Source organism: Physcomitrium patens, chromosome 8 (assembly GCF_059467195.1).
Source record: "Physcomitrium patens ecotype Gransden chromosome 8, ASM5946719v1, whole genome shotgun sequence".
NCBI lineage: Eukaryota > Viridiplantae > Streptophyta > Bryopsida > Funariales > Funariaceae > Physcomitrium > Physcomitrium patens.
This window is the reverse complement of record NC_143417.1, coordinates 11097243-11158190: the sequence shown is the minus strand read 5'-3', so window position 1 is coordinate 11158190 and position 60948 is coordinate 11097243. Positions and strand designations below refer to the sequence as shown.

Here is a 60948-nt window from a genome sequence, read left to right as displayed (position 1 = left end):
CTGCTATAAAGAATTACTTCAAAGTTATATGTTTTTTTTTTTTTTTTTTTTTTTTTTTTATTGAAGCCAATTTATTAGCCATTTTTTACACATAAAATCAACAAAGAGATGCAGAAATAATATAAGATGATAAGAATATACTACTAAAAGTTGCTACCAAAGACTACTGCTTTGCCACCAAAAGTAGTATTTGGGATCTCAATTAAATCATACAAAGAAAAATCCTCAACTTTTAGTATATGGCAATATTGAGTTGGAACTTTATACCAAAAAAAAAGTTTTTTTCAAAAAAATAATCTTAGTAGCATCACTGTAGAATGTAATGTTGCAAAAAAAGTTATAAAGAATATTAAAAAAAATCTTAAAAGTGGAATAAAATATATGCCTTTTTGAAAGCAAAAGAACAATAATATCCAATGAAACCACAATAAATGAAATATCATACTATGTATCTATATTAATGCTAAGAGTATAATATATACAAGCATTTTATTTAAGTTCTTCGGGCGATTAAAAAAAATTGATTTTTTCTTTGATTGCATAACATTAAAAATTCTAACAATTGTATGAACTTATTCCAAGTTCAATCATTAGAAGTTGCGATCCACTTATACTTGCAATACTATGCAATTATACTAAAAATTTTCTTGAAGCTATGGATTTATTCTTTTTGTTGCCTTTGGTGAGATTATCAATGATATTACCAAAAAGTCACTCAAGCTATTTTTTGAATAGACTAACTTTTCTTCCAATATTAGTAATGTGAATTTTCTTGCATCTTCAACACTATGCACGTCTCTTTGCTAAAATTTTGGAAATTCATTAAGGTAATTTTTCACAATTTCATTGATTCAAGGGAAGAACAATACAATAAGATAGTGGCAAATAAATTACAAAGTTATATGGAATTTTAATCCACATAGGCTTTTTTAAATATGCATCCTATTTTATATTATCTTAAAGGAAATTCAATGCATTTCAAGTACTTTAGAAAGAAGGATGAATATTGTTGTTAATAGTTTGTAATCTTAAAATAAATATAATTTAATAATAATAATCAAAAGTAATTGCAAAAAATATTTCTTGTCTATAAGAGGCACAATATACATTCTTTCTAGTATAGCTTATCTAATATTTATTCTTTAAATCCTTGAAGACATGCTTATATGAAAAAATCAATGTAAAGAATATTGCACAAAGCCTCATATACTAACCATGCACTAAAGGTTGTCCCTTCTTTTGTTGTATTATTTGCTATTTACAACAGATTCTCTTTCATATTAAATATCATATTGTATTTTCTTGATAGGTATATCATTAGATACTTCACATGTGACTTTTCACAATGTGTATAGAATAACAACAAAAAATCAATTACTTAAACTCAACTCAAATACTTGGCATTCAAATACTACTTTATTTCATTGATTGGCCTTGTCATCTCAATAATAGCTTAGTCATTACCATCAAACTAAAAACAAATACAAAGTTGTAGAAACAAAATTTCTTCCTAAACTTGATGTTTTTTGGTGCATATACAAAAGCAAGTAAATTTGGAGGTATAATGAGTGAAAGAAGAGAAACTTTTCTCCTTCTATAGTATTTGCTCCACATGTACTTGATCCATAACTTAGTAGATTTCATTGCCAACTAAAAAAATGCCCTATAGTACTTACATGTCTAATTTATTCTTTCCACATTCTAATAATTGATTTGGAGATCCTCTAAAAGATACTTAATATCACATAATAATTTTGGTAATAAAGTATTAATATAGTTCTTTACATCAGCCTCTAAATACATTGAACACCTCTTTTTTGTTATTCCTTCCATCATTGATAGTATTTCTTCTTGCTTTAGTTTTTCTGCTTGTTCATATGTCTGATCTATGCTTTTGATATTCGAACTTGCTATTGCTGCCATCATTGCCATCTTTTCTTCTTACTCTAATTCCTCTTCTTGTTCACATGTTTAATCCATATTTTAGATATTTTAATAATTAACTTAGAAATCCTATGGATCAACCTTTCAATATATTATAGGCCTTCTTGTTGTTTTTATTGCCATCATTGTGAGCCTCTCTTCTTGTTGTGGCTCTTTCTTCTTTGCATGGCTTGCTCTACCAAGTTCTACTAACTCTTCATGTTTACACATTTATCTCTCTCTATTGTATTTGGCTTTTGTAGCACTTCTATTCATATCAATTTCATATTTTAGTAGCCTCCCGTATCTTTATCATGCCATACTTCCATTTGCAATACTACATTTTCTTTCTTCCTCTTACTATTGCTAATGCTTTATTTTATTGCTCTTATTTTTGTTATTATTTAATAAAATTTTGTATAAGGCTCTTCATTGCAATTCGATTTTTTTATTTTATTGATTAGATTCTTTCTTCTTTCATAATTTAATACTAGATGCTATGAATCTTGGCATAAAGTCTTTTTTTTTTTTTTTTTTTAATACAAATATAAAATCATTTAATGAAATTTATAGTCTAAATTCACAAAAACTTCATTGAATTTTAAATTCACAAAATTCTAAACTTCCAAAATTCTTAATTTATAAAAGCTTTATAGACTTCTTAGAAAATTTAGAAAATTTTAAATTCATAGTCTAAATTTACAAAACCATATTTATGTCACACCTTGTTTATATATGTTTAGTAAATTTGAAGTCGGCTTTTGCAACCGTTCTTCCTACATCAATTGCATATTTTTGTAGCCTCCTATATATCTATTATGTTGCACTTTTATTTGCACCTTTGCCTTTTTTTTCTCCTCATTGTTTTTATTATTGTTCTGCTTTATTGCTCTTGTTATTTTTCTTTAAAAAACTTTTGCTAAGGACTCTTTATTGTAACTTGATTTATCTTCATTACAATTGTTATTTTGATAAAAGATTCTTTATTGTAATTTGATTCACCTTCATTGCAATTGTCACTATTACATAGAGTTCTTTATTACAATTTGATTTGTCTTTATTGTAATGAATGCAAACATCAAAGTGAATGCAAACATCTACAATACATGATTTGGAATACAAAAACAAATCCAAATCCAAATTCAAATCCATACTCAAAAATTTGTTTTTTTATACATGATGTAGATACTTCATTAAATATTGTTGTTCTATTGCTTTCAAGAGGAAGCAAAGTGCATTTAACTTGCCAAATTGGTAGAAAAATAGAGCCAATTCTTACACCCAATCAATAGCATATTGCAAATTATGTACAACACATAATATACATCAACAACCATATTATATAAGAACCTCATTGTAACTACATACAAAACAATTATTTTTATGTAACTACACACAACCATAACTTCATACACAGTTTCAATGTCCCTTATTACTCCAACCAATGAAATTTTTTGATGCTACATACAAATGCTTAAAGTCAATCTTTTTATATAGGTGGTATTCATTATCACTTTTGTAGAAGACTCTTCATTGAAACTAAATTTTTCTTTATTATAATTATCATATAGGCAACTAATCAAAAAAAAAAAAAAAAAAAAAAAACACACACAATATATCTTGCTAGCCAATCAATGTCTTTATTGCAATTTAAAAAATAAAAAAAATAAATACACACTCACACAATAAACTTTGGCAGCCAATCAATGCCTCTTATTGTGATTATTTTTAAAAATAAAAAATAAACAATGAACAATACACACACACATACATTCATATAATATACCTTGGCATCCAATCAGTGATCCTTATTGTGATTATTAAATTATGCAATTGATAGCATAATTTAATAATTGATTTCTTCTTATTGCAATTAAAAAAAATAAAAAAATACACAATATACTTTGGTAATCAATCAATGCCTCTTATTGCAGTTATTAAAAAAACAAAACAAAACAAAAACACACACAATATACGTCAACAACTAGTGAGTGCCCACTACTGCTCTAGCCAATGGGAGTTTTTGACGCTACATACACATGTAGATGCTCGATTTTTTTTTATATAAGTAGATACATATTTTTATTGATTATTTTAAATTTAGAAATTATGAATTTTTTATTTAAAAAATATTGAATTAGTTTGGTATTGAAGAGGATCTTCTATCTAAATAGGACTGTAAATTATTTGTAAAAAATGTAGATGAATCAACTTGAAATTGGAGGGGCTATTCTGTCTAATCAAAATTAAAAATCTTTTGCAAAGAGAGATGATGATACAAATTGATATTGGTAGGCATGAATTTTCAAAGCCGGGTGCAATTCTGTGGTGATTGTTCATTGCCAGCGTTTGGACTGCGGCTGTGGACTCAAGGTGAGTGGAAAACCCAAAACCAATAATTTACTCTTTACGAGCTGGTTCTTAGCCTTACACAAGTATGTAGCGCGATGTATTCGGAGTTGTGGATCAAAAGATATGAATTTACTAAGTAGACGTAGTATTGTTGAGGCTAAAACTGCTGGAGCCTTGTTATCGGAACGAGGTAATGCTGGAACTTTGGTTTGATATTTTATTATGATACATCTGGTTCTTACCTTTACATTGGTATGTAGCACACAACGTATTTGGAGTTGTAGATCAGAAGTTATGATTGTTCAAAGAGAGCATGCAATTATTTATGTTTGGAGGTAGACATTAGAGTTACTAATCCATCATTTGTCAACTTGTAGTTTGCTTTTTTGGAGAGGGGTAACAAATATTGCCACAAAGATTATTTGGTGGCTTGCAATTTTCTCAAATTGCATAGACATGTTTTTGCGACATTTTTTCCCCTCCTCTTTGTTACTTTGGAGGCTATGCAATTGTTCCACCACCTTACTACTACATAAATAAAATTATTTAGAATACCATCATATTTATTAGATATAAAAAAAGTATGTCAAATGAACAAGAAGCTCTTTCTGGGTACATGTATTGAGATGCATTTTTTTGATATTCTTAATATATTTTATCAATATTTCTGATCAAATCAAACAAATAAATCTGTTTTAGGAGGATAATAAATTTTCTGTATGTATATGGTCCTTCCATTTGTTTTGTTGCTAAAACATTTATACTATTTTACAAATTAATATACTTTATACAAATTTCTCATGAAAAAGAACACAATTCAAAGAAGTTTTCAAAAAGACAAGCCAAAGAAAACAAACTAAGCACTAAAAAAAAAAAAAAAAAAAAAAAAAACTATAAAGTGTAACAACATCCCACTTCCTAAAACTTGTCTTACTTACCCCTCTAAAACCTTAAACTAGGCTCCTTGGACATATATAAATATCTACAATCAACAGCGAGATAAACCCTCTTCTGTTTATACATGAAAGATATTTTTTGATTGTGTATAGAACTGTTCGAGATAGACAGATATGTATACATATATATATATATATATATATATTGACTGAGTGGGGAGCTGGTGAAGCTGAGAAGCGACACACACACACACATTCACACAAACACAGAGATGTGTCACAGCAAGAGTCTAACTTTGGAGAGTGAGCAAGTGTGGTGGACTACATGCGGCGGAGACAAGCACCGACTATTCTGGTGCGCCTCCTTCCTTCCTTCAATGAATGAATGGAGCTGGATGCGCATCCCAATGTGCAAGCGAGAGAGAGAGAGAGAGAGAGAGCTCCAAGTGTGAGGCTCAGCATGCGAATCTGTGCAGCCCGACAGCTTTCGAAGCCTGGTCTTCGGTGGTCCATGTTGTGTCCAACTCGCCCTTTTATTAGAGTGAAAGGCTCTTGCTGAGGAGCACTGTCAGGTGGGTATTGAAAGAGAGGGACCCATGTGTCATTGCCTGCACGCCCTTAACGTTGCCTCGCGCCTCATTAACCTCTTGTCGCCTTGCACACTTTCGTTACGAAGTCCGGATCGGAAATCCCACTTTTTTCGCCTAACACATTCATGCCTTGTATTGCTGGCTGTTTGTCTACTCCCATGGAACTCCCTTTTAGTGATAGGCTGCTTTTGCTCTGTGGATAGTTCGTATTCACCGAGGAACATAGTTGTGGCAGTGTGCAGCTTTTGTCCCGGAGCCTTACTGGAATTCATTGCAAGGTACTACGTTCTTCAATAGCTCGACGGAAAAGGATGTGTCTGCCTGAGGTGTATTGGACACTAAGTTTGTAGATCCCAGGCTGATGATACGTGTCGAGTGGGTGTTGCAGTGGAAGTGGAGACCTCATCGTTGATATTTGAGCATTTTTTCACAGGCTTTTTTGTCGCATGGTTTTATTATGCGAGTCTGCGTGTGAGATGCATGTGGAAGAGGAAGGGGCCTGCACATTCATTCATTCAACCATGAATGTTGTCGTGAATGTCATGTGCAAACGAAAACTGCATCGCAACATTTTAAGGACTGGGAATATCACCCATTGAGTGTGGTTGGGTAACTATATGACGTTAACGTGAAAAAATCTGCAGAAGTAGTAGAATTCTGTGTTCATCCAAGGATGTTGTAATTTAACAAAGGTATTTCACAAAGTTTCATCACTCGGCACGAACGAAAAGCTGCAGGTACGAGTTCAGTTGCATGTTTTAGACGCATGGTGCAGTTTATTGAGTCCTGTGCAGTGAAAATGACAAACCCAGTCATCGAGAAGTGGGGAAGTTGGAGCATAGAAGTCTGTGATCATGTGGTGGCCCAACAGCGAGGAGCCTAGTGCTACGCCGCTTTACAGGGGATTGTCCACCGAGGAGCCCAGGTTCAAACAAATAAAAGCCTGGAACTGAAGCCCTGGAAGATATGTCATTCGAGGAATCAAGGAGCCCAACTGGCCTAACCACCCACACCTCCATGTTCGCAATATACGAGATCCCCTCTAACACCCCTATTATTAGCATTTCAAATCGTGTCCCTTTGGTAGACAGTTCCGTGGGTTTATCACCCCTCTCGACCTTGTAGGCTTTTATTGCTTCACCCAATCTTTCGGTGACCGCCCCAACGAAGAATGCGGTTTCGGCCGTTGGCTCCTCTTGTTCGTTCGACGTGACATGTCCCAATTACCCAGCTTGGTGTTGTTTCAAGTAGTCTGGCAGGATTTTTCGCATCGATTGACGTTCTTGTTCAGACTGCCGCAGCGAAGATCAAGTAAGTAGCGGGGTTGTTGGGGTAGGAAAGTCTCTACTGTGTGTACTGTTATGGGACTCTGGCAGTGGTTTGGATTTTTCTCGCACTTGGAAAGACTAGGTTGCGTGGTGTTAGTGAAGCAACACGACCACTAGCTCACCGCGACCACGGTTGTGTCTCTTCGTTTCTGAACTCTTTTTTTTTCTTTCCTCCCAGTAATCTGCGGGGTCCGACCTTTCTATTTGCTGCTGGAGTGAGGTCGTAGAAAATGGGCGTACGTAGTTGAGAAAGCTTTTAGTTGTCTTGTGCTTGAGTATTCATAGCTAGCCTTTGGCAGCTCCTGGTGTAGCTGTTGAGTGATGAAGTTGGTTAGCTTCTGAACCCAGATTGCATACAAGCCTGAAAAGAGAAAGCTCTGTTGAATTCTGATCCAGAGAATTGAGCTCTGCACGTAGAGGTTGCAATGCTTCACAGTTGTCACGACATTGCATAACTTCAGTCAGGATCGCGACATTCTCGGATTACCTTAATTTTCTCAAGAGGGGTGGCGGATTTCCATGAGGGTGTAAGGAAATCCACTATTACGAACGTGTTGTCCACTTTTGCTCGAATTTCTGACAGGCCCATCAATTCATGGTTCTGGCGTGGCGCAGTTGAGAATTCAGCAATTTGGTCTGAGCGTTAGTTCCTTGGCCGTTGCGGGTAGCGTCACCATTCTGTGCAGCGTTCTCGACTCTGAATTCCATTCCAGCTGGTCTCGCAATCCAGCAAGAGACCTTAGTGACATGAATACTGGCCGCCTAATCCAAGTTCCATTCAGCACGGCACTGTTGAGCTGCTTTGAACTGGCTCATCAACGGTTGGTCCCCTGTATTCGTTGTATATTCCAGTCTGGAACAATGCACGTTGTGCTTTTTACTCGAGCTGGGTAGTGTTGGTGATTAGGTTTAAGCATGAAACAGGAATTAGTACAGGAGGAAGAATTTTCGCTGAACCTGGCGGAGGGTGCTATGTTTAGCTCCTTGAGCACTTGATTAGGTTTCCTAGATCATGTTCCCGCAGGAGAACAGAATATTCAACTCCTATATGCTGGTTATGAACCCGCTAGAACAACTTGTGGCAGATTTGGAGCAAGATAGATCAGCGCGCGGTTTAGATCATCTGATTCTGTCTATTATCCTAGTGGTGCTATCACACTGAGGGTTAGAGAGAGAATCAGAGGAGAAGCGATTCCTGAACTTAATGTCCTTGTTGCAAAGGAAATCTACATGCGTCACTCTGTTTAATAGTGCAGTGAGCTTGCCTGGTACTGCTCAAAGGTACTGAGACTTGGCTGTGAATGGTCAGCATTACTCATGTAGTCACATCTACGAATTGGTATTTCGTGTTTTTCTTTGTTTCTTTCTCTGATTTTTTAATTTTTTAATTTTTAAAATGTGGACCGTCGCAGGGTACTAGTTATGAGTTTAAGCTGCATGTGGTACGAAGTTTAAACAGCGTCATGAAGTGTCAATGCTTTTTAGAAGCTTGCAACTATTTGAAGTCCAAATTAGTGCTCCCCGTGTCTAGTGTCTTTCTGTATAATTCGGAGGTTTCCATTGCAATTGACTAGGTTGTTTGTATCACCTCCTCATTTTTTTTTTTTTAATTTTTTTTTTAATTTTTTTTTTTGACAAGGATTTTTTTTTTTTTTTTTTTTTTTCTGCAGAAGAGCACATTTCGTATTAAACGCATCCAGGATTGACTGTGAAAAATGATGCTTGGTTATGCAGATAGGCCACCTTGCGCAGAAACACTTGAACAACGAACATCTGATCCAATATACCAAAACATTAGCCCTTGCAGCGGATAGGTCTCAACGGTTATGAATGACGAAAATTTTGCTCTTGAAAATAGACTTTCGAATGCGGGGGAATATGACACCGCCATAGCGGTGAAGCTACTAGCGGGTTGGGTTCAGACGGGAGAGGACTGCGAGACATGTATGACGCAGCTCATCTGCAACCGGTAAATTCACCAGCGAACACTCACTCTTCAATTTCATTCCAACTTACAGTTCTGCGCAGGATATGGAATCTAAATGTACCATATTGCGATTCCGAAGTTTCAGGTAATCGTATCGCCATTTATGACTCATCTGACCCCAGTTTATGGTATTGGTTCTGTCCCTGTCGACAGGATGAATCAGGCCTATTGTGTAGCTTGTTCCGAATGGAGGAAAACTCCGTCTAATTCCATAGACAAGAAAGTAAAAATTCCAAAAACGAAGCCAGAAACTACTACATTGCTTTTAGGAGACGATGACACGCCGTCGTTTATTAGAGTCATCAAGGCCTCACCAGGTCAGAAGGCAAATATCGGAAAGAAACTGAAGGATATCCATATGGAAAAGTCTAACCTGGAAGTTAATGTGAGGAGCCCTAAAGAGTCGGCAAGACAGAGAAGCACGCTGCAGCAAAATCTATTTTGCTCGGTTCCTCCTATTGTAGATGACGATTCTGGCCCCATAAATGCTGCACTCTGGGAAGAGTGTTCGAGATACGAGAGGAACTTTCGAAGGAATGATATGAAATGCGAGGCTGCAAGGGGCTCCCCACGAGCAGTTCTCGAGGGCCCAGAATCAAGTGGGTGGTCAGAGTCTACTTCAAGGAAAAGTCTCTTGAGCCTGTCTTTTACCGATGAGGTTGAGGACGATCACACTGGACTGGCACAATCAAGTCAGAACCATTGCATGCAAAGTCTCTGGAGATTGTTCGCAATTCAAAAATGGCAGGCTTTTCCCTCATCTTCCAAGAAAAAAGAGCTACGCATCTCGGATCCCGTGTTGATAACTTCATCTGGCAGAAGCGATGAAGAGGAACCTCACCTAGGACCCTCTGATCACGAGTCTGTGCACGACTTGCTCGGCGTATCCTGTAACGCAAAACGATCCTGGCAGACATTCTCGTACGAGGACATTTCTCTTGCGACTAACAATTTCGACTCAGGTGAGAATTCAATTTTCTTTCTCTACTTATTTTGTCAGGAGCTAATACAGTGACCATGATCCATTGTTTCTAGTATAAGTAGAATACTCATGTCGCAACCCAGGTTGATGTAGCGAAGATCTGAGTTCCTTATGATGTCGAATCGTTTCTTGTGTCGGAACAGAGCACCTTGTCGGCAAAGGTGGATACGCGAAGGTGTTCAAAGGAGTTCTGAAAAACGGTCAGTTGATTGCAGTGAAGAAACACAACCGGGGTGTCACAGCTGCAGAAAAGGAAAGGGATTTCCTGACGGAGTTGGGCATCGTAAGCCACGTCGCCCATACCAATGTAGCGAAACTTTTGGGCATCTGCATTGAAAACGGTCTTCATCTTGTGTTCCAGTTTTGTACTCTCGGCAGTCTCCAATCACTTCTCCAATGTAAGTCCGCCCCGTTCTCTGTTTCTATGCAAATCCAGACAGTATCCTCCTACTCGACCCTTGATCAGCCATATTTTGTAGTAGATGGTGTGTGAGATAATCAATCTAGAGTTCTTGACAGACTTTGTAGTCATGACCCCCTGCTTCCAATGGCTTGGTCACTCGTGTATAATTAGTTCAGATGGATGTGGTGGCTTTACAGCACCAAATAACCCACCATTTTCTTGGGAGGCGAGGATGAAAGTCGCCGTAGGAGTAGCCAAAGGTTTGCACTATCTGCATGAACAGTGTCAAAGGCGGATCATACACCGTGATATCAAAGCTTCCAATATACTATTAGACACTGATTTTAATCCGCAGGTCGGTGCCGACAACTCACGTTTGCTGAATACAGTTTGGAAGGCTTCTGCTTTACATGCCAGCGTTCTTCGATTTTATGTTAGTAACATGGTACATTACTCTTGCGGCATACAGATTTCGGATTTCGGCTTGTCAAAATGGCTTCCAGAAAGATGGATGCATCATACTGTTGCACCTATAGAAGGAACTTTTGGGTACGCTAATATCCTTCTCAACTTGATTGTTAACAGCGTGTCGGAGGAGAGAAATGCCTGTGGATGGTATCCCTCTGCATTCATTTGAAATTGCAAGTCGCTAATATCTTCCTTGCAATTAGTTTGGGCAAGTACTCTCTAAAAAGAACTGACGCCAGGAAGCATGACTTTTAGGTATTTGGCACCCGAATACTTCATGTATGGAATAGTGGATGAGAAGACGGACGTTTTCGCTTACGGGGTATTGCTGTTGGAGCTTATTACAGGTCGTCGACCTGTAGATTCTAAGAAGCAGAACCTTGTTGCATGGGTGAGTGAAGGACCAGTGAGGCTATCCACATTGTGCTTAACTTAGTTCTTGATTATTTATGTCTGCCTTCTATTATGCAAACATTGAAATGATACACGCTTAAGTTGGTTAATCTTCTCCTGTTAACTACTGGCCCGTGTTAAAACAAAGTTTCCTGTTGGTGATAACAGGCAAAGCCTCACCTAAACAAATGCAACATGAAGGAGCTCGCAGACCTTCGTCTTGATAGTGCCTTCGATGCTGGCCAAATGCAGCGTGTAGTGTTAACAGCAGGCCTGTGTGTCCGATCGTCAGCTCATTGGCGTCCTTCAATGAGTCAGGTTGGTATCCCACACGTTCCTCAACTCCTGCAACTCTGAAGAGAACCACAACTTTTGATGCGTATTCGATAATGTTTTTGTTATTTTAACGAAAACCCTAAGAAAATGGGTGTGATGTATGGGATGGCAGGTACTGCAACTATTGACAGAGGAAGGAGCTGAAAATGAATCCGAGGACCTGTCCAGACTAGTATCAAGACCCCATGATTTCATACCTTCTGACACCGAATCTCAGGACTATGGCTACTCAGATAGTTACGAGAGTGACATGCAACGGCATAGAGCTCTCGCGTTAAATTCCGAGTGAGAAATGGAAGTGTACCAGTATGAGCTTCTATCCATTCAATTCAGCAACCATGGAGAAAGGTGTCAGTACTTGGACGATCCGTCTCTGAGGTGATCCTCGGAGCAGTGCGTCAATTTCAGTGTGCGAGGTGGACACCTTATTCTCGTCCCTGCCTCTTGATGGGCTAATGGAGTTGCACTTAATTTCTGTGCATCCTGTACAATACGTCAGTAGTAGACAAGCAGGACGCTAAGTGCAACAAGGCGTTTTCCTGCGTCACGGAAGAGAAGCTGGTTTCTCTTTGTGGGCTCAATCACATGTTGAACTGATGACGATGTAGTTGAACGTCGAGTGACAGTAAATACTCGTTCTAGTGTAGGACAGTGGACTTGAAGTCACGATGTGTAGAATAACTCGATGATATTTATGCAAGTAAACAAGAAAATGAGAGATTTTCATTTCACAGCATCAATGCGAATCTTTTTGTAATCTCTGATGATTATGGTTATGTACAATTGAGTTGGACCACTGTACAGTAATTTGGTTATCTCCAGACTGTGACATTTATAGCAAGCAGAGAGTCCGCATAACTCTGATGTGTAAATCTCTCGGATTGCTCTACAATTTCTTTAATAGGTGTCAATAACTATGTAGCATGAACGCCTTCTTTCATCGGCTCTGCTTTGTTGTTTATGTGCTGCACTCGGAAAATTTGCTGCAATCTTATGTTACAGACTGACAACCACGTACCACGGACGATCAGCACATCGTTAATGTTACTTTCTGCGGAACATGAAGAACATCAGGAAAGGTAAAATAATTATAGGCATACAAGTCAACCAGGTGGGCCTGCACGTACACATCACTAGTGGTCACATCAAAGTCACCTCGATATGTAATTATAAAAGCCAGTAAATAAGCTAACATCTCATTTCAGATGAGAACTAAACACCTCTTCCAATTAAAAACTAAATAGGCGCATTCGTTCATAAATTGCGCATCACAATTTCCTTCCACGATAAATATGAGATTGTACATAAGTGCAGATGAAGAACCTTAATTTCAGGTTCGACAGTATGGAGGTAATCCAAAAAATAAATACCTAGCCAACCACAGAATGTATTCTACAACTTTAAATGTAAATACCTGACCTCCGCTTAAGATAGTGAATACAACAAAGTCTGCACCAATACATCGCAAACCCCCCGTGCTTGCAACCAGAAATTAATACCCTATTTTCGAATGTTGTATCTGGGTTGATTAAACTGCTGGCTGGAGAATTGGAGGTGGAAATCGTCATTTCCCGGTCTATATGAATTACATTCAATGCTGGAGTTGAAGGAATATCACACCAACTATGAATACTAAAAAAGGTGGCTGCTGTACAATGTTGCTTTACGAAAGAGAATATTAAAGTTTCTCTGGAGATTTGTTGCGTAAGCGATGGCGAGAAACTTGAAATTGCCGCACCTATGCACTAAATCCAGAAGTGACAGGGCTCCAGATCCCAAGATCGACACTGGTGCTGATTTTGCAGACCTCTAACGATGCCAGTGACATTCTTGAAGAATTGATTCCAGCGTTGCAAATATTAGCAAACGCACGCATGTGTTTCATGCCATACTGAGTCAGTGGACCACAGCTTGCTTCAAAAATGCGCACCTGCAAAATATGTTATTCGCGTGTTAGTACATGCATCATCTGAAAATTAAGAAAACTGGTGAACAAATAGTTGGTTGCTTTTCTCTGCATCAATAGTAGAAAATGATAGGATCAAACTAACCATGTTCTTGAGGCAAGCCCAGTCGTCCACAACTACAGACCCAGCTGGGCGAACTGCACCGAGCTTCTGAAGTGCGTCCTCTCCCGCAAACAAAAGCTCACCAATCAACCTCACGCTGTCATCCAAGTGCCTTCGATGTAAGATTGTTTTTGCAAGTTCTGATGCAGCGTTTGCTTCCCTCAATGATCCCTTCTTAGCATTATAGAACTGCATCAAACGTACCAAAGTAATGAAACCTTCTTCCCCTAACTTTCAATAAAAAAAACATAGGACCTTCCAATTCGCTCAGAGAATCGACCCAAATTGAAAGAAAATAACACAAACATCTGAAACAGATGTACGCCCCTTAGATTTAGACAGAAACCAGGAGCAAGATAACCTTTCTTTCCTAGTACTACAATCCACGGCCTTACTGGATAACCGTTCAAAGCAATTGTTGAGTCCCATGACTAACAACGACATTAGAGAGCTAGGACCCATCGTGATTATGGAGGTCACATGGCAATACCTTGTGTTTAAGATGGACAAGGTCGGCTTCTCTCTGAGGAACATGCGTGACGATGTCAGAGTTGACCGGGGATAACTCCGAAAGCCCAGGCTTTGTAACATTTTCATTCGCTGGGTCGAAACCAAGGTAGCGCTCCAATTCTTCCACATCAATTTTAAGATCACCATACTGCATCACGTGGGAGCCAGACCTGTATGTATTGTGGTTTGAGGTTCTAGACTTGACCTGGATGCACATTAAAAAGAAACCTTGGGTTATTACCAAAACCATTTTCTTTAAAAGGAAACCACCACTTCTTTTTTATCCTGATTTATGGCATCACATACAATTTTAAGGTGATTCACATTTCACAACAAGGAGCTTGCAAGGAGAAATGAACTTACAATAAGATACTGGTCCTCAAGTGTTTCCTTCTTCAAGTTTTCCTTCTCACTACAATCCGACAAGGTGCAAAAGGATTAGTTTCGTATAGTCTTATTGTGGTTTCAGAAACTTCTCACATGTTATTGACTCAATGAACGGAACACATAATTTCAAACACGTTTTCTAGTGATCAATAACTCAGCAAAACTAACAAAAAGACACAAAAGAGAATTGCGCGGCATTGAGTTAGCTTACGTGTCTTCCATCCATGCGACACTGTAGAGATCACCCAAGCAAGTTCCGTATTCAGAAGGTGGTGATGGATACATGCCAGGGCAATAAGTGCCCCAGCTGCTTTCCACTGCATTAGAGGCAGTAGTGACATAGATGTTTAAGCCCTCTGGTAAAAGCCCCTCAAAAATACTGCCACTCTCACAAGCCTCGAGGTATATCACCTGCAGAACAATCAAATATCGACTATTGTAGTTAAAGATCAAGTCAAGATGCTAAAGTATGAAGATGAAAATAAAATTTGTACAAATTGCAATGATGGAATGAAGTGAGATTATTACAAGCTCTTTAAAAGTTCCGGCTGCAGCCTTCTTCTTAAGAATGCCCACAAAGTCATCTGCATAAAGGTTCGGCGGGTTGGGCATACCTGTTGGCAAAAATAGCCAAAGTCACTTGTTAAAATTGTAAACGATTTTTCAGCTATTTGAGGATAAAACGAAAGCGGATGTCCTAGAAATAAATGAATTATAACACCTCCATGAACGCTTGTGAAAGACTCCAGCGTAAGCAAAATTGCACTGCAAGAAAATCGATACCAAAAGACAACTTTTAACAAATAAAAATAAAAAAGAATATAGAACAGTACTAACCAAGCACACCAGGGCCACCGTGGTCCGAGTAATAGATGAAGATGTGATCATTAGGACCACTGTCAACCACCTTTCCAGTGCCTCCTTCGATGGCACTCTTATCACCTAGGATAGCGGCATACAAATTGCTCACAGTCACGTCGGAACCTGTATAATCCTGAAAGTCCAACGCCAGATTATAACAATCAATCATCATGGCATTTCAGGTATCAGCTAATCAAGTGATCCAGCTCTTCAAGAGTGATTGGAAGTGAACATTGCTAACCTTGGGGACGCCTTGGTAAACATCGGGTCCATCAGGTTTGTTGATAATTGTTCCTGGATATGGGTTCTCGGGGTGGTATGCGATGTCATCGTGCATAAATACGATAATGTTCTCATCCTTCAAGCCTCCACGTTTCAGGATTTGGTATGCATGGCATACATCAGCCTTTCACAAACACAAGAAACCATAATAAAGTTCAGCACGCGATCCACAAGGAAATACCAATCAAATTCGGAAGTACACTACAGCAAAACGATGGAGCTTAGATTAATGAAGATAAAACACAAAATATTTAAGACAGGGTAATCACGCAGACAATGATCGATTCCGCTTGCACCTGATGTCGATAATTCCAGTATCCAGCTGAACCAGCAATAAGGATAGCCCAGCGAGTCCCCTCCTCACCCTTGTGCCCCTCTCCAGTCGGCATCATAATATTACCGTCCCATAAGGGCGTCCGACCCAGCGCACTTACTTCACAAAGAGCAACCACAAGGACCAGCAGGAGTCCGCGTCTAGTCGCCATGCTAGCCAAAGGTTGCATTTAGTCAATCCTTTCCTGATCACCACAAATGTATGTATATATATATATATATATATATATATATGTATGAGTGTGTGTGTGTTAAATCATTATTTTTACCCGTGTAAACAGTAGAGAAAGGGGAATTTTGTATTTACATGATACACGAGTGGGTGCACGTAGCGATTATACAACAATAGAAGTGCACAATTATTATCCTGTACACTGGTGCCTCTCAGATGCGACGTAAAAGGTAATATGAAAAATCGCTGCAGGTTTTACAACGTGATATAATTCAAGACCATCACATGCGGCTTACAAATATCAGCAAAGAAATTAAGCGGAATTGTTAAGAGAAGCTTGTCAGGCAGCTGCTTTTGTACAATCGCGGCAGGTTTTACAACGTGATATAATTCAAGCCCATCACATGAGGCTTACAAATATCAGCAAAGAAATTAAGCGGAATTGTTAAGAGAAGCTTGTCAGGCAGCTGCTTTTGTACAATGTCTCTGTCTTCGACAAGCATGCTCATTCTGTCCGGGAAAGAATTCAGAAAAAAAAACGACAAAAGTGTCTCTAAAAGGTGAGAACAGCTTCACAAGAGGAGGCTCCTTAGCAGTGGACAGAGGATAAGGTAGGGGGGGTTCTGTCTACTACAGCTCTGAAACATATGGATCAACTCTTCATGCACGTAAAGAAGGGGGAAAAAAAAATAATAATAATAATATTAATAATAAAATAAAATAAAATAAACGACAATGATCTCCCGAAAAAGCATACTATAACCATTGAAGAGTCCCGAAAAGTCTGCAAACAAATTCAAACGTTGAACCACACAGGAAACCTCCACCAAAACGACGGATCCACCATTCGCACATGGAATCGCACTCTCACTCTCTCCGACTTTCCAAACCCTCACGATAATCACGAGGAATATCACCAGCGAAACCAACTACATATCCCGCTGCGAAACACAATGACACAATGGGCTGATCTCTCGCCAGGGGAAGACTAATATCCACAGCGAAAAGCGCAACTCTCCACGAAAAAAGTCGCTAGAAAAAACTCGACCGTGGGGAACGAAGGCTGAATTTTAGATATTCGGAGAGCGGAGAGGAAGCGTACCTGTAGAGGCGGAAGACTCTGCAAAATCCGGCGAGACGAGGGCCACAGCGACGAGCGAGACGAGGGCCCTTTGTAAAGAAGAAGCGATCCTTCTGCTCCACCGCAGATGAAGACTCCTTTATGGATGAATGATTCAGTTCATTCGTCCTTCTGCAAGAACGTGGATGAATGCATGGTGATGGATGACGATTCGTGGACTTGTCTTAGCTCTTTGAGAGGTCGGCAACGGAGCCAGGTACAACCGCGCGTTTTTATTAAAAATGAATGGGAACTAAAAATATTAAACGAAACTTTTATTTGTTTTTTAAAAAGAGAAAGCAAGAAAGATAGTGTTTTAGGGTGTGTCTTGAAAATGATGAAGTCCTCCCAATTAGGACTGATTTGCACCAATGCTTGTAGAATGTTCTCACCTTGTGCAACAAATAGAAGGATTTGAAAGTAGCTCTCCATGAACTTCAACTTTCTAGAAGTTATGGTTTTTTTTCTTTTATTGTTATTTTTTTTAATCATCAAATTATTTCAATGTATGTACATATGTCAAAACACACAAAAATATTTTTTTATTGATTTTTAATCAATACAAATTTAATAATAGATTTTTTTTGATGATGGCTATGATAGATGGATTGATTTAGTAAAATTTTAGGTAAATTTTAAAATTATATATATACATTAGCAAAAAACCATGCTATTGGATGCCATGTTTATTTATGTTCAATCAGTGAGAAATCTTTTTTATGTCTTTATTTTATACCTAAATTATATTATATAATAGATATATAGATACATGTATATGCTTATATAACACATCCATAACTCGACAACTTTAAATGGTCAAGAGAAATATGTCAAAATATGATTTTAATACATGTAGGAAATGTGCTACTTATTTTCATATTTTCATAAAAATAAAAGAATAAAGATGTATATGTTTGGTAAAATAATTTAAATAAAAAAATGTGAAATTAATTAATATAAATGCATAAGTTGTTATAGATCCCAGATATACATAGATACACTTGTAAATATCTATATGATTAGGTAGCAATAAGTAAAAGTAGATAAAAGTATTTTAAATTCATAATACCTTTTAGAAAAGCTTCTTAGAAGCTTCATAGATGTTGCTTTGACTTTATATGTATTTGTAGTTAATTAATAGTTTAGAAACTTGATGAAAAAGTTAATCACGTCTTGATAACTTACAAAACAAGCTAACTATGTGGCGCACATATAAAAAACTTGCCTTATAAGTTAAGATAAGTGTCTTGCAAAGTCAACACATTTTGGAGGTACTATAAGATATCTCCACATAGCTCCTAGTTAAGATGATATATATAGGCAAGATTGAAGCTTTCTTCATTCTTGTCAATGCCTTTTTGGTCCTTAGTCTTATCTCAAGACTTTTTAGTCTTCTTATTTTTTGGCAATAGAAATTCTAGTTCAATATTATATCATCTTTGAATGACTTTTTTAGTTCTATTCAATGATACAAGAGTATATTGAGGATTTTCTTTCTTTGAGATTTATGTCTTGGATAGTTTGATAAAAGTGCTAACTTACTATTTCTATCTTATTTTAGAAGTGAGTAGATTATCTCACTTTTATTATTGTACTTTGAAGGTTGCAAACTACCTACCTTTAAACAAAAAATCCTACTTTCTAGCATTGTTCTTTTCATTAAAAAGAGTGGATTATCCTTCTTTGTAGAAATTTTTATTTAGTATTAGAGGTTAAAGATTATCTTCCTCTAATTTAACTTTTTGAATTTGTTTAAATTGTCTATAGAAGTAAAGTTTATAGATGCTACTCTCAATGAAACAGAGAATAGATTAGCAGTTATTTCAGATCTTCATGAACTTGTCAACACTCTAAGAATAGAAATATCATGTATTTCTAATGTGAATCATAGATGTACTATGCCTACATCTATAGAAAAAGTTTAGAGTCTACGACAAGAAGTTGTGCAGTTGAAAGAAGCAAGTACATCAACCTTACAACTAAATCCAAGGAGTTTTGCTTGTACAAGTATGACAGGGACAAGAATAAGTATGCTTGAGAAGTTTAATGGAATAAGATTAAAAATTTGAAAATTTCTACAATAAATCAAGCTCTATCTAAGGTTGCATTCCTTTCAATACTTTGATGGATTTACTTAAGTCAGATTCATAAGCACACTTTTATTAGGAAGTACTCTCTATTGATTTACATCTTTAATGTAAAAAAATGAGCGACTCTTTTATGATTTGAATTCATTCCTAGAAGTATTTTTACGGTCACATTTGGAGAAAATAATTAAAAAAGAGTAGCAGAGATGAAGCTCTTATCTTCATGGCAAGGATCATGGTCACCCATCATATATGATGTTGAATTCCAAAACCTCACTTGTAACATGGACTAGAATAATAAAGCCATTATCAATAAATTTTGATATTAATTGAAAGATAATAGCAAAGTTTTATTATTGATAATGCCAAAGGTAAAATCTTTGAAATAATTTATTACTCAAGTCATTGCATGCGACAATCAATTATTTGTAAGATATTAAGAATAAAGATTTGGTTGGGGAGGACCAAATCAAATAATGATGGTAGCTTCCAAGTTTTTAAAAACTTATTCATCAAGGCTAAAATCAATACAAATTGATACAATATGTTTTAAACCCCTCACAGAGTAAAAATATACTCGACGATGTCAAGACAACTTATGCTTATATTATGAAGAAGCTAAATACACTACTCAATATTTTCCAAAGAAACAATGCAATTAAAAAATGAGAAGCATGGTTGCCAAAGAAGATAAGGTATCAAAAAATGAATTTTTTTAGCTATAATAGGAATCGTGCACCTTGAAACTTGCATAACTCCTAATAAAGGTCATATTCTCTTTTTAGATCCCTCACCTTGTTTTACAATAGAAGTTTATTTAGGATAGAAAAATCACAAAGTCTTAGCTTTGTTAGATTCAAGAGTCTTAATATTTTTTATAAACAAAGATTTTATCAAAAAACAAGAAATATTGTTAATCAAAAAAACTAAACTTATACATGTAGAAGTCATAAATGGTCGTTTTTTTATCTTCTAGAGATAATATGCATGAGATTATTTTTTTAGATGTAAAAAATAAAGATCTTAATAGTATAGTAATATTTAATATAATAAGATCTTTATCCAATCTAATTATTTTAGAAATATCTTGATTAAAAAGGTATAATCCTCAAATAGATTGGATTTCTTGTAACCTTAATTTTTTTGATAGTTTAATCCAAAATTTCATTAGTCAAGTAGAAGTATATAAGTCTACTACATCCAAACTCTTATTGGTAGGTGTAAGAGCTTTTATGCATGCTACAAAAGAAGGGATATCTTTTGCTTTATATGCCATGCCCATTTTTGATGGTTGTGAGTGGTTTATTTCTTCCATCACTTAAGTCCAATTTAATTAAATCATAATCTAAATTAGAGTCCAATATTAAGTAATGTAAAGTAAAAATCATAAATAAGATAAATAAATAAATAAATAAAATGATATGATAATCACAATTGGTCCAAAAAAACATGATTAAGTAAATTACATATTTTTTTGATTTATTTTTTAGCAATTGCAGTTTATTTAGGTAAACATCTTTCAAGACTTATCTGATTACGCTTAAACTTTGAAACTTATGAATTAATAAAAAATAAATAAATAAGAATTAATACCACATTAGAGTACCAGTCTAGGGCTTTCTAAAATAGAAATGAAGTTCTCTATGGATAAAATTTTGATGGCAAAGTTATGATACCATTTTAGAAAGCCTTAAAAAAAAAAAAAAAATCTAGGGCTTTTTGAAATGGTACCATAAAAAGTAAAGTCAAAGTTAAAATTTAAATAAAAATGGAACAACATAAAGGTCAAAAGTTGAAGATAAAAAAGTGAATTTAAAGTCAAAAGTTAAATAAAGATTGAAATAACATAAGGTTAAAAATTGAATGTCAAAAGGTAATTGGAAGTTAAGATTAATAAATAATTACAAAGATAGGGTAAAAGGTTTAATTAAGTAGTATTAATTAGAGGTGATAAGATGAGTGAAGATTGAGTCTAGCAATTCATGCACTAAAAAGTGTGATTAGGAGGTGACTAGGGCAGAAAAAACTTACCTTGAGTATGTTGAGGATAGCAAACCCTTGTTGTTCAAAAATATGCCAAAAATTCTCTACAACTCTTATGGGTTTGAATTTTTTTGTAGTTGAATTTGACTTAAATTTTCTCTTATCTTCCAAATCTCGTGGTGATCCAAGATTTGACGTTCACAAAAATTTTTAAAGTAAGGTGACTTGAACTACCTATGCAGCAAACACCCATCTACTTAAAGATCCACAAAAAAATTGCTAATGATTCAAAGTTAAGAAATCTAGTTTTTTTAAAAAATAAACTTAGCAAAACTTCTTCTCCAGAAAATTCCAATAGAAAAAAATAAGTAAACACTAAGATATGTTTTTCCAAGTTAGTTGTTCTAAATTGCCAAGGCAGTAGACCCCTTCTCACCTAGAAATTCATCAAAAACACTTTATCACTTGAAAGTTGGTGAATTGATTTTTCTAGAATACCAGACTTTATAATATATTCATTCCAATAAATTACATTGAAGTTGGGTTAGAGGTCACCGAGTTATGGATTTATGAAGTCAGCACTCTAATGCTGCTAAGGGTAGTGGACCTCCTTTACTTGGAAATTCGCCAAAAATCCGTCCAAGCTTCAAATTACTCATGGCTTGTGTCATTGGAAAGCTGGTGACTAGAAGAAGATGATTACAAAAGTATTGCAAGGAAGAAATACAACCAAAGAAACTGAAAGGTAGAAACCTAAGCAGTTACAAAATGGAGGGAGTTTTTATTAAAAAAAAGAAGAAAATTTGGCATAGCTTTGCCATAAAAAAGGAGAGAGAGAGAAGGAGCTTGGCCACCTAAGCCATCTTATCTAGGTAGGAGGAGGCCCAAAAGTGGTGGACACATCTCCACCATCTAGATCAAAAATTCCTAATCAAGATCAACGATCCACAATGATCTTAAGTCTAAATCCGATTTCAAGTCTAGAAATCCCTATATCTCAAAAACTATTGTCTTTTTGGCAAAACTAACACCATCAATGTATCCTAAACACATTTTTATCTTGAGATCAACTATTCATAAGCCCAAATCTAAGTTTTAATTCATTAAAATTAATTAATTTGCTGATCTAGTTGTAAATTTCAGCTAGAATTCTAATTCTAAGTATGGTAATTAGGAGATTAGGAAGGATTCTTGCCATCAAAGCCTTCATGATCACTATTCTTAAATTTAAACTCCCTTAAGTACAAACTCTTGGCAAATCACAACCTTTAATTTTAATTTGGCCTTAAGTTAATATACTTTTGATTTTTTATTTATTTATTTATTTTTCCATTCTTCAATTCCAAATAGTGACAAAAATTATTATGAAAGGAAAATCCACCATAAAAAATAGCTTGTCTCCATCTTCTAGAAATCATCATTATTTTAACAATTAGACTTTATATTTTTAATCCATTTAAATTGTAGCATGAAATTTAACCTTAAAAAATCTTAAAAGTTAAATAGGAAGATAGAGCAATTAGACTTAAGGGATTTTTTTATCCATAGTCAAATTAAGAATTAGCCTTGGAATTGAAAACTAAGATTGTAGATTAATTCAAAATATAATTTCTAGGACTTAAAAGATTTTTTTTTAATTTAAATCCTAATTTTATTACCAAAAGAGGATTTAAATCAAATTAAGAAAAAAAAATCATAGACCTTTTAAATTTATTATTTTAGAGTTTTCAACAATCACTCAGACTAATAATTAAAAGTAACTACCTAACTAATAATTTAAAACTATAATTTAAATTATAATTAACTAAAGACTAATTTAAATCCATAAATTAATTAGAGTTATTAATTGTGCTTACAATGGTGAGAAGATATCAAGTGGTATTTTTAGCTAGTATCAAGATTTTTAGAATTTTTTTGAAAAGAAGAACACAAATATTCTTCTATAGCATCCTCCTTATAATTGTTCTATTGATCTTCATGAAAGAGCTCAATCACCATTTGGACCAATCTATAGCCTATCAAAAAATAAGTTGGTTGCACTCAAGGAGTATATTAATAAAAAGTTGGTTAGAAATTTCATATGCCATTCTAAATCTTAAGCCACGGCTCTTATCTTATTTGTAAAGAATACACCAGCTATTTTTCAACATCTAATGAATGATATCTTTTGTAAATTTCTTGATGATTTTATCATCAACTATTTGGACGACATCTTAATCTACTCTAAAAACACAAAAGACCATGATGTTTATGTTCATTATAAGTTACAAAAACTTAGAGATGTAGGATTATATGCCAAGTTAGAAAAGTGTGTATTCTATACTATTCAAGTTAACTTCCTAGGATACATCACTTCCAATGAAGGGCTAATGATGGATCTAAAGAAGATCTAGACTATTATGGATTTGAAGATTTCAAAAATAATAAAGAACATATAATACTTTTTGAGCTTTGCCAATTACTTTCAAATCTTCATCAAGAATGTTTTTCAAGTTGCAGATCTACTTATACATTTAACTTGTAAAAAAAAAAATAAGTGGAGTAAAGAAGTTGAAGTATTGTTTGATGCTTTAAAAAATTAATTTACTTTTGTACCAATCTTATATCAAATGGAAACTTTTTTAAGACATTTTTTATAGAAATAAATATATCAGATTTTGCCTTGGGTGTAGTGTTATATCAAATAGGAGTAAATGAAAAACTCCATCTAATAGCTTTCTATTCCAAAGAAATTTCAATAATCGAGATTAATTATGAAATCTATGACAAAAGGCTCCTTGCAATCATGGATTTATTTTAAGAATGGCATCATTATTTAGAAGGTGCCTCAAGACTAATTACCATTTATATAAATCACAAGAATCTCAAGTATTTTCATGTCAATACATGTTTTAAATTGTCATCAAGCTTGTTGGACCATGTCTTTATAAAGATTTGATTTCAAGATGAGTAATCAACTTGAAAAACAACAAGGTTTGTTAGACATCCTTTCTAGATATTCTTATCTTATACCAAAAGAAAGAAATACATCTTTTGATCAACAAAGAACGATTTTCTTGAAGCCAAAATATTTTCACCTTCGAGCATCTAAATCAACATTGATTGTTGATTCAACCTTTGTTAAGTAAATTCAATCAAGTATGTGCTCTAATCCTCTTATCCATGATATCAAAAATAATTCTTTTAAGTCTTATGATACTTCCAAATTCAAATTCAAGAATAATCTACTCTATTTCAAGAGACAATTATACATTTTAGAAGATAAGACATGATTATGTGTTCTTCAAATATGTCATGACTTCCAGCTATTAGATATTTTAGATACAAAAAGACTTTGGAGCTAATATCAAAATTTTTTTGGTGGTCTGAAATATAAAAATTAATAAAGAACTTTGTACAATCATATGATATTTGTTCAAGATCCAAAACCTTATGGATTTCTTCAACCATTACATATTTGAGAATAATCATGGTCTTTTGTTTCTATGAATTTTATTACAAATCTTTTAGTCTTAGGTTCGTATGATTCTATATTATGATAATAGATTGTTTTAAAAAGATAGAATATTTTATACCATGTACAAAATCTATCACAATTGAAGAAATAGCTAAGCTTTTTCTTAACAATATGTATTTCTATAAAAGATTATTTAAAGATATTATATTAGATAGAAGGATTCAATTTATATTAAGATTTTAGAGAGCACTTTTCATGATTTTAAAAATGGATATAAAGCTTTCTTCGGCTTTTCATCCTCAAATTGATGGGCAGACAAAATAGGTGAATTAAGTTTTTGAGTAATACTAGAGGTGTACTATTAACTATCATCAAGATGATTGAACAACTCTTTTATCATTGGCAAAGTTTGCATACAATAATTTGGTACATTCTTCCATTCAATAAACAATTTTTTTTTGCTAATTATGGTTATCATCTATGATTTAATACTTTTAACTTTTGAAAAGTTGATAATCATGTGGCAAAAAATTTAGCAAATTATTTGCCAAAGCTACATGCAATAATAAAGGCATAGTTAAAAGAAGCTTAAAAATGACAAAAGATTAATCTAGATGCCTATTTCAAGTAATAACTATAATTCAATGTAGGTTACAAGGTATGATTACTTAATCATGATATTAAGACTACTTTTCTTTGTGGCAAGTTCAACTATTGTACGCTTTAGCCTTTTTCTATTAATGAACAAGTTAATTCTATTGCTTATTGATTATATCTATAAAAGTTTATGAAGATCCATCTTATATTTCACATATCCCTTCTTGAGCCATATAAGACATTGAATATCTCGAGAAGAAGATAGATGCCACCTCTTCCTATAGAAGTATATAATTATCAAGAGTTCAAGGTAGAAGAAGTCTTAGATTCAAGGAGGCACCAAAATAAGTTAAAATATCTTCTTTATTGATGTCGATATGATATTAATGAATGCACATGGAAGATAGCAAAGAATCTTACAAATGCAACAAAGAGAATTGAAGCTTTTCATCGACGACATCCATCAAAATCAAGATGAAGAATAACAAATCTTTGCTATGAAAGAAATAAGATTAAAAGAAAATAACACAATACCTTCTATTATTCTTTATAGCTTTTGTATATTTGTGATGCTAAAGAGATAGAGAACTAACAACTAGCACATTCAAATTAAGAGCTTTCATTTGTGGACTTATATGATAAAATATTACAGTTATCACAACCTTCAAGACGACAAAATCAAGATAAAGATCTTCAAGAATGACATGTCTTTCTTTGAATAGATGCCAAGATTCAACATGTTTGGTATCACAACCTTGGAAGAGACTCCTTATGTTTGGTGAATTATTAAAAGTAAGAACAACTTCTTACGGTATTCAAAAAAAATTATTTGAATGAAGTTACAAAGATCTCAACAATGACCAAATAATAGGATGGTCTTTTTGCTATGGTATAAGACACAATTGATGGTTGAGAAGACCTATCAACCATCTTCGAAGAAAACAAAAATCAAAGTATGTAGCAAATATAATTTGCCACATCTTGGATTTTCTCAACATATAAAGTCCGCTCCCTGTGGAACTCATTCCTAGAAGGGAGGATAATATCATTGATATATACAGATACACTTGTGAATACCTATATGATTAAATAGAAGTAAGTAAAAATAGATAAAAATTGGTTAATTTTATAGTACCTTTTAGAAAAGCTTCATATACATTGATTTGATTTTATATGTATTTATAGTTGATTAGTAAGTTAGAAACTTGGTCAATAAGTTAATCATGTGTTGGTAGCTTGCAGAATAAGCTAATTATGTGGTGCACATATAAAAAACTTGCCTTGCAAGTTAAGATAAGTGTCTTGCAAAGTCAACATGTTTTGGAGGCCTATGGAACATTGCCACATAGCTCCTAGTTAATAGTATATATGGAGGCAAAAGTAAAGCATTCTTCACTCTTGTCAATACCTTTCTATTCCTTAATGTTGTTTCAAGACTTTCTCGTCTTTTTATTTTTTGATAATAGCTAGTCTAGTTTAATATTATATCATCTTTGAATGACTTTTTAGTTCCTTTCAATAATACAAGAGTGTATTGAGGATTTTCTTTTTTTGAGATTTAAGTCCTTGATATTATATTATTTTTAAAATTATTGATTAAAATATTTTATTTATATATTTAAATTCTTATTAAATTTTGATTTTAAATATTTTATTTTTTATTTTATAAATTTAATATAAAATAATTCTATTGAATTATATAACATAGCTTAGATAAATAATCCATGACTTATTTGATAATCAACAACCATTATTATTTAATGTGATTTTTAATCATATTAAAAGATAAGATATATGAGTAATATTGTAACCATTTATCTAATAACTTTTTGAGTTGAGATATATTACAATGGGCATCCTTAGAGTACTTTTTTTTTGAAGTAGGGCAAAGTACAGCCTTAACCATTTTTTTTTTTCAAGGATTTGTTACAAAAGAAACTATTAAAAAAATCTTCTACACATGTCATTAAAATTTAATAGCAGCTAAGAAAATAACAAAAAAATTAGAGCAAATTAATTAAGAGCATGAAAGGTTGTTACATAAAGATCACAATATTCCTGATTTTATATCCATATATGCTAAAAATCCATATGCATCAAGCTACCATGTATATGAACAATCTCTATTAGTTCTTTAAATCTTAGGATTCTATCATTTATTTTTAAATAGTATGCTTCCACCTATTTCATTGGCTTTGATATATTCTATTGAGGGTAATAGGTAGAAAGAAGATTTATAAAAATAGATGAAAATATCTCAGTTAAAATTTTAAAATCAAATTTATTATTAAATAAAATTAATGATAAAATAATTAGCTAGATTAGTTAGAAATTCCAACCTCAAACTTCTTATACATCCTGTCAAGTTTGGAAGACATATCATGGGTCTCTAGTGCATTCATTGTAAACAACCAAGGCACTTTATTCAATTTTGTAATCCTATGCCTTTATAAATCCAACATCTTCAAACTTATGTGCCTTCACATAAAAAAAAATCTTTTTAATAGTACAATTTAAAACAACAAGGATATAATTCTTATAACCAAGGTCCTAAAGATCAATCAAGACAATAAGTAGATTTCTATGTATTTTGTGAAAAAAGATACCCGTCTGGTCAATGTTGGATTGAAAATTAAGTCAAAAATAGAAATTATGGTAGTAACCATCCTACAAAATACTGTGAAAAACTAAATAGAGTAATTTCTTTACAACCTCTATCTAGTAATTACATTCAATAATTATTTGATAATTATAATTGAGCAAGATAATCTCTATTGGATAACAATATAAAGTCTCAAAATTTATATTATGATTAAAAAAATAATAGACAAAATTAGAATATACTTCATGAACTCAAAATTAATTTTTAATATATCTTAATTAATCCTAATCATGATCAAAATCAAGGTCAAGTTCTTTAAAATCAACCTTGACATAGCCAAAGGTCTCAAGATGTGAGATTTATGTCTCAACTTATAAAAAGGTTGAGAGAGATTCAAAACCTCTAACAAATCATAGTTAATCAAGTCTTTTCTTCAAAATTAAATTTAATAGTCTTTGAAAAAATCAATCAAAAATAAAATAAAATAAAACTTATTATAATACCAGCTCTTATAATAATGATTAGATTTAGAACTATAACCTTATTCACTTATCAAGAAGAAGAGATTAATATCTCAAATAGTCTATGTTACTTCCTAGATTTAGAAAAAATCATTTGAAATACAAATAAAGTAACTTGCAATAACATTGTTAAATCTATAAGATTTGATCCTTTGCTAGAAGAATTATTCTTTCAAAACCGTAAGGTTCAACATAAGACAAGTGTCAACTTAGATAACAATTATTAGAAAGGTCCTAAAATCCCTATATTTGAATTTCTTCAACAATATAAGAATATAGATGAATCAAACCTACAAGAGTATGATTTATGGTCTAACCTTAATAAATTGAAGGCTAATATAAACTTTCCTCAACTATTACATATTTTTCTAGAAATAGAGAAGTCACTTAATACTTGGATTTTAATGCAAAATCAAAAGAGGTCCAAGTTTAAGATGGCAAAAAAAATAGATACATATACTAAATAAGGTGAGATAAAAGTAAAAGAAATTGAAGTCTCTATTGTAGAAAAATTATCCCTTATACCATTGTAGATGGTGGAAGTGATTTGAACATTATGTCTTTCTAAACTATAGAAAAAACTTAGATTGAATATCACCAGTCCTTCATATTTTGTTATTAAGATGATAAATCAAAGTCCATCTATACCAATTGGACAAATAAAAAATTATAAAATCTAGATTGATAAAAAAAAATATATAATTTGATGTATCATATCATTTAAATATATATGTCAAAGGATTATTTTTATTTATTATTAAATTAACTATAATTGAAGGATTCAAAAGCCTTAATTAATTAGAGAGGAAAAAAACTCCACTTCACTTTTGGTCCTTGAAAAAATAGAACCAAAATTGCTATACAACCTATCTTTGATAATAAAAAAATTAATTCCATTAATTCTTCAAAAGATAAGAAATATTTTAAGAAATAAGACAAATTAAGAATTATAATCAATTTAATTGATTAAGAATCAAAGAAAATAAAAAAATTTAGATTCCAAACTTTATCATTGGAAGATTGATAAAGAATTCAAACAATGATTAGGTAATAATTCAAATTTCAATTCTTATCATTATAAATCAATTAATATTTTAGAAGTAATACTAGAGATTATAGATGTTGAGGAAATCCAAGTCTTTGGTATTAATGTACATAAAACCTTAAAAGAAGAAATTAAAGTCCATATAAAGGATGATGACTTAGTTCCACGTCTTTGATTTTAAAATATCTCATCAAGAATTACGGTTGGTAATGAAATTGCTAATTATTTACTTATATCCAATGATTGGCATAGAAATTCTTCGTGACAATTTCCAATACAAAAATTCAAATAGAAGCTTATAGATGTATCATATGAAGAAAAAGAATCCAAAAATATTAAAATTGTGACTCATTTAAATCAAGATGAAGTTTCTAAATATTGAAATTTATCATGAAATATAAAGATATTTTAGCCTAATCATAGAAACAATTAAAGAATATATAGTAATTCAAAAAACTATTTCAATGTTGACATATTTTGAAAAGAATGGTGTATTATAAATGAATTGTAGTAAATAATGACATATGGTTTATATAGCAAATAAAATACTCTTTTACGACTACCAAATGAGCTTAGGTTGAAAAGAATTCATCACATAATTGTGGAACTATGATCAATCTAATTTGAAATAGTATTAAAATATTTTTTTTAGTGTAGTATCCTATTATATATTAATACTTTGTAGGACCTCTTTTGGCCTTGATAATTGCTTCTAACCTCCTAGGCATACTTTCTATCAACTTTTGGCACAAATTGCTTTAATATTATTCTATTTTGCAACTATTCTTTTTCATAATTTTTAAACTCCCTTTAGTTTTATTTTTTAGGTAGTGAACTGGCATTTGAAGTGCTTCCAAAGATGTTCAATGGAATTAAGATAAGAAGACTAAGTAGGCCAATCCATTACTATAATCCCATGATAATTAAATCACTTTCATGCTAGTTTTGAGTTATGCTTGGGATCATTATCTTGCTAAAAAATCACTTCTTCTTCAGAAATGTCAAATTCTTCAATGTTAGGGAATATATTTTTTTCAAGAATTTTCATGAATTCCTTAGCATCCATCCTTCCCTCAACTTGTACCATCCTTCCAACTCCATTCTATTCTATACAATTCCATACCATTATATTTCTATTCCTATCCTTAACTATTTCTTAGATCTTCTTATCAAGCAAAGATTGATCCTTTCGTTTCTACACCTACTTTCTGCCTTCTTATCTAAATCTATTGATTTTTATTTTATCTGCTTAAATAACCTTCTTTCCATCTTCTACAGCTCTTTCTTTGTATTTTAGAATAAAATCAAAACATTGTTTCTAATGGCGAGTAGATAGTAGTAGCTTTTTCTTCTTCACCATGGCTTTCATATTCCATTTCTTGACAACACTTCAAATGGTTTGGATTGACATAAGATTACTCATAATATTGGTTACTCAATCTGTACGGAGAATGGATTTCATAGTTGTTACATTAACTATGAGATCCATTCATAATATGTTAAGATTTTTATCAATCTCAATAATATTTTCAATCTTTTTAGTGTTGATTTGGTAAATAATTGTCCTTTCATCTACTACACTGAGCTCCTTTGGTTTGCCTAATTTATGATTCTTCCTATTAAAAGTAATCTTTATTGCTAGCTTAAAAATAGTAACTTTACTACAGCCAAGTTCATAAGTAATTTAGACATAAGATTTTTTAAAATGAAGAATAATAAAGGTAATATTATCTTGGAGAGAGCAGAGAATGGATTTCATAGTTGGTTAAGGAATTGTCAAGGATACAAGAATCTGACCAAGAAATATATAAAGATTAAAGACAAAGAATGAGAATGATAGCAAAAGTACTTCCAAAGATTCCTATTTATATTGTAATGAAGGTTACAAAAGTCTATAGTACTTTTTATGGAAATTTCTAAAAGTCTAAAGAAGCTTCTAGATGTCTAAAGATGCTTCTAAAAGCCTATGAAACTTTCTAAAAGATTATAGAAGATTCTATAAGTATCTAAAAGATTCTAGAAATTTACAAAAGATTCTAAAAGATCCTAAAATATGGTAATTTGGAATATGTCAATGCCAAAAATTGTAATTAAGAATAGTGCTTTTATAGCTGCTAGTAACCATTAATGATATCATGAGATTGGTAATAATATTTTCATAGTAAATATGATGATGATAGAATGTTGTAATATTGAGTAATTGATAGAATTCAAAAATTAGATACTACACTCAAAAAATTATTTCAATACTACTCCAAATTACATTGGTCATAGCTCCACAATTATCTTTAGGATTCTTTTCAACCTAGGCTCATTGGGTAGTTGTAAAAGAGTAGTTTATTTGCTATATAAACCAAATATCATTATTCACTACAATTCATATATAATACACTATTCTTTTCAAAATATGTCAACATTAGAATAGTTTTTTGAGTCACTATATCATAAAAGAGGCAAGAATAATTTTATGAATGGTTCTTGGTTCTATTACAATATTACTTCTTTTACTTAATAAGAAATAAATTAAATCCTATGTAAAAAAAGAAGATATAAAAAATGAAAATAAATTATAAAATTTAGAAATAACTTGAAAAAGTTTAACATCTTTGGATTGTTAAGTAGTTGGTTACAAAAAATGATTATATATGAGATGATTTGGATTCAAATCTAGTTCACATAATAAGCTATTTCTATAAGCTAGTCTTAGAGCAAAAAAGTAGCCAACTTGTATATTGTAGAAGATATATAGATTTCTAAGGCTTCTAATCTAATTCCTTTTCCTTGGAGGAGAATTTCATAATACTAATTTTTAGATTTTTTACTTTCTAATATTTCATTTTTCTTCCATCTTCTATTTTTTTACCATTTTTTTTTTCCTTCTTATAGAACTATCTCACCTTATTTTAATAAATAGACCATTTTCTTCAATAGTTCTTCTATCTCAAGAAAATTAAAATTAGCAAGATAGAAGTGCAATTAATATTAACTATGATCTTTTAAATGAGTATTATTTTGGTTTTTTAGCATTACTCCTTCTAGTCTTGATAAAATATCAAAATCAATAGTAACTAACTTTAGATAAGGATTTGCTAAGTAGCAAGAACTTTTGGATTCTTTGCCTCTTTGAATTGTCGGAGATGGTCGCCATATGTGAATCATAGAATTGTATCTCTTCTATATTTAGTACAAAAAAATACAATTAATGTACTTAAAATCACAATGTATGATGAATAGTATAAAAATTCTTAAATAAATAGACATGAGAACAATAGTTGTAGAATTATTTTTTTTGTTGTCTTTGATTTTAGTGATTAGGATAAAAAAATTAAAGTAGAATTATGATTCAAAAAAGTTCTAAAGAAAAAAAAAAAAAAAAAAAAAAAAAAAAAAACTTTACTGGTCTGAAGGAATGCCAGCCAAAAATTGCAGAGAAGCCGCTGGGGTTCAAGGTAGTTATCGGCCCAGGCTACATTCTTCCTCCTTTTTTGTATTTCATTTATGTGAGCTGGTAGAAGGGCTTCGAAGTTTTTGGTGTGGGCTCCAAAGCTTATGTGTGTGGATGCGAGGTGTTTGTTTTTCGTCCCCTTGAGATGCTGTGGTGCAGCATCTTCTTCTTTTGTTCTGTGATCAGCATGGAGCCCGGAAATCAATGAGTGCGAAGTGGTAATTTTTTTTTGTTTTTTTATCTGGGTGTTTTCTTCTGGAGCTCCGACTGCAGGAAGTTGCGGCAACTCGATTTGGAGCAATTCAGCAGAAACAGACCAAGAAGTTCGTTGTCGAGTTGTTTTCTGCTGGTTTTTATGTGTGTTCTTAATCCGTTGCAGTTGCATTGCCGGTGGAAGCGACTACAACACTGTCGTAGCTGGTTCATCTCCAATTGACTGCATTGAGCTACGTGAGATTTGGGAGCTGCTGTGTCAACGCCCATGGTTGTTGATGAGGATTTAAACAACCCACCACCATTGCGACTTGATTTCGAGAATGGACAGATTTGCTTGCTCATTCAAAATATTTTTTTATCTTACCTTAGCGCTGTTCTGAATTCACCTCAAAGATTAATTGTGGGTTCTGAGATGAAAAAATGAAAGAAAAATCGTGGCTTGAGCTAATGATCTGGTGCAAGTGAAGTCAATCACTGTTGGTCTGCTCAAATAAAGAATTGCAGAAGATCTCAACAATCCTAAATTTTCCGCTCAATTGTGTTCTTTGGCCTGCTGTGACATCAAGCTACGACCAAAGAGGCTCTCCCCTCTTCTAAATACTTTTACAACACGGAGGTACGGCGCAGCTTCACAATGGTTGGGGTTATGAAGGATAACGACGTTTTTTTTTTCATTATGGGGTTGATCAGTGTGTTGAGGATTTGGGATTCAATTCACAATAAAGCAACCCCTACATCCAAATCTTTCGACTTGATGAGAACATCTCCACTGAAGATAAAGTCGCACCATGACGACTAGAGTAGACAGAGATGAATTAGGTTAGGGTGGAATTAGGTTAAATCGGATGAGATGTGTATCGGATGAAAATTAATGTTGGATAAAGATTTAAATCAAAGATGAAGTTTTTATGCATGGATGCAAAGATACTTTTGAATGAAAAGTTATTTGTAGATAATAACTTATATTGAAATGATTTTTTGTTAACCAATGAATTTTAATTAAATAAAAATAAGTAAATAAATAAACAAATAATTAATTAATAAATCTCAATGCATGAATTTTGTGAGTGATTTATTATTATAAGTGTAGATTAGTAGTAGAAGATTGCTTGATTACTTATGTGATTTATAAAGAATAAGGAGTGATTTAATTAAGATTTGAATAATAGTTATAATTTCTAAAAAATTACTTAATAATTTGCTTATTGTAAACTAGAATAAATTTCTAAATACTTGAGGTTTATTTTAGCTCATTCATTTCTTCAACATGTGATTATTATTTCTTATAGAACTTGTCTTTAGAAGGTTGAATAATGTCACAAACATATACATTTACTCCTGTAATTAACTAGATAATATGAATAGGTAGAAGTAGATAAAAATAAATTCATTTGATAATATCTTGTAGATAAGTTTTTTAGAAGCTTCATAGATGCAATTTCATCTTTAAGTGTATCTATAGGTGATTAATAGGTTGAATACTTGGCCAATAAGTTAGCCATGCGTTACACATATTGGTAGCTTGTGATATAAGTTAATTATGTGGTGTACATATAGAAGACTTATTTTATAAGTCAAGACATGTATGTCATAAATTGGACATGTGTTGGAGGTCTCATAGAATGTTGTCACATAGCTCTTAGTTAAATAGTATATATAGAGGCAACAATGAAGCCTTCTTCACTTTTGTTAATTTCTTTCTTGCTTCTAATCTAATTTCAAAAGTCTCTAAATTTTTAGTCTTTGGCAATAGCCATTCTAATTTCTTCTTGAATATATATACTTTCTTCTTCTTCTTCTTATTATTATTATTATTATTATTATTATTTAAATCTTTTTTTGATACTTATTTCATTTATTTAAGTATCTTCTTTAAGTTCTTATCTTTTACACTTATCAATCAATTACAAACACATGTAAAATCAAAGCCACATCTGTAAAGCTTCTGAAAAGCTTCTCTATAAGATATTGTTAAATTTATCTATTTTAATCTATTTCTATCTATTCATATTATTTCAATAACTATTGGACTAAATATATATGCTTGTAACACCTTTCAGATTGAATTTTTGCCAAGCTACTTATAATAATTGCAACCTTCTAAGGCCTAGATACATTTGTCATCTAAGCAACCATATCAATAATATCATGCTAATAAAGGGCCCTATCACATTTTTCAACTTCAGTAAATACTTGTGCCAATGTTGACTTGCTGTCAAAGTTGAAATAATTCTTAATATACCTAAATCAAAGAATCTCTTATTAATCTTATATAAAAAAAATCTTAACAAGTTGACTCTCAACAAATATACTTCTTAATTGTACAACAAACAAGCTAAATAAGTATACATAATATATAAGGTGTCTTCTTTTTCATGTCAAATTTTTTTAATGCATTGCATTTGATCATGCCTAAAAATTCCATATTTATGCTTCAAGCATTTAATAAATATTTAGAGTGGCTCAAATGATGATGGTTCTTCTATTACAGATAAAATTACCTTTATTGCTTGAGACATTTGTGATAAAGTGGGTGGAGTGAAGTCTAAGAAAGTAACTACTCTTTTTCTTTTTGTTTCTTCCAAAGATATACTAACTTCTCTTTAGAGTGGAACTTCTTTCTTCACTGTAGGCATTGACTTGAGATAGCACTTTCCATATGAACTGAAATAAGTTCTATTCTTACCTCTCAATAATATTCAACTTCTTGCAACTTAAGTAAATGTTTCTCACTCCATCTTCTCTAGGTTTGGAGCACCTAATGCACCAAATATTGTAGCAATAGCTCAAAAGCATACTACTCATTAAAAGTGTGAGATCTTTGATGTTTTTTTTTTTATTTACATTTAAAACTTAAGCTTCCAATCTAGTAAAGAAATGCCTCTAATTCATCTTAGGAATCAATATCTCACCATACTACAAGTATCATCTTCCATCTCATGAAATATATCTACTGATGAGATTCAAAGCCTCTTTGAGGTAGCCAATGTTGAAATAGGCTGAAAAATCTCATTAGTACCTACTATTGGGACAAAATCTTAGATGTGGTTACTATCCAAGTAATTTGGTGAATAAGATCAATAGTATTGACTTCTAATATACACTATAAAAGGAACTATATAAATACATGCAACTATCTAAAGGCTAAAAATGCAACATATACCTACAATCACTAATTAACACGAATATACATAGGTACTCTAGAAAATACCTATATGATTCGACAGAAATAGATAAAAGTAGATAAAAATATGTTAATTTCATAAGACCTTTTAGAAAAACTTTCTAAAAGCTGTAAAGACGTTGCTTTGACTTTACATGTATTTGCAGTTGATTAATCTATTAATCAACTTAGTCAATAAATTAACCATATATTGATAGCTTGTAAAAGAAGCTAATTATATGGCACACATATAGAAAACTTGCATTACAAGTTATGATACGTGTCTTGCAAAATCAACACGTTTTAAAAGTCCTATAAGACATTGCCATGTAGCTTCTAGTTAAAAGTATATATGGAGACAAGAGTGTAGTCTTTTTCATTCTTGTCAATGTCTTTCTAATCCTTAGTCTTATTTCAAGACTTTCTAGTTTTCTTGTTTTTGGCAATAGCCATTCTAGTTCAATATTATATCATCTTTAAGCGACTTTCTAGTTCCTTTCATTGATACAAGAGTGTATTGAGGATTTTCTTTGTTCAAGATTTATATCTTAGATAGTTTATAAGAATACTAATTTACTATTTTTATCTTAATTTAGAAGTTAGTAGATTATTCTACTTCTATTGTTATATTTTAAAGATTGCGGACTATCTATCTTTTAACAAAAAATCTTATTTTGAAGCAATTATCTTTTTCTTAAAGAGAGGAGATTATCTCTCTTTGTAGAAATTTTTATTTGATATTAGAAGTTATAGATTATCTTCCTCTAATTTAACTTTTTGAATTTGTTTGAATTGTTTATGGAAAGAAAGATTATGGATGCTACTTTCAATATAAGTGACAATAGATTTACAACTATTACAAATCTTTATGAGCTTGTCAATACTCTAAGAGTAGAAATCTCACATATTTTCAACATAAATCATAGAAGTACTATGCCTATGCCTATAGAAGAAGTTTAGAGTTTGTGGCAAGAAATTGTGCAATTGAAGGAAGCAAATAAATCAACCTTGCAATTAAATCTAGGGAGTTTTGCTTCAACAAATGTGATGGGGACAAGGGTTAGTATGCCTAAGAAGTTTGATGGAATAAGATCAAAATTTTGAAGATTTTTATAACAAATCAAGATTTATCTAAGATTGTATTTCTTCCAATATTCTGATGGATTTACTCAAGTTAGATTCATAGACATACTTTTATCACGAAGTGCTCTCTTTTAGTTTGTACTTATAATAGAAAAAATTTGTGAATCTTTTATGATTTGAATTCATTCCTAGAAGTGTTTACGGCCACATTTGGAGAAAGTAATTGAAAAAGAGTAGCAGAGATGAAGATCTTATCTTCACAACAAGGATCATGGTTAGCCACCATATATACTACTGAATTCCAAAATCTTGCTTACAATGTGGATTGGAATAACAAAGCCCTTTTCAGTTAATTTTGATATGGATTGAAGGATAATGTCAAAGATTTAATACTAACAATATCAAAGAGAAAATCTTTGAAATAATTTATTGCTTAAGCCATTGCATATTACAATCAAATATTTAAAAGACATCAAGAAAAAAGATTTTGTTACAGAAGAACAAACCAAATAATGATGGCAACTTCCAAGTTTTTAAAAACATATTCATCAAGGCCAAAACCAATGCAAATTGATATGATACATTTTAAATCCTTCATAGAGCAGGAAAAGACTTGATAATGTCAAGAGGGTTTTAGCTTATATTGTGAAGAAACTAAACATATTACTCAACATTATCCAAAGAAATAATACAATCACAAAATAAGAAGCATGGTTGCCAAATAAAGATAAGATGCCAAAAAAAAGTTTTTCTAACTATAATAGGAACCATATAAATAGATTCTTGTATAATTTTGAGTAAAGCTTCTATTATTTCCTCACTTCCCTCACCTTGTTTTATTATAGAAGTTTATTTAAGATCAAAAAATCATAAAGTCTTAGCTTTGTTAGATTTAGAAGCCTTAGCCTGTTTTATAGACAAATATTTTTTCAAAAAACAAAAGATATTGTTAATCAAAAAAACTAAACTTATACATGAAAAAGTTATAGATGATAGTTTGCTATCTTTTAGATATATTAAACATGAGACTATTTATTTAGATATAGCAATTAAAGATCATAATAGCATAGTGATATTTAATGTAATAAGATCTCCATTCAATTTGATTATTTTAAAAATAACTTGATTAAAAAAGTATAATCTTTAGATAGATTGGATTTTTTGTAATTTTAATTTTTTTGATAGTTTAACCTAAAATCTTGTTAGTCAAGTAGAAATATATAAGTCTAATATATCCAAATCCTTATTAGTAGATACAAAAGATTTTATACATGCTGCAAAATAAGGATTATCTTTTGCTTTATATGCCAAGGCCATTTCTGAAAGTCAAAAGATGTTAAGTAGTATTCTTAGTCAATATCAAGTTTTCTAGGATATTTTTAAAAAGAAGAATGCAGATATTCTTTTAGAGCATTGTCCTTATGATTGTTTCATTGATTTGCATGAAGGAACTCAACCACCATTTGGATCAATTTATAGCCTATCACAAAATGAATTGGTTGCACTCAATGAGTACATTGATAAAAACTTAGCTAAAAATTTTAGATGACATTCTAAATCTTTAGTCTTGGCTCCTATCTTATTTGTGAAGAAAAAAGACAGATCTCTGTCAATATGTGTGGACTATTGAAGATTCAACAAGATCACCATCAAGAATAGATATCCTCTAACTTTGATTTTAGAACTTTTTGATCAACTGAATCAAGCAAAGAACTATATAATAATAGATCCATAAAAAACATATAATCTAATATGCATTAAAAAGGGAGATGAATGAGAAACTAAGTTTAGAACCAGATATGGACATTTTGAATATAATGTCATGCCTTTTGGACTCACAAAAGTACCAACTATTTTTCAACATCTAATAAATGATGTCTTTTGTGAATCTCTTAATGATTTTATTATCAATTATTTAGACAATATCTTAATCTACTCTTAAAATACAAAAGTTCATGATGTTCATATTTGTTGTGTACTACAAAAACTTAGAGATATACAATTATATGCCAAGTTAGAAAAGTATGTATTCCATACTGCTCAAGTTGACTTCCTAAAATACATCATTTCTAATAAAGGACTAATGATGAATCCGAAGAAGGTCCAGACTATCATGGATTGGAAGATTTTAAGAATAATATGAGATGTCCAATGCTTTTTAGACTTTGTCAATTATTCTCCAATCTTCATCAAGAATATTTTTCAAGTTATAGCTCTACTTATACATTTAATTTGTAAAGACAAACTTGAGTAGAGTAAAGAAGCTAAAGCATCATTTGATGCTTTCAAAAAAGAATTTATTTCTGCCCTAATCTTATATCATATTGACTCTCCAAGGCATTTTTCATGGAAATAGATACAATAAATTTTGCCTTTGATGAAATATTATCATAAATGGGAGCAAATAACAAACTCCATTTAGTAGCTTTTTATTCCAAAAAAATTTCAGCAACCAAGATTAATTATGAAATCCACAACAATGAACTCCTTGTAATTTTGGATTCATTTCAAGAATGGCATCATTATTTAGAAGGCACCTTGAGTCTAGTCATCATGTATATAGATCACAAGAACCTTAAGTATTTCATGTCAATATATATATTTTAAATTATCACCAAGTTCATTGGTACATATTTTTATCAAGATTTGATTTAAAGATCATGTATTGTCCTGAAAAACAACAAGGTTTGTCAAATGCCATTTCTAAATGTTTTTATCTTGTACCAATAGAAGGAGATGCATCTTTTGATCAACAAAGAATGATTTTCTTGAAGCTAAAATATTCTCACCTTCAAGCATCTAAATTAACATTGACTATTCATTCAACCTTTATCAAGCAAATTCAATCAAGTATGTCTTCAAATCCTCTTATCTATGGTATTAAGAATAATTCTTTTAAGTCTCATAATACTTCTAAGTTCAAGTTCAAGAACAACCTACTCTATTTTGAAGGACGATTATACATTCCAAAAGATGAGATATGATTACGTATTTTTTAAGTATGTCATGACTTTCCAACTGTTGGACATTTTAGATAAAAAAAATACTTTGGAGCTAATATCAAAAAAAATTTGGTAGCCTCAAATGTAGAAGGCAGTAAAAAAAAACTTTGTACAATCATGTGATATTTGTTCAAGATCCAAAATTCATTGCCATCGATCTTATGGACTTCTTCAGCCATTACCTATTCGAGAACAACCATCGTCTTTTGTTTCTATGGATCTTATTATAGATCTTCCAATCTCATGTTCATATGATTCTATATTCATAGTAGTAGATCATTTTATAAAGATGGAATATTTTATAATATGTATAAAATCTATCATAAATGAAGAAATGTCTAAGCTTTTTCTTAACAATATCTATCACTATCACGGATTGCTTAAAGATATTATATTAAATATGAAGATTCAATTTATATCAAGATTTTGGAAAATCTTTTTCAAGACTTTAAAGGTGGATATAAAACTCTCTTTGGTTTTTCATCATCAAATTGATGAACAAATGGAACAAGTGAATCAAATTTTGAAGCAATACTTGAGGTGTACCATCAACTATCATTAAGATGATTGGACAATTCTTTTATCATTGGTATAATTTGTATAAAATAATTTGATATGTTCTTCTACTGAGAAAACACCTTTTTTGTTAATTATGGTTAGTATCCATAATTTAATACTTTTAACTTTTTAAAAATTAATAATCCTATGGTAGAAGATTTGGTAAATTGTTTGTCAAAGCTACATGAAACAATGAAGGCGTAGTTAAACAAAGCTCAAGAATAACAAAAGATTAATGTAAATGCCTATCACAAGAAATAACCACAATTCAATATAGGTAATAAGGTATGATTACTTTGTCATAATATCAAGACCACTCATCTTCATGATAAGTTGGATTATTATAGGCTTGGATATTTTTCTATTAATGAACAAGTTAATCATGTTCCTTATCAATTATATCTACCGAAGTCTATGAAGATCTACAATGTATTTCATGTATCCCTTCTTGAGTCATATAAGACAATGAATATCTCAAAAAGAAGACAAATACCACCTCTTCATATAGAAAAGGATAATAATCAAGAATTTGCAATAGAAGAAGTCTTAGATTCAAGGCGATGCCAAAATAGGTTGGAATATCTTATTCAATGGCATGGATATAATATTAGTGAATGCATATGGAAGCTAGCAAAGAATCTTGCAAATAAAACAAAGAGAATTGAAGCTTTATATTGACAATATCCATCAAAATTAAGATGAAGAATTGCAAATCTTTGCAATAAAAGAAACAAGATTAAAAGAAGATAACATTCTATATTCTATCTTTTTTTATAGCTTTTGTGTATTTGTGATACTAGGGAGATGGAAAATCAACAACTAACAAATTCAACTCAAGAGCTTACATTTGAAATGTCATATTACGTAAAGTCTTGCTTGAGAATGCATTAAGTACTTAGTTGTGGAAAGTAGAATGGAAATTGCAACAACAAAATCATGACTCTAATAGAATACTAAATAAATCCTAATTAATTCTTAATAATACTAATCAATCTTTAATCAAATTCAAAAGAAACCTTAAAGATGTTACAAAAGAAGGAATAAGAAATCTTAAAGGAATTCAAAAGAAATCTACAATGAACCTTAAAAGAATCCTTAAAAAATCCTAAAGCAATATTAGAATAATCACAAAAATATCTCAAATAAATTTCAATCAAGTCCTAACATAATATTTTTTGAAATCTTAATGGAATTCAATCAAATTCTATGCTAAATCCTAGACTCTAAACAAATCCTAAATCAAATCTTAAATCCTAATTTAATCTTAAATTTTAATAAAACCTTAATCAAATTCTAAGCAGATTTTAAATCCTAAGTAAATCTTAAATCCTAAATCGTAAAAAAATCCTAATTCAAATCCTAAATCCTAATCTATTCTAAATCTTAATCAAACCTTACCTAAATCCTAAGCAAATCCTAAATCTTTAATCCTAAATCCTAAAAAAATCCTAAATTCTAAACCTCAACCAAATCCTAACTCAAAATCTAAATCCTAGTCCAATCCTTAACCATAACCAAATTCTAACTAAATTCTAAATCCTAATCCAATCCTAATTATAAACCATATTCTAACCAAAACCTAACCAACTCAACATAATCCTAGCACAATTTAGAACCTCAATATCTATCATTTAAACCATATTTCTTCCTTAAATTTTTGTATACTTTTCAAAAACTAAGTTAGCAACAAACACACAAAATTTGAAGATAATCGCACTTATCAAATAGAAGAAAAATCCTAAAATCCGCTTAGAGATTGGCTGACTTCCTACTCCAATCTAAATATTGAACTTCCAATGCCAATATCTCATTTTTAAATAGTTTAATTGTTCTCAAATTTCACTTATCTATAGGAAATTAAGTCTATTATCTTGATATATAAATTTTACTTCAATCCAATTAATAAAAATCTTTAATTTAATTATTTGATCAAGCTTAAAATTAAAATTTATAATCTTGACATCTAACCACATAAGTCCTTAAAATTTGAAATATATATCTACTACTAAATTCACAAAATATTCAAAAATATAATATTTTTTTATTTTACAAATGTCAAAATTACCTAAAATAACTATGACTTTGCAAAGCTCTTATAAAATCATTATACATTCAAATCACTTAAATTTAATGTTTAAAGAAATTCTATTAAGTTTGCTCTCAAATCCCATGCTTTGATTTTTAAAAGAACCTCAGAGTTGCTATAGATGCGTAATTTTGTGCCTCAATATTTGATTTCAACTTACATTAGTAATTTCTTCTCTACATATCAAATTTTGTCTTTTTAAGTTAATTTTTGCTAAAATTAATTCCTAAATTTCTCCTATATATGCTCATATTCTTTATTTTTTCAATCTATCTTGTTTTGCCTTATTTATGGCCTTATAAAGTAAGTAGAAGCCTACTTTGTAAAAAAGTAGCATATATAATTTTATCTTTATTTTCTCTTAGATTATTTTCTATTTTCTAAGATAATATACTATAATATTTGAAGTAAGATCTTTTATTATATAATAATTTCTTCACTTTTTTTACCTATTAGTTGTGTTACATTACGATTGTGGACTTATCGGATGAGATATTATGATTCTAACAACCTTCAAGATGACAAAATAAAGATAAAGATCGTCAAAAATAACATGCCCTTCATCAAATAAATAGCAAGATACAATTTATTTGGTATCATGATCTTAGAAGAGACTCCCAATGTTTGGTGATTTTATTAGAGGTAGGAACAACTCCTGATAGTATTCTAAATATTTTATTTGAAGGAAGTTATAAAGGCCTCAATAATGGTTAAATAATAGGGTGGTCTTCTCACTCTAATATGAAAGACTATCAATGGCTTAGACGACCTATCAACTATCTTTTAAGAGAACAAAGATCAGAGTATGTGGCAAATATAATTTGACGCATCTTAGATTTTTTCAACATATGAAGACTGCTCCTCATAGAACTTGTCCGTAGAATGAGGAATAATGTCACGGATGTACATAGGTTCTTTAAAAAATACCTATATGATTAGATAGAAGTAGGTACTAGTAGATAAAAGTAATTTAATTTCAGAAGTCATTCTAGAAAAACTTCTTAGAAGCTTAATAGACGCTGCTTTGACTTTACATGTGTTTGTAGTTGATTGATAGGTTAGAAATTTAGTCAATAAGTTAACTATGTATTGAAAGCTTACAAAACAAGCTAACTATGTGGCACACATATAAAAAACTTACATTGCAAGTTTAGATATGTATCTTGGAAAGTCAACACGTTTTGGAGGTTTTATAGGAAATCGACATGTAGCTCCTAGTTAAGAATATATATGAAGATAAGAGTGCAGCCTTCTTCATTCTTGTTAGTACTTTTCTAGTCTTTAGTCTTGTTTCAAGTCTTTCTAGTTTTCTTGTTTTTGGCAATGGCCATTCTAATTTAATATTATATCATCATTAAATGACTTTTTAGTTCTTTTCAATGACAAAAGAGTGTATTGATGATTTTCTTTCTTTGAGATTCATGTCCTTGATACTATCCAACTTTATAATTCTTTGATAATTACCTTTAAATCACTATAGGTTCAACATATCTACAAATAAAAGAATCATAGCAACCATCAATTTGACTTTATTCCTATGATATGCTTATCAATATAAATTAGTACAAATAAAAAATAAGATAATCATGGAGTCATGTCATGATATATGGTGAAAAATAAAAATATGAATGTTATTATAAAAGAACCTAGTAGAAAGATATAATACAAAAATAATAATAAATTATAAGAAAGTAGTAAAAAAATTAGTCTCTATATTGTCTTTTATAGAAGGGACTTCTATTTACTTCATAGAAGCATAAATGAGCAAAATCAAAGTAAATAAGATAAGAAATTAATATTGGCATGTTTAAAAAATTTACCTCAAATTACTAAAAATTGATACTTAGAGAGGACTGGTTATCAATCTGGGCCAAAATCAGATCTTGAGGCATAAAATCCTATACCTATGGCAATTCTAAGGTTCATTTACAAACTAAAGAATAGAATTTAAAGAGAGAATTGAGGAGAGATTTTTAAGTATTGTTTTTATGTCATCTGAATTAATATTGAGATTTTGAGGGATTTTCAAAATTAAATATTTCTTTGGCCGATTTAGATTTTGAGAAATATAAACAAGATTAAAAATTCTGTGATTTTATGAATTTTGTAATTTATTTACAAATAAAAATTATAAAATCTATTTTTGTCTCTGTTGTGAACGTATGTGAAAACTTTTGAGGTCAATTAAGCAATTAGATTGAAGCATATGAGTGTTTTTATGGGTTATAGACTATAATAATTGAGATTCATAATTAGTGAAAGATTTCACAATCTAACAATATGTACTAGTTTAATTCAAGCAAAAATTGGTGAGAGCAATTTAGACTTGAATATATACATATAATCTAAATTATAAAGCAATTAAATAATTCAACAAGTAAAAATCTTTGTTGAAAGATCAATATTTAAATCAAAGAAGGAAGGTGGCCAACAATCGATAGGTTTTGGAAGCTTTTCTTGTAATTGGTATATGCAATCTTTTTCAAATTTTTTGTGCTTATTTTTTACTTAATTATTACAAGATTTAAAAATTTTGAGTCAAAATCAATAATTCAATCATTAGTTATTGAATTTTTAATTTGCTACATGATTATTAAGAGTTGTTTAAGATTTAGGAATTAATTAAAGATTGATAAGAGTTGATTTAAGATCTAGGATTTAATTAGATTTTAGGATTTTGCCTAGGTTTGATTAAGATTTGACTAGGATTTCGTTAAGATTTGACTAAAATTTTAATTAAGATTTGATTAAAATTTTACTAAAATTTTATTAGTGTTTATTTGGGATTTAGGATTTTATTAGGATTTGTCCTAGGATTTGATTAAGATTAAATTATGATTGAATTACGATTTGATTAAGGCTTCTTTAGGATTTATTTAAGATTTTTACTTTTAATATTTTATTAAAATTCTTTATTATTTCTTTAAGATTTCTTTGTTATTTTCTTTTGAAATTAATTTATGACTTCTTTGTGTTTTTTTTGTAACTTCTTTTGAATTTATTTTGGATTGGTCAAAGTTTAATTAGAGTTATTAAAGATTACTTAAAGTTTATTTAAGACTCTACTAGACTTGATAAAATTGTTGTTGCATTTCTACTTACCTTCCATAGCTAAATATTCGATGCATTTTCATGCAAGAATACATATAATACAATAGTAGAAAAACCTGTCACGGACACAGAAATACAGACTCGAGATCTAATAAGAAGTTCAAGAAGAACTGGTAAGAACTAGATTAACCAGATGAGAACAACACCAGAGAGGTGAGCTAGAGCTCCAAGAGATGTGCTGTCGAGACTGAAGAACTCTTCAGCCTTGATTCCAATATATACTTCTATTTAAGAAGCTTCTCAAGCAACTTCTATCAACTAGGAAGCTTCTAGAAGGTTCCAGAGACTTTTCTAGAAGGTTCTAGAAACATATCTCTAGAAGGTTCTAAGGACTATGTCCCTAATATCTTCTACCAACTAAGAAGCTTCTAGAAGGTTCCAAAGACTTGCTTCTAGAAGGTTCTAGAAACTTGTCTCTAGAAGGTTCTAAGGTTTATGTCCCTAACATCACGTCCTCCTTTAGCTTCGAGTTCTCTGAGAAGCAATGTTGTTGATCAGTACCAACGCAAGAAAATGAAGATCTGTCGCATAACATCTGCTGTGAACTCCAATTGTTGTTCACGAGGCAAGTGGTTCATCGGCCCTTGAAGCCAATGGTCGTGGTCCACTCCTTCAACTTGTGACCAAGCAAGAACTTCCGTGTCCTCATTATAAAATTGTCCTACAAACACGCCTTCTGGCTGACTATCATAAGCAAGCTCGAACTCAAATACAATCACAAGTGATCGGTTACTCAGTATCCTCCATCGTCGTCGTGGTATAGGCAGTTCTTCATCTTGGGGTCGCCTATGTGAGCTAGTCGGTTGAGATAATCTGACTGGCATAGTATCTATTTCTTGGCTATCCATATTAGAAGACCAAACTATGGCTACTGAAAAAATTCTACTTTATCTTGGAGAAAATAACTACATCAACTGTGAATTTTGGTGGTGCTCTCTCCCTTTCTTATATTCTTGGGTGAGCAAGCTTAAGAAGGAAGCTATCGTCGAACTGACTTAGGTTTATGAGGATGTTGTTGATGAAACTCCTGTACCTTTTGTGGCGCATTGGTAAGATTTTCAGTTGGCTCTCACGTTTGCTCATTAATGTCATAGCCGTAGCAATGAAGAAGTTATTCCAACTTGCCCCACCTTCGCCGTGAATCCAGTACCTTTTCAACCTCGTATTCTTCATGGTTCTCGATCTCAATACTAGGTGATGGACATTGTACTCTTCCAGAAAAAGACGACTCTCGATAAGGCTCTAACAGAGAAACATGAAAAACTGGATGTACATTCATAGAAGCCGGTAATTCCAGATGATACGCCATTGGATTGATTTGCTTCTGGATGATAAATGGTCCCAATCTTCGATAGTCCAACTTATCACATGGTCGCTTGGTCTTGATATTCCGTCAAAGAAGCCATGCTTTATCTCCAATTTTGAAAGTAGGTGCTTGATTCCGAAATCTATCTACAGACGCCTTGTAGGATTCTTGAGCGGATTGTAATTGAAGCTTCAACGTATTTTGAAGCTCTGATAGTTGTTTCGCAAATCTTTCACCTGTTGGATTGTTATTTGTTGACGGACTCAATAAATCAAGCTTCAGATGATACTCATAGTTGGAAAAGAATGGTGTGTATTGAGTCGATGCATGGAAGGTGTTGTTATATGCAAACTCAGCTAGTGACAGATATGTGGTCCAATCGTCTTGCTGATAGTTGATGCTGCATCATAAGTATTGTTCCAAGACTTGGTTTACGCATTCCATTTGGCCGTTAGTTTGAGGATGAAAAGCCGAAGAAAGCTTGATATCCACCTTCAGTATCTCAAAGAGAGATCTCCAAAACTTTGATACGAACTGGGTTCCTTGATCTGATACGATATCATCTGGTAGTCCATGATATCGATACACATTATCGAGAAAGAGCCTTGCTATGACTTCATTGGACGATGTCTTCTTGCAAGGAACAAAGTGCGCCATCTTTGTAAGCCGATCTACCACGACAAAGATGCTATCAAATGAGTTCAATGATAGCAGGTCCGTGATGAAGTCCATGGAAACTGAAGACCATAATCAACGTGGAATTAGCAATGGCTGTAGGAGTCTATAAGGGCGATGTCGAGGATTCTTGGATCTTGAACACATGTCACACGAGAGGATAAAATCTTTCACATCCTTCCACATTTAGGGCCACCAAAAATCTCGAGAAATAAGCTTCAAGGTCTTCTTGAATCCAAAATATCCCGTAGCTGGAAAATCGTGGCAAGATTGAAGAACTCGGAGTCGTGCTGGTCCTTTTAGGATATACAACCACTCCTCAAAGTATAAAAGATCTCCCTCCACCTTGAACTTGTTGTCATTGGCATGCTGCTTGATATCAATGGCTACTGAATCTTTAATGGTTGCGGCACGTACCTCATTCAAGAAGTCAGCATCAATTGGCACAATAGTAGCGCGAAGCCAAAATTGCTCTGGCTTCAAAAATATCATACATTGTTGATCAAACGCTACTTCTCCAACCTTTGGTACAAGATACGATCTCCTCGATAAGGCATCAGATAGTCCTTGCTGCATTCTAGATCGATAAGTGATAATAAAATCGAACATAGATAGCAACATAATCCATCGAGCTTGACGTTGATTTAGAACTCGAGCCGACATGAAATACTCCAAATTCTTATGATCTGTGTATATGATCATTCGATGTGCAGCCCCTTCAAGAAAATGACGTCATTCTTGGAAAGAATCCACTATAGCAAGAAGTTTTTTATCGTGGATCTCATAATTGATTTCAGCAGCAAAGAACTTTAGAGAATAGAATACAACTGGATGGAGCTTCTTGTCTTCTCCCATTTGTAAAAGTACAGCTCCCAAAGCAAAATCCGAAGCATCAATTTCTAATTAAAAGGCCTTTGTAAAGTCTGGATGTATCAAGATTGGAGCCGTAGTAAATGCAATTTTTAGGTCTTGAAATGCCTTCTCCGCTAGAGGTTTCCATTCCAGCTTATCCTTGCACGTCAACCGAGTGAGAGGAGCAGCAACTTGAGAGTGATTCTTGATGAAGATCCGATAGAAGTTGGCAAAGCCAAGAAAACATTGTACGTCTTTCACCGTCTTCGGAACCTCTCAGGACACGATTGCTTCCACCTTCTTGGGGTCCATCTTCAAGCCTTCCGTAGTTGCAACGAATCCCAAAAATTCCATCTCTATTTAGTGAAATAAACACTTCTCCAACTTGGCATATAGTCCTCGCTCGTGTAGTTTCTCCAAGACCAAACAAACGTGCTTTTTATGCTCTTCTTCATTTTTAGAGAATATCAAAATATCATCCAAATAGATGACAATAAAATCGCCAAGGTACTCTCAAAAAATGTCATTCATCATATATTGAAAAACCGCTGGAGCATTGGTAAGACCAAAGGGCATGACATTATACTCAAAATGGCCATACCTTGTATGGAACGATGTCTTCCACTCATCTCCTTCCTTGATTCGTACGAGGTTGTAAGCTCCCCTTAGATCAATTTTTGTAAAAATTCTTGTACATCCAAGTTATTCTAAGAGACAAGAAATCAAGGATAACGGGTAAAGATTCTTCTTTGTTATCTTGTTGAGGCCTCGATAGTCCACGCACATCCGCAATGAGCCATCTTTCTTCTTTACAAATAAGATGGGTGCTTCAGCTAACGATTTTGAATGACGGATGAAGTTCTTGGCTAGATTCTCATCGATGTACTTCCGCAACTCCGCCAACTCCATCTGCGATAGATTGTAGATTGGGCCAAAAGGTAGTTGTGCTCCTTCTTGCAAGTCTATGGTGCAATTATATGGTCGATGTTCCGGTAGCATGTCGGCATTATTCTTTTGAAACATGTCTTTAAAATCCTTATATTGCTCAAGTATACTTGTTGTCAAGATCTTCTCCCCGGTAGTTGGAGCCGCATAAATGACAAACGGTGTGCCTTCCTTGGACGATCTTATAAACGCTCTTGCTCCAATAAATAAAGATTTCTCTATTTGGGGTTTTCTACTAGGCTTGCTCTTGGGTGGTTTTGTGGGAAAGGTCATCTTCCGCAACCTCCAATCTATGGATGGGTTATGCTTTTCCAACTAGGAAAGACCAAGAATAACAGGATTTAATGGGGTTCTAATAATATTGAAAATAATACGACTACTATGGCCCTTAAACGTCACTTCTATAGGTTTTGATTCATGGGTGATACTACCAGATAATAAAGGTCGCCCATCTATGACCTCAACGTGAACAAGTTTTGATTTTTGTACTAAAGGGATCTTATGATGCTTCACAAATTCTTTGTCTAAGAAACAAGCAGATGCTCTTGAATCTAATAATGCTAAGGTTCTGAGTTTCTGAGGGCCAATAAGCAAAGGGATTGTAAAACAAAGGGCAGGTTGAGCGGAAAGAAAGGAACCTGGTTGTTGTTGCGATATTTCACTGTCCAGTCGCACAGTTTCTATTGTGGCTGGGCATCCTCGTTTTCCTGAACAAATGTGCCCCTAGTCTTGACAATACGTCGATTTTGCTTCTTGGGGCAGTTTCCAACTTTGTGGCCTTCTTCACCGCAATACAAGCATAGACCTTCCTCCCTACGCTGCTTTTTTTTCTTCTAAAGTAAGGGATTTGTCACGTACCGCATCAATTTGCATGTCTTCTACCTCTGAATGTCAATTCACACTGCTTGCCGATATAGTTGCGGTGTGGCGAATCGTATGTTGTCTTGAACGTTGGTCTTGGCGGCGTTGGAATAGGCGGTTATCGCACTTCACAGCTTGGCTAATAGCTTCATTGAGCGTTTGTGGATCAAGAAGAGATAACAGTAAATCCTTCACATCGTCCCTTAAACCCCAATAGAATTGACTCATCAATGCTTCTTCGTCCCAATTGATGTCGCATGCTAATTGCCTGAAGTCCGATGTATAGACTGATGGAGAGCGCATCCCTTGTCGTAGTGATCGGATCTTTATTGTAGCCCATCGAACCTTGTCGTGTTCACCAAATGCTTCCGCAAACGCCTCCAAAAAGGTTTCAAAGTTGTTTAGTATGGGCGATCGTTTCTCAAACAAAGGAGCAAACCATGATAGAGCTTGTCCTATTAGTAAGGTTCCAACAAGCCCAACACGTGACTCCTTCGTTGGATAACGTTCGGGCTGTAAAACTATTATCAATCTGATTTGATTGACGAATCCTCAAAACTTGGAACGCGTACCATCGAACTTTTCCGGAAGACTAACTCGGGGCTCCTTATGTTGTAGAACTAGCGGTGCTTGTCGAACGTGAGGCAAATTTGCTTCTCCAAGTGCAGAAGTTTGAGGCTGATGCAACCTAAATTGTGCCATCCCAAATGCTCCATCATTATGAAGCCTTGCCACGACTCCTTCAATCTCTGCAGTTTTTTGCGATAACGTAGCGATGGCATTCATGATAGCATCCAACTTGGACTCCGAACTTTCCATCATACTAATGTCTTGACCCCCGGCCATTCTAAGAGAAGGACAGAAATGAATCTATAAGAAGACAATATTGGTTTAGAGGAGGGTACTCCGCAACCTCTAAAATGCCTTAAGAGCTTCAAGAAAAGGGGTAATCCACTCTCTCCAAGAAGAATAAGACTCCAATATTGTAACAAAAGAAGTATCACTTTAGAGGAGGGTAATCCGCAACCTCTAAAATGCTAGTACACTTCCAAGCAGAGGGGTAATCCACACTCTAACGAGGAAGAAACTAGCTCTGATATCTGAGGTGAGTGAAGTCTCGACAAACTGTCATAGATACAGAAATATAGACTCAAGATCTAATAAGAAGTTCAAGAAGAATTGGCAAGAACTAGATTAATCAGATGAATACAAGAACAACACCAGAGAGGTGAGCTAGAGCTCCAAGAGATGTGTTGTTGAGACTGAAGAACTCTTCAACCTCGATTCCAATATATACTCCTATTTAAGAAGCTTCTCAAGCAACTTCTACCAACTAAGAAGCTTCTAGAAGGTTCCAGAGACTTGCTTCTAGAAGGTTCTAGAAACTTATCTCTAGAAGGTTCTAAGGACTATGTCCCTAACATCTTCTACCAACTAAGAAGCTTTTAGAAGGTTCCAGAGACTTGCTTCTAGAAGGTTCTAGAAACTTATCTCTAGAAGGTTCTAGAAACTTGTCTCTAAAAGGTTCTAAGGATTATGTCCCTAACAAAACCTCTAAGAACAATACTTGCAACTAGGAGAAGGTACCAAAACCAAAATCTAGAATTCTACACTAGATCATCATCTCTAACAATATAAAAGCAAAAATCAAAAATAATCCAAAGCAACTCCCACTCACCTACAATTGATAATCACAAATCACTAATTTTGTGAAAATAGAAGACAATTGCAATAAATTAAAATGTGGAGAAGTGAAAAAAAATCAAAAACTCAAAAAACAATTGACATTTAGTAAATACTACTTCAAAGCTCCATATGATCTCTAATCTAAAAACCAAGATTGCCAATAAATTCCTTAGGCCCCTTCTACATAAAATTGGATCAAAACTAATAAAGTTTGAATTCCATATGCACTTTGAGTGAACTTCCAAATTTAACACTTAAGAATTTTGGACAATATATATATATATTTTTTTTTTTTTTTTTTAAGCATATGATTCCACAATGAGTCCTATTACTGATATGGTCCTATAAATTGTAGGACCGATTGCCATTTATTCCCTGTCACCGCAGAAGTATAATCGTGTACCTTTTGATTGTGTTACCCTTTAATGCACATATTCTATGAGCGAGGATCTTAACTTTGCACTAAGCATATCATCGCATGATGCAAGGTGCCATAGTGATTGTCGCTGATTTTTGCCAATTTATTTTTTTCTTGCAAATTTGCACGCAAGAGTGCATTGCACCATCCTTGCATCGCATCTCGCACCACAACCCTTATCTGTACCAACAGATTTGCGCTCCAATTCAAAAATAATAACCAAATGTAAAAAAAACATAAAAATTGAAACTGAGTTGGGCTTGCCTTCTTGATTTACTGTGTCATGCAACGAATCTCAACATCGATTGTTGTTCATAATTCAAACCCAACTTTGCACCTGCCTTGCTCCTACTATTCTTTGCAATCAAACTCTGCGACCCATACTACCCACCTCATCCGTGTCCAATACCTCGTCGCCGCATTCAAGCACCGTAGCTCAGCCTTGCCTCGCGATATTCCGCTTCGCATAGTCCAGCGCCGCAATCTCGCATTGTTTTGTAGTGTTTTAGTACCTCGCATAGCAGCTCTAGTGCTGTCCTATATCAACGACCTATATGCACCACTGCTAGTACTTCCCAACCAATCGTATCCCATACTTGAGAACTCTCTAGCACCGACAACTAGAGACAATATATATAGACAAGCAAATCCTTATAAGAATTGGATATCTTGACCTGCATATTCAAGAGTGTAAGTGTGAAGAATAGAGAAAATTCTAAAGCTTTACTGAAATGGCTAAATCACCATAGCCAAGCAAATCCTTACAACAAGTTCTTCCTCTCTCTTAAAATCACTCACAAGATTTGACTTGACAAGAATGTCAAGTCAAGGGTTTTTTTCCAGCTAAGTATCCAAACTCTAGTTGACATTAATAAAGTCAACCAACAATAAAAATCAACGGATGAAAAACCACTAACTAAACTAAATTACATACATTTGATGAGATTTGGCACCTAATGCTATATCATGTGACAAAATAATCAATTAAAATAATAATTCTTCTTTCCGTCCAATTTCCATGCATTTTAAAGCCAATCTATTAATGTCACAAGGTAGCATGGATAGTACCAAGACTTTAGTGGAGATGGTTTTAATACATATTTGTGAGCTAAAAAGTATGACTTTGGTTTCACAAGAATGTCTTTAGTTCCAATTTCTTATAGATGAGTGAATATTGCCAATAAAGATGTATATGTACTTGAAGCAAGCTAACTTAAATATATCAATCCTGAAGAGTTTAAAATCATGCAACATGTTGGGAGATGATTTCAAAATTGAGGTTTAAATTGGATATTTATTTCATGCATGTATAGTACTTCTTACAAAAGAAAATTTGTGGAGAAACAATTGTGCTTTAGTGTGTGTGTATATATATATATATATATATATATTTAGGAGAATGTTAAATAGACCCACATTTTTACTAAATCAATCTATCCATAATGAAGAATATGGCAATTAAAATAAATATGGTTGGTTTTCATTGGTTTTGGATGTAATAGTGGACAAATGAATCTAAAAGTTTTTTTTTTTTTTTTTTTTTTTTTTTTCCTTCTGTATTTCTTCAATCATGAAAGAAATAACATTCCCTTCATTTATTTATTTATTCATTCATCAGATAATCAATCAATCAATCACCCAAATTAATCTCTCAACAAAAACTTCATCCATACATTAATTTCTCATCCTCATTCGTCCATTCCTCTCGGACTTCACAAATGAAGATCCCATCCAGCCGACACGTGTCACAAGCGTTCAAATCGACCTTCAAACCTCGGGAATGGATCCCCCCTTTGACAATTTTTTTTTAAAAGTTAAATTTATTTTTTACAAAAACCCCACGAACAAACTCCAGCAGCGATGCTGGCAGATACAAACCTGGCATCGGAATCACGACACAGGAGAGAGTGGAATATATCCAACCCGCAGATTTTGAAGTGAGGCTGTTTGATTCCTGATTTCGATGGTGTTTCAAGCCACGACGATCCTCGAGGGAAAACAATCACATACCCATGAAAATGTTGAAACTTGCGCAAATCATGTGAAGAGAGTGTGTGTGAGAGAAAGAAAGAGCGAGAGAGAGAATCCCACAAGAACAAGTACAAAATTCCGAGTTGCAGTCGGGTGGGGATGGGTGGATTACTTGAATTGCTTCCCCCACGTCGACTCAAGCGTGTTGGGTTGTTTTGTGGAAGTCGCTGGAGTGATGAAAGCGTGTGATAAGTGCGATACAATGCGTCAATCGCAGTGTTGGATTCCATACAGAAGCACGAAAAATTATGAAATGATTGGGTATGTATCGTGTCGTTGCATTAATCTTTGGTCGCTTCATGGATCACAATGAGGAGAGTTACCTGGTTTGCGGGCTGTTGGGGTTTTAGTATTAGCAGAGCCAGTGCTGGGGCAGCTCGGTGCAAGCCCGGTGTATAGAATAAGCGGCCTAGGGGCGGATTGATACCTGGACTAGACCCACTGATTACCCTACCATGATATGAACTGGGCTTGGCACTCCTTGCGGCAACGTACACTCCTACAAAGGTTGGAGGATTGGTTCGTGCTTGCTTAATCACCGACACCGACACTTTCTTAGTGAACGCTAATCAGCTCCAGAGCTGGCGGTTTGGTCTCAATGTTTTTATGTTCCAGGGATAACCTCCGCTTTCTTTGAGATTGAAGAGTGTGCTTTGTCCAAATTTATTGAGATTTGACTTAATTGCGTGATCGTCCTGGATGGCTATGAATCCCAGCCATTTTTTGTGAGCCCATGTAGCTGGCGTTTGCGGTGATCCAGCTTCGATTCGAGTTGAGAAATGGGTGCAAACTTTTTTGTGGTGTAAAGTGATTCACAATGAGGCGTGCATTGTTGTTGATTTGTGTTCTAGGTTTTTTGGGGCGGATAGGCATTATTTAAAGCAGAGCCTGGGTGCACATTCAGTGGGAGTTGGCGTTTTGGTGTTAAGTGTGGACGTTGAACAGCTGTGAAAAGGAGAGCTGTCGCTTGGTCTCGATTTTCCTGTTATTGGATTGGAGGCATGGATGGACCGAATTCTTCGACAAATTTGGAGTTCTCTGGGGGTGGGTCTGAATATGCAGCGGATGAGGAATTCGGAAAGGATTCTGGAGCGTCGGAGAAAGTTGAAGATGTTTTGTCCAGTTTTGACTACACTTCGTGCTATTGGTATGAGCCGTGTGTCTACTGCCGCTTAAACCACGGTTACTCCTCTGCTATCCTGTTGGCATCGGATTAGCCTTTAGGTTTTCGAGTTGAATCTGCAGTTGGCATTGTGCATTCCGGGTTGAATTTGTGCATTGTGTGAAGTTTTACTCTTGAAAATTTACTTCGCTAGGCCTTGAGTGGTGCCTCCTTGTGCAGGTATCATTCTTCTCTTTGTCGCAACTTTGGTCGTAGGATTAGTGAGGTTGCATATGAAGTAGTGGAGTTTGAAGAGGATTTACACGTTTTGATATGTAACCGCACTCAGTTTCTTGAAATTTCAACATCTTATTAATCTGGGATACAACGTAGAACGGAATGACGACAATCTCATGTGTGACAGTGAGGAGAATGTGTACATGCTATGCAAGAAGTTGAGCAAAGTGGGGTTGGCTGCTCCAGACGCGTCTGACCTCTTTGCGGTCTTCATCTCCAATCCAAAACGCCAGGTGACCCTCAGGACCTTCACATCGAGTCTTCAGCATCCTTGCTTTTCTTCCCCTATGAATTGGATTTGTTAGTTGTGGACGTGAGATTGTTCCTTGCGTATGTGCGATGCAACTGCCTCTGCAAAACAACGAGATTCTTTCATCCTCATTCTAATCGGAACTGTGCAGGTTCCTATATGGCGTCAAAGAAGCAGCAAGGACGCAGCAGGATTATGCGTTTGGGACTACCATGTTATATGCATTCAAGTAGTATTCTTTTCCTTAATCAGAAGATCTGATAGTAGTATAAGTAATAGCAGCAGTTTAAGCACATAGATTCTCAATTTCAAATCAAGAGAGTGTGTTTGCTTGACATTCTACTGTCTCCTTTCAGATTCGTGTTGTTCTTTCTACCTTGTAATTTACGTTTGCTCTTCTTAGAGTGGTGTAAAATCCATTTTAGGCTGTACATTATTCAATAGAATTTTGAGCCTTAAATTAAATTGTTGGTGGATTCCGTGGCAGAGAGATCTGAAAAGGGAGACTGCTGTGCTGGTTTGGGATCTGGACACCAGTCTGCCATGTCCAACTACTCTAGATGATTATGTGGCAGGAGCTTTTCAGCCATGGATACCCTTGAATCCCGAGTTTTCCAGGTTACTCACCTAGCTAGTGCTAATTGCATTTTAATAGGTTTGGTGGTCTAAGTAGTATATTGTTACTCATCTTTTGAATCCTTCCAAAGGTGGCGTTTATGAGGCTAGATTTTATTAGATCCCGTATTTAGTAAGTGCATTCAACCTCTTTCTACTACATTGCAGATTCTACAGGGTCATTGCTGCACCCATGTATTTGAGATTCTTTGCCTCTGATAGACGGCATATGAAGAAAAAAGACGGGAGTTGGATGGCCCTCCCCCCACTTTACGATTGTCTAGTGGCTGAAGGTACGTTTTACCCTCAAAGTGCTTTGAGAATCTTCCATTTCTAAATATCCTTATTTGCCTGAAGTGGAAATGGTGGTGTGAATGTAGATGGAGCGGTACATAATTTGGAGGAGTTTATAACCATGTCAGTTGATCATGTTATAACCAGCCCAGAGGAAGCGATATCCTCGGTGATGCATCAGAAACTTGGAATCCTCCTCGGTGAAAAGGGTTTGCTGCAGTTTTTCAATCAGAACCTAGGTCGCTAAGAAGTGCATTACAAATATTGGACCGAAGCATTTGATGCTAACATAAAATACAGGAACATAGTGAGTTGTGCATAGTTCATCATGACACAGCAAAATGTGCGTCAATTACCTTGAACAAACGTATAGTGAATTGTGTAAGGGTTTGCACAATTACTGCACCCCTAGATGCGGTTTCGAATAAGTAATGGAAGGATTCATCAGCTAGAAATGTAATAGGTTTCTACTTTTTGAGAGTTATCTACAGAACTGCGCATGTTAGTTGTGTGCCTCAGGTGAAGCAGAAGCGGATCCAAACGAGGTGATAAGTTGTTCCTTTCAGAAGTTCAAAACAAGCTCATCATCTTTCATTCTCGCATTCTAAGTTGAAGAGCGAGGCTGAAATTCGGAATCAATCATCAGAAACTTAGTGTTAGGGTTTAGATTATCATGCTCATTTTCAAATGTAACTGCATTTTGTTAATGAGCCGAGTCCTCAATTGGAGCTGCATTTGTATTGTACAGTAGTCAGATAGAGTAGGTATCAATTTTATGCTTTCTTGTTTGAACATGGGGTCAATCCCTACTCGCTTATGCGATTGTTTCTAATCCTTCTGACCGCGATGTCTGCTGTGATCTAGCTACTATCAAGGGCATGAAGTGTCGCGTACCGTAATTGGATTCAGTAGATGAAAATGGAAGCAACAACAAATTCTCCAGACTGCATTTTGTGAGTTTCAGCTCTAGAAAGTTTTTAGCCATCCTGCGAAGATTCATTTGCCGAAACCTTATAATTCAAGAGGTATGAAGTCCAAGTGGTTCTTGGCAGGTGGCTACGGCTAACTAGGTGGTCATGCGACCTTTGGAGTCCGTCCTAAAGCTTCCTATCAATCCTATCCTGATTAAGTCACCAGATTCTTGAATAAGACATTGACTCTCTTTCTAAACGGGTGCTACGCACAATTCACTGTGCGTGGGGATCAACGGAGTAGTAAAAAGTTCTGTGGCACTGGAGAAGGCAATTGGTGGCAGTTGGCTTGCATATTGTGCATATGTGCGACAAAAATGCTGCTGAAGAGTTTATCTGGAGCAATAACATGCATGCCAGTGGCAAATGTACCAGAATACCAAGCAGCTGCAACGCCCTCATAGAAGCCTCTGTGTGGTTGTTACGTGTGGGTCGGATTCTGCATGATAGAACTCTTGTGAAAACTATGCCTAGGGTGATATAGAAATGGAACAACTCTTTTTGCGCAGGCTCCTTCTCTTCTCCACTGGCAAAGGTGGTGTCTTCAAGCAGTCTTTTCTGCAGAAGTAAACGCTGCAGAAAACTGAGTATCCTTTGCTTCGAGTGATTTTTCACTTGTGCTCAAGCGTTGGAGTAGTCCAGAGGTTGCAGGCTGCAGATGAGAATGGTGGTATTCGCAATTTCCAAGGGAAGAACATCTCAAAATTACTAGCACCGTTGAAACCGAGGATCATTGATTCAATGGGGTATTAGGAGATATTGATAGCAGAACTTTTCTCACGCTTGCTAGCAGTTTCTCAGACCTAATGAAGCGCTAGAAGCGCTCGAAAAAGTTAGAAGGTAGTCATTTGGTGCACATCTTAAAAGTAGGATGAAGTAATCTCCATGAGAAAAGCATGAAAAGGTGGAGAAAATGACTTCTAGAGAAAGACTCGACATTAATAGATGTGTGACTATTGACTCGTCCTAAATAGAAAGGCGGAAAACTGCAAGATAGCTTGCTTTATTAAATAAATACTGCAAAAGAGAGATTCACTCACAGATTGCTGAGAAGTCCCATCTTTCAAGCACCAGACAGCGGAAGTTCGATCTCGAAGCTTAGTACCCCACTGTGATCAATATATACATTCTTTCCAATTCTCAAGGCACATCCACCATTGCACTTGAGACATCTAACAGACAAGTATTCCAGAGGAAATGGCACTATCAAGCAAGCCATATGCAAGAGAATCTCTGCCTGTGAGGAGTGGAGCTACAAGTTTCCTACGTTCTACGTAGATTCATGATCTAGCAAACAGCTATCTTTTCTTTGAATTTCAGAATTAAAGGTTCACTAGCAGATTTAAGTGCCAGCTTCAACATGCACCACGGAACTGTGAAAATCACCCACAATGTTACGTATGCAACAGTGGCCCCAGACAAAGACCTACCAATCGCAGATAATAAGTACAGCACAACCACAACCTTTAGAAACAGTTTCTTGTCCGAGCCACTAGCAGCCACCCGGAGCACGCTCTCTAAAGCTCCTAGTACGTTGGCTACAGTCGCTGCAATACAATTCGCAGTCTCAGGAGATATCTGCCACTCTGCGGGGTCCATGGGGAGGATGGTGAGATTAAATGAACGGAAGATAAGCCCTAGAACCGCGAGTGACCAGGTAATCACGAAGAGCACATCTGAGATTAGGGACACCATGTTGAGGTTCCGAAACCCACAATGGTAGTAGACAAGGGATCCGCACGCCAAAATCAGTACTGCCATCGCTGGTCTCCTCCACATAACAACATCACAACCAGTGCTCATTTGAAAGGCTTTGGAAATGATGCAACAGCCCCCAGTATCTGAAGCGTTTAAGCTCCTCCTCGCATCCCGACTTGGATAGCTACACTCAGAACGTAATCAGCGCTCACAGGATACGTTGGCAATTTGTACCAGCTTCAAAGATTCAGAGCCACAATGGCAGCTACTACTTGTGTAACCCTCGAGCCTTGTAGCAGTTGTCTATATTTATCAGCAGCAGTCTATCTGCTCAGCATGCTTCGTACAGAAGGATTGTAACTCCGGTGATAAGCATATTAAAGTGAAAGTGTCTCCGTCATGGCCAAGTTACGAATCCCTCGCCTAATAAAACCCAAAAAGAACCACCAGTTCAAGCAGATGAATACAAATGGTTTCAACAGATAATAACGCAGAAATGGACTGCTGAAAACAATTTTTCGTTACTAGCACTCACAGATCTTGAAGGTAAGCAAGCGCAAGTCTAGATTGAAAAACCTTGACGAATCTGCAAAGCTCCT

The 60948-nt window shown here is 33.7% G+C and overlaps 3 protein-coding genes across 13 annotated transcripts; 2 read left to right on the top strand and 1 right to left on the bottom strand.

Annotated features, from left to right (window-relative positions):
- The first annotated feature begins 6739 nt into the window (after positions 1 to 6739).
- LOC112285789 (receptor-like cytosolic serine/threonine-protein kinase RBK1) lies at positions 6740 to 12398 on the top strand. 7 transcript variants are annotated; one of them, XM_024526949.3, is made up of 9 exons: positions 6740 to 7072; positions 8824 to 9058; positions 9230 to 10038; positions 10202 to 10456; positions 10659 to 10816; positions 10931 to 11010; positions 11185 to 11320; positions 11491 to 11640; positions 11771 to 12398. In XM_024526949.3, exons 2-9 carry the CDS (start codon positions 8916 to 8918, stop codon positions 11945 to 11947), a joined length of 1908 nt encoding a protein of 635 aa, XP_024382717.1. In that variant the 5' UTR covers positions 6740 to 7072; positions 8824 to 8915; the 3' UTR covers positions 11948 to 12398. The 7 variants fall into 7 exon arrangements, with proteins under 7 accessions (XP_024382717.1, XP_024382716.1, XP_024382709.1 ...); XM_024526948.3 differs by having other exon boundaries at positions 6909 to 7072; positions 10638 to 10816; XM_024526941.3 differs by having other exon boundaries at positions 6909 to 7072; positions 10638 to 11010.
- A 489-nt stretch (positions 12399 to 12887) lies between these two features.
- On the bottom strand, positions 12888 to 17408 carry LOC112285791 (vacuolar-processing enzyme). The gene is made up of 10 exons (XM_024526951.3): positions 17375 to 17408; positions 16064 to 16285; positions 15727 to 15891; positions 15462 to 15618; positions 15153 to 15238; positions 14836 to 15035; positions 14601 to 14649; positions 14218 to 14442; positions 13710 to 13916; positions 12888 to 13588 (listed from the first exon to the last, which is right to left on the bottom strand). Exons 2-10 carry the CDS (start codon positions 16268 to 16270, stop codon positions 13397 to 13399), a joined length of 1488 nt encoding a protein of 495 aa, XP_024382719.1. The 5' UTR covers positions 16271 to 16285; positions 17375 to 17408; the 3' UTR covers positions 12888 to 13396.
- A 37551-nt stretch (positions 17409 to 54959) lies between these two features.
- On the top strand, positions 54960 to 59692 carry LOC112285731 (protein N-terminal glutamine amidohydrolase). 5 transcript variants are annotated; one of them, XR_016504503.1, is made up of 8 exons: positions 55646 to 56269; positions 56649 to 56754; positions 56923 to 57000; positions 57259 to 57389; positions 57555 to 57679; positions 57767 to 57849; positions 58545 to 58633; positions 58733 to 59692. XR_016504503.1 is itself a non-coding variant. In XM_090252546.1 (7 exons), the coding sequence occupies exons 2-7, from the start codon at positions 56124 to 56126 to the stop codon at positions 57925 to 57927; spliced, it is 747 nt and encodes a 248-aa protein (XP_090108672.1). In that variant the 5' UTR covers positions 54960 to 55383; positions 55974 to 56123; the 3' UTR covers positions 57928 to 58414. The 5 variants fall into 5 exon arrangements, 4 of the variants coding, with proteins under 4 accessions (XP_090108672.1, XP_090108673.1, XP_024382568.1 ...); XM_090252546.1 differs by lacking the exons at positions 58545 to 58633; positions 58733 to 59692 and adding an exon at positions 54960 to 55383 and having other exon boundaries at positions 55974 to 56269; positions 57767 to 58414; XM_090252547.1 differs by lacking the exons at positions 58545 to 58633; positions 58733 to 59692 and adding an exon at positions 55413 to 55629 and having other exon boundaries at positions 55974 to 56269; positions 57767 to 58414.
- Positions 59693 to 60948: the final 1256 nt, after the last annotated feature.

Coding starts and splice junctions, on each gene's coding strand:
- LOC112285789 (XM_024526941.3), top strand. CDS start 8,916: ATGAATGACGAAAATTTTGCTCTTGAAAATAGACTTTCGAATGCGGGG. Junction 9,059..9,229: donor ACGCAGCTCATCTGCAACCG/GTAAATTCACCA, acceptor CCCTGTCGACAG/GATGAATCAGGCCTATTGTG. Junction 10,457..10,637: donor TCTCCAATCACTTCTCCAAT/GTAAGTCCGCCC, acceptor TAATTAGTTCAG/ATGGATGTGGTGGCTTTACA.
- LOC112285791 (XM_024526951.3), bottom strand. CDS start 16,270: ATGCAACCTTTGGCTAGCATGGCGACTAGACGCGGACTCCTGCTGGTC. Junction 15,239..15,461: donor CGGTGGCCCTGGTGTGCTTG/GTTAGTACTGTT, acceptor TTTTGCCAACAG/GTATGCCCAACCCGCCGAAC. Junction 14,650..14,835: donor GTCGCATGGATGGAAGACAC/GTAAGCTAACTC, acceptor GTCGGATTGTAG/TGAGAAGGAAAACTTGAAGA.
- LOC112285731 (XM_090252546.1), top strand. CDS start 56,124: ATGGATGGACCGAATTCTTCGACAAATTTGGAGTTCTCTGGGGGTGGG. Junction 57,001..57,258: donor ACCATGTTATATGCATTCAA/GTAGTATTCTTT, acceptor ATTCCGTGGCAG/AGAGATCTGAAAAGGGAGAC. Junction 57,680..57,766: donor CGATTGTCTAGTGGCTGAAG/GTACGTTTTACC, acceptor GTGTGAATGTAG/ATGGAGCGGTACATAATTTG.